Below are 72,089 nucleotides of genomic sequence, written 5' to 3'. Positions count from 1 at the left end.
TAGAAGTTCTTCAGATTGTCTGGTCTACTTTGCCACACACTGTTGGTCTGGTCCTTATTCCTTCTAGGTTTTTAGAAAAACTCAGTCGTCAGACTGAATGGATGAATAGATACATTAGTGGGATATACCAAAGTTAATATAGTCTCCAATGTTTTTACATATTGTCACTAGCTGGTCCTGATCCTTTAATAAGTCATGATGTCCTCCTATGGAGAAGACATCTGAAATGGCCTATCACAGAGCATTTTGAAAGGACTCAATTTGAATCTGCTTCAGGGAACTACCCTGATCTGTAACAGAGCAACTGGTAATGTCTTATCCCAAGTTAAGTTGGTTTCTGACAATTTTTTACGTTAGTTTTCTTTAAAATGTGATTCGTCTTCTTGGTCTTTCCCATTAACTGAGTCTTCTAAAGAGTATAATTATCAAATTATGTGCAACATTTTAGATACCAGTTAGGTAATAGCTGAAATGAAGGAAAATCCATTATTACTTTGAATTGTTAGGCAACCCAAATCTTGGTTTAATTTCCAAATCCCAACTTAAAAGTCTTGAGAATTTCATATTTTTTAGTTAAGTCAGGTAGGCCTCTATATACCCAGGAAAAGTATCTATAAAACTAACATCTGGAATTTCCCAGGACTTGGGACATTTGAGTAAAATCAATTTCAGGTCTGGCTGGGTCATTCCCTAAACTGACCTCCCATTTGTATAGGCCTGATGGTTATATCTCCTTCAGATTATATTTCAAGCAGTTTTGAATGACATATTGAACAGTTTTTATACATTTGGTCCCATATTTCTGTATCCTTTGGAGAGTGGCATTTCTCCCAAAGTGAGTACTGTGGTAGATGTGTTTTATCATTGTTTAGGACTTCCAGGATCCAAATTATTCCTCAAGCACTACATTTCCTTTCAGGGACTGTTTGGCCATTAGTTAAGCCCATTCTTTAGCACTTTTTTAGTCTTATCGAGATAAGTCAGTTTAGAAAACCAGAGGGCCCCATCAGGGCTGTCACCAGCCCTAGCAGCCTTGGCTGCTTAGTCAATTGGTTTCCTTTATTCACTATGCTCTCCCCTTCTGGTGGCCATAATAGGGAATTATGACCATCTGGAGAGACTTGTGAGCCACCTCTGGTAACTGCAAGATTCCAGGGACCCCCTTTTTCTTGGCTAGGGAGAGAACCCTAATAAGGGCAACAATTTCTGCCTTCAGAACTGAATTTCAGGGAGGGCATGCTTTTGTCTTCAATGTTTCTTATAAGGTTACCTCTGCACACCTAGCCTGGCACTTACCTTGGTAGATAAAATTGTTCCCATCTGTAAACAGTTGTAATTTGGGACTAGGCAAAGGCTGATCAAAGATTCAGCTGGCTGGAATACTCTAGTTCAATGATCTACAAGTAGTTATGTTGAAGGGGGTGGCGGGGTGGTGCTCATTGGGGAATAAGGTGGCTAAACTCAGCCCAGCTGTAACCTATAGTCTCATGGCTGGTATTGTTCAATAGAATAACTTGGTATTTTCCATTCTTCCTGAGGTGAGCCAGTAGCCTCCTTTTAAATTCTAATAGGGAGAGGGTATGGTAGGACACTTACACAAAGGTTGTCACAAGGCAAAGTTTTCTGTCTCTCATTTCTGCATTTCCTTTCAGGGAATGTTTGGTCATTAGTTAAGCCCCATTCTTTACATACACAAGTGGTTAGAATACTCAAGTGGCTTCAACTTCTGGCAAGTATGAGGGTTATCCCTTAGCTATGTGATCCAATTGTTTGGGAAAACATGCTGCTAGAGACAGCACATTTCCTAAGGGCTGAATTAAAACTCCAGGTCCTAATTCTTGTTTTTCATGCACATACAGGCTGAGAGGCTTTTTTTTTTTTTTTTTTTTTTGCAGTCAGGAAGACCCAGGGCAGGAGCTGTTACTAACTTCTCCTTCACCGTATCAAAGAGCTTTTGAGATTCCTTAGTCCATTCTAGAGGCTCAAGATTATGACCCTTAAAGACCTCATAGAGCAGTTTTACTCTAAGCCCATAAGTGGCAATCCAAAATCAGCCATTCTCCAAAATCCTTAGTTATCACCAAACATGTTTATGATCTGGGAAAGGATCCCTTTACTCCTGGGACAAAGCAAAACCCAAATAAATGACTTGTTGCTTGCATATTTGTGCCTTTTTCTGAGACACTTTGTATTCATATTGTGTTAAATAATTCAGTCTATTGTGTTGGCAAGACCTTTGTCATATATTGGGCTCACTATGCCACATGTTGTAAAGAGAGTCCCTGAACTAAATTGAAAGACCTTAGGTAGGTTTTTAGCCAGAATTTTCTTGAACAAAGTGGGAGAATTCTTAAGTCCTTGGGGCGGTATAGTCCAATAGTATTGTAGAACAAACTGAGTATGTGGGTCCTGCCACTCAAATGCAAGTAGTTATTGGGATTCATTTTCTACCAGAATTATGAAAAAGGCATCCTTGAGGTCCAGAACTGAAAATCAGTATTCTCCCAGAGTAGTCAGCAGAGTGTATGGATTAGGCTCTCCTGGGTACAGATCCTATTTTTATTGTCTGTAGATCCTGAAGAAATTGATATTCAGTCAAATATGGGTTGTTGACCCAAAGAATGGGTGTGTTATATGGACACTGGTAAGGTTTGGTGAGTCCCATATTAAGAAACGTTTTAAGAATGCGCTTTATCCCATGCCGAGCTCCCTCTTCAAAAGGCATTACCCTTTCCCTTCCTTAAAGGCAGTTTGTATGGGGGAAGCATCTTTTGCCTTGCCAGGAGTCCTATCTGCCCACATAATGGGCCTTACCTCTCAGATAATTTCAGGTGTTACATGTCCCTCTGATTGTTCCTTAGACATTAAGAGGGCTAATGGCAGATACTAAGTCTGTTCAGGTGGGACCTTAATGTTGCAATGTCTTTGTAAAAAGATTACTTGAACATTTATATAGAAGATCTTGTCCCCAAAAGGAAATTAGGCACTCTGGCATACACAAGAAACTGTGCTTTAGGATGATGTCCCTATTATGGTATTCTAAAGGTTGCTGAAAGGTGTGGTCCTTTATTTTTCCCAAGATGCCTATTGCAGGAATAGTATGTAAATAGTATGTGCAGCTTAATATTCAGAAGTAGTGCTTGCATCCACCAGAAAATCAATTTGTTCCCCACTGTCAATTTTGTATGGAGATCCTCTGGGTGAATTTGTATCAGATGCCTTAGATCCAAGGGAACTAGCTCCTGGGCCTCTTTCTGGATCTGAATATTCTTTCCTTTCTGCCATCTGCAAGCCCCCAGTCTTTCTCTTTCCTTTCTTTTCTACTCATACATTCTTCAACTTAGGACAGTTCCCCCCCACCCCCACCCAGTGTTCTTCCGGACAGTAGATGCATTGATCCTAGCAGAGGGCACCTTATCTTTCTTTAAGGAAATTTTTCTTTGAAAGTCTAATGCAGAAGCCACCAAAGAAGCATTGTGTTTTACATCCTCTTTCTGCAGTCACTATCTTTTGTTAAACACCTTAAAAGCTATATCCACCAACTGGCATGGATTCATTCTAAAAGTTAACTCTTTAGATATTGTATTTCAGCTAGGACTGGCTGAAATAACAAACCTCTAAGTGACCTTGAATAAGAAAATGATCTTAATATAAGCAGAAAGCAGAAGAAAAAATAAACAGCTAAAAGTCTTATGTATTATTCTATAAATGTACTTAAAGAATTATACTTATTCACAAGAGATATTTTAAATTAGGCATGCTATCAACAAAAATATTCAATTAGATACATATAGCCATATGAATTCACCAGAAAAAAATGCTGAGTTACCTGAGAAATCCCTGCCAAAAACACAACACAAGTCACTCACAGGAACCCCTGCCAAAACTATTTTTTAGGAATCCTAGGGGCGATTTACCTTCGTGTGTTTGAATTAAATCCTGCCCAATGCTGTTTTCATAACTTATTTTCAAGCCATGTCTTTCTTGACTCCAAAGGATACTGGTACCAAGCAGTATTACAAAAGCAAATATTTTTTTTTTCCTTTTTGTGGACTCATAACTACAGTTGAACCAATTACCTAAAATCTGCCCTAACAGGATTTTCTTGGGATTGATAGTGTTCCTCCCATTCTGAAAACAAAGAATGAATTCACACAAATGCAATACATAAACAAATAAATTCTCAATTTGAACAAAAGTCCAACAACTCTTATCCCTTTCCAAATAGTGTTTTATGGAGAGAATTCTTTTTTTTCCTTCCCGCTGTACTGAGGATTGAAACCAAGGGCACTCTACCACCAAGCTACATTCCCAGACTTTTTTTCCCCTCATTCCCTCAAGACAGAGTCTCACTAACTTGCTGAGGCTGGCATCAAATTTTTGAGGGATTATAGGCATGGGCCACTTCTCCTGGCCTACCCTTATCTTCAAGAGAAAGTGGTGATGACAGAAAACTTAATTAACTGGAAGATGGCCAAATGGTTCTTTGAAGAGAAAGTCAACTTCCAATGAAAGTAAGCATCAGAAGGTGATCTTCATCTTTTATAAATAATATTCAGCATAGTTTTAGAGAAATTAGCATTTACCCTCCATGCTGGCTCAATAATTGAAATTCCTCCGATGTAGGCAGCTGCCTAGGTTGCCTTGAACCTAGGCAAGTGTTACACTGCTGGGAGAATAGCAGCTAGTAGCTGGTTGGCATTCTTGTCTTTGTTCATGCTGACCCTGTACTGTTAACTATACCAGGATGTCAGCATAATTGAAAAAAAAATTGAAATTCGTGTAATAAAATCAATTAAAAATCACATATAGAAATTCACAAAGATTGAATGGCTCTGAATTAACCCAGGTGAGGCTAACAGCAAGTTTTAATGGGCATGATAATTTTCATTTTGGTATAATCAGAAGGTGTTTTTTAACTAGAAAGAAGGAATATTTCTCTTAATTATCAGTTTCTCAAAGAAAATAGTTTAGCCATTGGAAATAAGATCAGTTAGGTGGAAAAAATCCTGGAATCATCAGAATGCCTAACTCAGTGAAAGTATTTTTGAAATATTGCTTATATTCTGCATACTCAAATAAAAGTTTAATTTGACCATAATTTTTGTTGAGAGCTTAGAAAAGTGCATATAGGATCTACATGCTGAATTCTTTGAAGGGAGTATGTTTTTTTTAAATCTCTAGATTCCAAGTATCTAGCTATTAAATGTTAAGTGAATATTTGCCATTTATGTATAGTCTTGAAAGTTTGAATTACCAGGTCTTTGTTTTACAGCTTTTGGCTGATGCCAGCATTTATGCTCAAAAAGATAGTTCTTGGAAACTTTTCGTCTGGCCCAGTGGACCCAATGATGGCTGATGCCATTGATTTCATGGTGGACAGGGTAAGGATCATGGTACTGGGGTGAGAACACCTTGTACTGGGAATTTCCACAGGTACTTAGTCTCTAAAGATATATCTGTCTCATTGAATATGCATTAGAGGTCTTTGTTAAGCAGCCTTCCATATTAACTTTAATACTCCCAACAGATATCACTGCTGGTAAGGATTTGGCTACATTAGTGCTTCCCAATAGCTGTTCATCAAAATCACATGGATAGCTTTTAAAAGTATAGATTCCGGTATGACTACAGATAATAATTTACTAACCATTTCAAAAGAAAAATAGAAATAGATATTATTAACCTGATTTAAGCATCACAAAATGTATACATGTATTAAAATGTTACATTACCTCATCAATGAGCAATATTTATTTTTATGAGCCAGTTAAAAGTATATTTTACTTTAAATTTTTTTAAAAGACAGGTATAGTGACATATACTGTAATCACAGTGACTTGGGAGTCTGAGGCAGAAGGATCTCAAGTTTAAGGCCAGCCTAGGCAACTTAGCCAGACCCTGTCTCACAAAAATATAAAATAAAAATAGATTCCAAGGCCTCTCATAATCTGGTATCCTTGGGTATATGATACTGGGAATCTGTAAGTTTTACTTTACCCTCTGCCTTTTTTTCTCAAGGTAAATCTGATGAACCATGCTGTATTATGTAGTACTAAGGATGGAACCCAGGCTCACTCTACCACTGAGCTAGACCTCAGCCCTTTTATTTTTTTATCTTGAGACAGGGTCTTACTATGTTGCTGAGGCTGGCCTAGAACATGAGATTCTCCTGCCTCAGCCTCTCAAGTAGCTGGGATTAGAGGTATGCACTACTGTACCTGGCTGTAGGCTTGCCTTTAGTAACTTAATAGGTAGGTTATTTCTGAGGTCTCTTCTAGCTCAAAGATTCTTTAGATGTTTATCTGACACCTTTGAGGTGTGGGAATTGACATGGTGCCCACAGGCACCTCCTTGAAGCAGGAAGTTTCAGTTAAGGGCTTTGAAAGGCCAGGTTCCATTTATGGGACCTTAGTCAGGTTCCAGAACAGAAAAAAAGATTACCACGAGAGAAACCCATTCCAGGGTCTCTCAAATACTTTGTTTCTCTTTATTGGTAACTTTTCTGGCCCCACTGTACATGATACCACCTTTATAAATACAAATGTTATTTGTTGATTTACTGTAAATATAAAAAACAAAATATCAGAAACCCAACATGTCTTTTTTCCACAGCTGGAAAGTTTGGGTCAGAGTGAACTGGCTTCAAGACTTACCCTGAATTGTCAGAATTCTTATGTGGAACCTCATAAAATTCGGGACATCCCTGTAACCATAATGGATGTAAGCTTCCTGTTAAGTAAAATAGATATTTTACCTTTTGAAATTATTTGCCAAGATACAGTTTTCAGATTTTAAATGTGCTGCTTCAAGTGCTGCCTTGCCTTTTACATTTGCCCTCAGCTTTCCCAATTCCAAAATAATGTGTTTATTGCTTGACCTGGTTTTTTCCTCACAAGATTAATACTGTTGAAATAAACATAAATTTAAACAAGCATAGTAGTCTTTGCCCATTTTGGTTTATTTTTGCTTTCTTGCCAACAGAAAGCAAAAAATATTTGATATATTTTAGCTGTTTCACATCTGGGTAGCAAAGAGAAAGTGCCCCTCAGACAATCAAAAAATACCTAAAGTCAATTAACACAAAAACTTTTTTTAAAACATATATAACAGTATTTACCACTTTAGCCATTTGTAAGTATTCAGTTCAGTGACATCACATACATTCACCATCTTCTTCCAGAACTTTTTCATCATCCAAAATAAACTATTAAACATTAACTCCCGTTCCTCCTTTCCCACCAGCCCCTGGCAACCAACAATCTTACTTTCTGTCTTTGAATTTTCCTTTTCTAAGAAATACATCATGTAAGTGGATTCATACACTACCATCCTTCTATGTCTGGATAGTTTCACTTAGCACAATGTTTTAATTTTTTGCAGTTCTAGGGATTTAACCCAAGGCATTGTCATTCTAAGCAAGTGCTCTATCACTGAGCTACACTCCCAATCCTACCATATTTTTAAGATTCACCAATTCGATGTGTGTCAGAATGTTGTTCCTTTAAGGCTGAAAAATATTCCATTTTATATTCCACATTTTGTTTATCCAGTCATCTGTCACTTGAATTGTTGTTTTCAACTTTTGGCTATTGTGAATATTGCCTCTATGAAAATTGTTATTAAAAGTTAACTGAAGCAAGTGGCTTGGGAGGCTGAGGAAGGAGGATCTTGTGTTCAAAGCTAGCCTCAGCAATTTAGCAAGGCCCTTAAGCAACTCAGTAAGACCCTGTCTCTAAATAAAATATATAAAAAGGGCTGGGGATGTGGCTTAGTGGTAAAGCACCCCTGGGTTCAAACCCTGGTATCAACAAACAAAGAAACAAAAAAACTGCTTGAGTCCCTGCCATATATATTTGTTGATAGACCTTTATTTTATTTATTTATATACAATGCTGAGAAATGAACCCAGTGGAGTCCCTGCTTTTTTTTTTTTAATATTTTTACTAGTTGATGATGAAATATTTTATTTATATATTTGTATGAGGCGCTGAGAATCAAACCCAGTGCCTCACATGTGCTAGGCAAGTGCTATACCTCTGAGCCATAACCCCAGCCCAGAGTCCCTGCTTTTAATCTTGAGGGTTCCTACATACAAGGATACAAGGGAGATTGCTATATCATGTGGCAATTCTGTTTAATTTTTTGAGGAACTGCCATTTGTCTTCCACAAGGGCCATACCATTTTATATTCCCACCCGTAATGTACATTCGCATCCTGAACAAGACTTGTCTTGTTGTATTTTGGGGTTTTTGTTTTGTTTTGGTACCAGGGATTGAACTCAGGGATACTCAATCACTCAACCTAAGCAACTCAGCGAGACCCTGTCATATTCCCAGCCCTATTTTTTTTTTTTTCCTTTTTTTTTTTTTTTTTTTTGGTGGTTGTGCTGGGGATTGAACCTGGGGCCTTATGCATGCTAGGTAAGCACTCTACCAGCTGAACTATATCCCAGCCCGCCCCCCAGCCCTATTTCGTATTTTATTTAGAAACAGAGTCTCACTGAATTGCTTAGTACCTCGCCATTGAACTCATGATCCTCCTGCCTCAGTCTCCAAAACCACTGGGATTACAGGCATGCACCACCATGCCCATCTGTATTTTGTTTTGATTACAGCTATCCTAATAGATGTGAAGCAGTATCTCACTGTGTGTTTGTGTGTGTGTGTTTTGTATTTTAAACAGTGCTGGGAATTAAACCCAGGGCCTCACATATGATAGGCAAGCAGGCTATCACTGAGCCACATCCCCACCCCCACTGTGGTTTCGACTTAAAAATTTGGTGGGGGGAGGTGCTAGGATCAAACCTAGTACATCCTGCATGCTAAGCATGTGCTATACCACTAAGCTACAGCTCAAAAATTTACTTTTTTTAATGATGTAATTACTTTATTTTGCCTCAAATGAATTTGTTCCTAAATGCAAATAATGTATTTTTAAGAATTGATTTGTCAGGAAATTATACAAGCAGTAAATAACTCTTTATTTTCTGCTGTAATTGCTATGTCTGACAGTCACCATGACATAGAGCAAGCTTTTCAGTGGTACTCACAGTATATTTGCTCAGCCTACACTCCTTTTGCAGCTTTGTTTACTACCTGGGTTCATGGCCAATGAAAACTACAATATTTAGTTGGCAATGCATTTAAAATTATTTGTGTAAATTTGTGTGTGTGTGGTTTCTTATTTTTAAATTACTTTTTGAAAAACTTGTTTGGGCATTGAAAGACATGTAGAATCATATTCTCTAGATTTCAAAAAGTGGCTCCTCCAAGAAAGAATTTGGACTTTTTAACCTATACTCTTTAAATACCTTTTGGAATTTTTTTTTTCACTGAGATTATATGACTTAATTTTTTTTGTGTGTGTGAGGTACTAGGGATTCCATCCAGGGCCTCACACATGCTAGGCAAGCATTCTACCACTGAGCTTCATCCCCAGGTTTGTTTTTTGTTTTTTTGTTTTGTTTTGTTTTAATTTTGAGACAGATGCTGAAGCTGGCCTCAAACTTGTGATCCTGCTTCTCAGTCTTCTGAGTAGCTGGAATTATCAGTGTGTGCCATAGTGCCCAGCTGTGTAGTTGTTTTTAATGAATAAAAATGCTTTTGAGAGTTTGTGATTTTTTTTAATTGATATTTTTCAATAATGATTGTTCACTGTTAATTCTATTAGGTATATTTGAGGAAAAGGGAAATTCATGGTAGAATTCCCCCCTCCACTCCCACCACCAAAAAATGCAAGGGACATTTTGCAGGGAAATCTAACTAAGGTGTGAGGTTGGGTTAGAAGTGCTCAGGGGTCAGCACTAGAAGGTGGTTCAGGCTGCTGTGGCAGTCAGTGTTATGTCTTCATGAGAAAGAAACACTTGAGGTGACACCCTCCATACTAGGAAAGAACATCTCAGCCTTTGTTTGTTTGTTTTTATTTATTTTGGTGCTGGGGATTAAACCCAGGGCCTTAGAGCTTGTAAGACAAGCACTCTACCAACTGAGCTATACCCCTAGCCCAATGTTTGTTTATTTTTAAAGGTATTTGACCAGAGTGCACTTTCAACTGAAGCTAAAGAAGAAATGTACAAACTGTATCCTAATGCCCGAAGAGCTCACCTTAAAACTGGAGGCAATTTTCCCTACCTGTGTAGAAGTGCAGAAGTGAATCTTTATGTACAGGTGAGTCCTATCTTGCAATCCAGAGCACTTTGAGCTTAAAACTTAAAGGTTTGTAACAAAGCTTTTTTTTTGGATGATGGATTAAATAAGGGAAGAACAGAATTCTCTGTGGGAATGAGAAGAACAAGGCATTAACTTGTTAAATGTGATTTACATTTATAATTTATAGAAGACTTCCAACAGTCTTTATGAAAGAACCATGGGCAACTCTGTGCCCACCAGCTCTTTCTAGAGCAGCAAGCCCATGTCCACACACTAAGGTGGCCATTGGTATGATATGACATTACTTCTTGGACACAATTCAGCCAAAGCAAGATGTCTATCAGACCTAAATGCGGTTAGTTTGAGTTTCATGAAGCTACTCTTTAAATCTAATTTTAATGCATTAAAGAAATTTTAAAACCTACATCTTTATCCTCTAGGATATTGGAATAGCAGTAACAAGGGCAATTTTACAAAAATTATCAGGAGCCTTACAAAGCCAGTCCTCTCTTTAATCTTTCCACTCATTTGTGGAAATAGATCCTAAGGAGAGGATCCTACACATAAAAAAACTGATGCCCAGAATATTAATCATAGTAGCAGAAGATGGGGAGGACCTAACTCACAGCAACAGAAGACTAAAACCTGCTCACGGAGCAGCATGCAGCCATTTAAGATGTTTATGAAGACAGTTCTAGGAATGTGGAGGGACTGGTTACAAAGAAAGCAATTTAGGATCAAAGGTCCCATGTTGTAGTATTTTTTATTTTTCTGTGTTTGCTGATTTTTTCCTAATTAGTTTGTATTAGATTCTAATTTGAGAAGGGTAAGACATTTGCTATGGTCTCTAGACATGGTGTCCATGGCAAGTCTGAGGCCAGTCTGGTCAACATATAGAAACACTGTCCCCCACCCCCCAAAAAAAGCCAGGTTGTAGCTCACTGATAGAGCACCCCTGGGTTCATTCCTCAGTACTGGGGTGAAAAAAATCTGCTATTGTGGTGTTTTCCAGCTGGGCTGCCCACCAATCCTTCTTGTGATAACTAGGGATTGAACCCAGGGGTACTGTTCCACTGAGCTGTATCTCCAGTCCTCATTATGTTTTATTTTAGGGCAATGTCTCACTAAGTTGCCCAGGTTACAAACCAAGCTTTTTATATAAGGCAGTATACATTCTTCTCTGTAATGCATCCATTAAAAATGAGGATTCTGGCTGGGTGCCAGCCTCAACAACCTAGCAAGGCCCTAAGCAACTTAGCGAGACCCTGTCTCAAAATAAAAAAGGGCCAGGGATGTGGCTCAATCTGGGTTTAATCTCTGATACCAAAGATAAATAAATAATGATTTGAGCTGGGCATGATGGTACACACTCGTAATCCCAGCTATTCAGGAGGCTGAGGCAGGAGGATCTCAAGTGTGAGGCCAAGCTGGACAATTTAGTGAGACTCTGCCTCAAAATAACATAAAAGAAAGGGATAGGGGTGTAGCTTAGTGACACCACCTTTGCCTAGCATTAATGAAGCTAATTAATGAAGTTCAATCCCCAGCACTGAAAAAAAATACTTTTTAAACAAAATAATAATAATTCTCCATCTCTACAGATACATTTGCTGCAGTTCCATGGAACCAAATATGCCGCCATTGACCCATCTATGGTCAGTGCTGAGGAGCTTGAGGTGCAGAAAGGCAACCTCAGCATCAGCCAGGAGGAGCAGTAGATGTGGCCTTTGCTGTTGCTGTGAGGTGACCCAGTGTGTTCTTGTACAATCAGTGACGTCAGCACCACCAGTCAGCCTCTTCCTTAGGCTCATCAGGCTCACCGGTTCTCACTGTGTTTTGGAAGTAGGACTGATTGTCATCTTGACAGGCAGCAGCTCTTCTATGCCAGTGTAACTAACTGTCCCCACTTCGATTTTTTTAGCTTTTGAAATTGAAAAAATACTTTTGAAGACTCACATTTTACAAATTGTGAAAATTTACTATCAAAAGTCTTCACCATTGTGTTAAGTGAATACTAATTTCTGAGGTTTGGGATTCTGAGGGTTTTTCCTTTTTCTGTTTCCTGTCTTCTTGATTTTTGTTCTTTGCTGTAAATGTTCACATCCAGGTCATGTATCAGAAGGACACCGGTTTTTTTATGCTTTCTTGACATAGCCATCATCAGAGAGCTAAGGCTGGCACTCTGCTGTTAGGTTTCCTGCACATCAACTACTTTTAATTTCCAGTTAAGCACATTATTTGGAGTGTTAGCTGTTTTCTTTCTAGACATTATGTTCATTTGGAATAAAAATTAAGTTTCAGTGAGTGGCTTTTGTAATTATTCTTGCTGCCCATTGGGGATGCATTGACCATGGGTTTTACCAGTTCTGTGTGGCTTTTAGTAAATTACTTAATTTCCCTGCTCATGGTAAGATAACAGTTGCTTTTATTTATTGAGCAGCTACTGTGTGCCAGTACTTTCTCCTACATTCTCTCTTTCTCTCAGTACACATAAAGGAAATAGTATTTTAAAAGTCCGGGCTCGGGATGTAACTCAGTGGTAGAGTACTTGCCTTGCATATACAAAGGTCTTGAGTTTGATCCCCAGTACCAGGAAGAAAAAGTGTAAAAAAATTCTAACTCATGGACAGTTTTGTTTCATCCCTTAACCCACCCTCATTTGTTTTTCTTTTTTTTTTTTGGTAATCCTTTATTTTATGTAGTATAATTAGAATTTTAATAAGGAGGACTTTCAATAAAAGCTTGGGAATGTATGATCATGATTTTATCTCTTAACTGAACATTTTTGTTGTTGATATCATCTGGTCAAAATCATCTAAACCATTACTTATCATTTGAAGTGATTTCACCAAACAATCCATTTTGCATCTTGCCAAAATCTCACCCATATAACATGGAAGAAAAACATTAACCTCTTTGATTAAACATAGTTTACATTTTCATTAGTGTTAGTCATTCCAGTATTTATCTTATGGATGAATTAGAATATTATAAATGAGAAAATATTAGGTACTTTTTAATATCCCACCCTTATTTCTTCTACACATACTTCCATCACTGGATTATTTTAAAGCATTTCTGATATAATTTCTACATGTATTTTCAAGAGATAAAATAGGTTATATGATAACAAGTTGAAATTTCTATAGATGCAAGAGATTTATATTCAGATTCACATACTGGGAAACTGATTAATCAAATTTTTGGCAATTTTGAAAGGAAAAATAACTTTCCATAACTGGGTTAACTTTATCAATATAAAGTTAGAAAAAATTAACATCTTACCTGTGATCATAAAAACACAAGGCTGTTGGTGGACAACATGACTGAACAGAGGCACCCAGCACTTGCCTCCTCCACAGAGAACCAAAACATTGCTGCCTATTGAGTTAAGCAACTGGGAGAATAGTGAAATTCAACAGCAGAGCAGCAGAAGCCTTGTGAAGTCCAGAGACCTGACATGGCAGCATAGCAAGAGAAAAATCCCTTATCTGCTGCCCCAGCTCCACCAGGAAAAATGTAAAGAAGAAAACTCTCAATACAAATTCTGACAGTGGTAGCTTTGGTAAATCTGTACAGTAGCCTGGATTTAGGAAAGGAATTCACATCTCCCAGCAAATACCCAAGTGCTATAACCAGGAGCCATTTTGAGAGGGGACATAATGTTCAAATTTAAACTGTGTTAGGAGCCAGGTGCGATAACACACACCTGTAATCCCAGTGTCTCAGGAAGCTAAGGCAGGTGAATTACAAGTTTGAGGCCAGCCTCAGAAATTTAGCAAGACCCTGTCTCAAAAATTAAAAAGCGGAGGTTGGGGTTGTAGCTCAGTGTTAGAGCGCTTGCCTAGCATGTGTGAGGCACTGGGTTTGATCCTCAGCACCACATGAAAATAAATAAAGATTATGTCCCATCTACAACTCAAAATATTTAAAAAAAAAAAATTAAGAGGGCTGGGGATGTAGCTCAGTGGTAAAAACTGTGTTTGGGTCAAAAAAATCCTGCATAGTTTCAACTCTGGGACGCCACAGACATTCCATTGCCACAGCTCAGCTCATGGGTGCCTCGTAGCCAGACCTGGCTTGGTGGAATGACCAGCAAAATCCCATTGGGAATGTTCCCTCCCTGCTGTGGAACACCTCAGCCAGGAAGAATTTTACCCAGCTCCAGCCACAACCCACTCCCATTCCCATCTCTTGAAGGTGCTACAAATGAAAAACAGAGGGTGCAAAAGCCCCCCTCTATCACCATGTTTCCAAGCACGTATATAGCTATGGACCCTGGGGTTCTGCTCCTGGGCAGACAGACTGTTGCAGCAGAAAGGAATAACAATTTTTCCCACTTCTGTACTTAATCAGGTCCCCCGCATTGGTTGCCTTGCATCTTGCCTTATCACACACTACTGATAAGACTGGTGTGAATGCCACAAAGCGGGTGATGTGATTCCTGTCCTTCCTCCCCTAGAAGCACCTGAACCAGTACCTAATTATAGGCTAAATGCTTTCGACTCCTTACCACTACTACTGGTGCAGTCAGTGGCAAGGACAAATCTGATAACAAAGCCAATGTCACCAGTGCCTGAAGAAACCTCCATTGCCCAACAGGGGCCACCATTCCCATTGTAAGAGTAGCCACACAGGCTGCACACTCTGCTACCTATACCATGCCTGCCAGAACTGCTTGAGTCCCCATTCTTGCACAACCCATGGAGACAATGGGTCCTTCCAACTGTAATACAGTACATACTGTGTCCAGACTCACTAATCAGCCAAAGAAGCCAAAAGGAGATTACACTAGAATGCCTAGCTGGAAATAAACTCACTGTTATAAAATAGAACAACACCCCAAAAACACATCTTTAGAAGAAAACCATCCCCTAAGAAGGCCATCCCATAAAAGTGATTGAGATATTCATTTCACTAGATGCACAAATCTCAACATAGAAACCCAAGAAACATGAAATGTGAAGCTGAGCACAGTTAAAGAGTAACCTTTTTAAAACCTTAGTAAAGCCAGGTGCAGTGGCACAAACCTGTAATTCCAGCAACTTGGGAGGCTAAAGCAGGAAAATAGATTGCAAGTTCAAGGCCAGCCTGAACAATTTAGCAAGACACTATTTCAAAATTTAAAAGAGCTGGGGGTCTAGTTCAGTGGTCTGATGCCCCTGGGTTCAATCCCTGGTATTAGGAGAGGGGAACATCTCTGAGGTTCAAGAGAAAATACAAATACAAATTAAATTAAATAGAAATCCAATTAGAAAAGGGTTCTATAAATCAGATGAAACAAATTCAATTGAAACCCTCAACAACAGATTAGTTCAAGAAGAAAGAATATTTGAGCTTGAAGACAAATCTTTTGAAATACCACCATCAGATGAAAGAAAAAAAATAAGAATAAACGCTGCATTCAAGATATTTAGGACACCATTAAAAAAATCAAACATCTGCCTCATACCCAAAGAGGAAGAAACAATGGTTAAAGGAAACAGAAAACTTACTCAGTGATTATAGCAGAAAACTTCCAGAATCTTGAAGAAGACAGACATCCAGGTACAAGAAACCTATAGAAGGATTGGGGTTGTAGCTCAGTGGTAGAGCACTTGCCTAGCACGTGTGAGGCTCTGGGTTCCATTCTTAGCACCACATAAAAAAATAAATAAAATAAAGGTACTGTGACCATCTACAACTAAAAAAAAAAAAGAAGAAGAAGAAGAAGAAGAAGTCTCTAAAACCCCAAATAGACATGACCAGAAATAACCCATACCATGATATAATACAGTTAAACTTAGTTAACTAAATACAGGACTAAAGAATTTAAAATCAGCAAGAGAAAAGTGTTAAGTCACATTTAAGGGCAATCTTATTAGACTAACAGCAGATTTCTCAGCAGAAATTCTTTAGGCTGGGGGTGAGAGAGTGGGCATGAAATGATACATTTCAAGTCCTGAAAGAAACTGACTTCCACAGGGTAGGGTGGCACATGCCTGTAATCCCAGCTACTTGGGAGCTTTAGGCAGAATTGCAAGTTCAAGGCCCTTAACAACTTAGCAAGACCCTCTCTCAAAATTTAAAAAGGGCTGGGGATGAAACTCAGTGGTAAAACACACCTGGGTTCAATCCTCAGTCACACTCACATACACACAAAAGAAAGAAAAGACAAAGAAGCCCTTGCCAACCAGATTACTATAGCCAGGAAGGCTAACCTTCAAAAGAAAAGAGATATTCCAAGATAAGCAAAAACTAAGGGAATTCATGACCACCATATCAGCCTTTCAAAATATGCTTAAGGGAGTCCTACACCCAGAAATAGAATCAAGGTAACTAACATGATGATAGCATGTGAAAATATAAATCCTATTAGAAGAGTGGCTGCACAGCCAGGCATGGTGACACATGCCTGTAACCCTTGCTACTTGGGAGACTATGGCAGGTGGATTAAAAGTTTGAGTCCAGCATGAACAACTTAGCAAGACCCTGTTTCAAATTTAAAGGGGGCAGGATGTATAAGTGGTAGAGAGTTTGCCTAGCACATGTGAGGCCATGGGTTCAGTCCCCAGTACAGGGATAGGGTGAGGAAGAAGACCCAACAATATATTGCCTATAATAAACCCACCTTACCAGTAAGAATACACACAGACTGAGAGTGAAAGGATGAAAATGTTATTTCAAGCAAATGGAATCCAAAAGCAAGTAGAAACTATATTTGTATCTGATAAAATGGTGTTAACACAAAAATGGGCTGGGGTTGTGGCTCAGTGGTAGAGCACTTGTGAGGCACTAGGTTTAGTCCTCAGTAACACATAAAAATAAATAAATAAAAGGTATTGCATCTATCTACAACTAAAAAAATATTTTAACAAAAGACAAAAACAATAGGAAAAGACAAGAAATTCATTGTAAAGTGATCAATTCATTAAAAATATATAACAATTATAAGTCTTTGTCCACCTAATAACAGCACTCAAGTTTATAAAACAAACACTATTAGACCCATCTTTGGTTAGGGATTTCAATACTCTACTCTCACCAATGGACAGACACCCCACTGCCCTCCAAAAAAAAAAAAAAAAAGGTAAGGAAAAAAGAAAAGAAACAGACTTGAAACTACACTATAGATCAAATGGACTTAACATTTACAGAATATTCCATCAAACAGATTCATGAGCACATGTAACTTTTTCTAGAATGGACCACATATTAGACCATTAAAGTCTTAAATTGAAAAAAAAATGAAGTCATCCTATATCTTTTCTGATTGCAATGGAATGAAACTAGAAATTACACAAATAGAGACTGAATAACACTTTTGAATGAATAGTAGGTATTTGAAGAGATGAGAAGGGAAATTTTAAAATTCCTTGAAATGAATGAAAATGGAAATACAACATAATGAAACATGGGATACAGCAAAATGAAATAGGGTCTAAAAGAACAGTACGAAGAATCAATGAGGGGCTGGGGTTGTGACTCAGTGGTAGAGCGCTTGCCTAGCATGTGTGAGACCCTGGGTTCAATTCTCAGTACCACATATAAGTAAATAAAGGTCCATCAACAACTAAAAATTATTTAAAAAATAATCAATGAAACAGCTATCTGAAAAAAAATAAGCAAAGTTGACAAATGTTTAGCTACACTAATCAAAGAGGCGGGGGCGGGGCAGGAGAGATGCAGAAAAATAAAATGAGAAGCAAAAAAAGACATTACAACTGATGCTACCGAAATTCCAAGGATCATCAGGGATTATTTTGAAAACTAGTAACAAATTAGAAAATCTAGAAAAGACAAATTTCTGCCTCATGACTATTGAATGGAACCAAAAGAATATGAAAAACCTGAATAACCAATAAAAAGTAATGAGATTGAATCAGTAATAAAAAGTCTTCCAACACAGAAAAACCCAGAACAGATAGCTTCATTGTTGAATTTTAACAAGCTTTTAAAGAACTAATACTAACTGGGCACAGTGGTGCATGCCTGTAATCCCAGTGATTTGGGAGGCTGAGGCAGGAGGATTGTGAGTTCAAAGCCAGCCTCAGCAAAAGCCAGGTGCTAAGCAACTTAGTGAGAGCCTGTCTTTAATAAAATACAAAATAGAGCTGGGGATGTGGCTCAGTGGTGGAGTGCCCCTGAGTTCATTCCCCAGTACTCCCCTGCCCCACAAAAAGAACTAACATAATGCTATTCAAACTCTTCCATAGAATCGAAAAGGAGAGAACGCTTCCAAACTTATTCTATGAGGCCAGTATCACCCTGATAACCAAAATATGTCAAGGACACAATAACAAAAATACTACAAACCAATATCCCTGATGATCAGAGATGAAAAATTCTCAACAAAATACTAGCAAGGGCTGAGGTTGTGGCTCAGTGGTAGAGCACTTGCCTAGCATATGTGAAGCACTTGGGTTCCATTCTCAGCACCATATAAATAAATAAATTAAAAGGTCCATTAACAAATTAAAAAAAATAGATACTTACAAATTAAATTCAATAGCATATCAAAAAGATCAGATACTGACCGGGATGTAGCTCAGTGGTAAAGCACTTGCCTCACATACATGAAGTCCCAGCACTGAAAAAGACAAAAAGTAAAGAAAAGGGGCTGGGGATGTGGCTCAAGCGGTAGCGCACTCGCCTGGCATGCGTGCGCCCGGGTTCGATCCTCAGCACCACATACAAAGATGTTGTGTCTGCCGAAATCTAAAAAATAAATATTAAAAAAATTTTCTCTCTCTCTCTCTCTCTCTCTCTCTCTCTCTCTCTCTTTAAAGAAAAAGTAAAGAAAAAAGAAAGAAAACACAAAACGGTGGGAGGGGATCAGATGCTATGATCAAACTGGTTTCATTCCAGGAATGGAAAGATGGTTCAACATATGCAAATCAAGAAACAAAATACATCACACAAATAGAATGAAGAATAAAAATCACATGATCATCTGAACAGATACAGAAAAATCATTTGATAAAATTCAGCATCCTTCATCGTAAAATCCCTGAACAAATTAGGTATAGAAGGGTCATACCTCAATATTGTAAAATTTTTTTTTAAAAAATATTTATTCTTTAGGGGCTGGGGATGTGGCTCAAATGGTAGCCGGCTCACCTAGCATGCTTGAGGAACTGGATTCAATCCTGAGCACCATATAAAATTTTAAAAAATTAAAATATATATATATATATATATATATATATATATATAATTATGCTCCTTTAAAAAATAAATAAATATTTATTTATTTATTCTTTAGTTGTAGGTGGACACAATACCTTTATTTAATTTTTATGTGGTGCTGGGGATGGAACTCAGTGCTTCACACAAGCTAGGCAAGCGGTTTCCCTCTGAGCCACAACCCCAGCCCTAAAATTAGTTATATATGACAAACTCAGTCAACATTATACTGAATGGAAAAAAAATGAAAGTATTTCTTCTAAAACCAGGAACAAGATAAGGATGTCTACTCCCACCATTCTGAATATAGGACTATAAATTTTAGCCAGAGCAATTAAGTAAGCAAAAGATATACAAATAGAAAGGAGGAAGTCAAATTATCCCTGTTTGAAGATTATATATGTCTACACATAGAAAAGCCTATAAAAGATACCAATGGGAGCTGGGGATGTGGCTCAAGCGGTAGCGCGTTCGCCTGGCATGTGCGGGGCGCTGGGTTCCATCCTCAGCACCACATACAAATAAAATAAAGATGTTGTGTCCACCGAAAACTAAAAAATAAATATTAAAAAATTCTCTCTCTCTCTCTCAAAAAAAAAAAAAAAAAAAGATACCAATGGGCTGGGGCTCAGTGGTAGCGCACTTGCCTGGCAAGTGTGAGGCATTGGGCTTAATTCTCAGCACCACATATAAATAAATAAATTAAATAAAGGTCTAATAACAACTAAAAAAAAAGATCAAATTTTAAAAAAAGATGCCACCAAAAGACTATTAGAATTGACTGATGAATTCAGTAAGTTAGTACAAAAATTAGTAGCTTTTCTATATACCAATGAGTTTGCTAAAAAAAAAAATCATGAAAGCAATCCCATTCACCATAGCCACATACACCCACATGCACACACACACACACACACACACACACACACACACACCTAGGAATAAACTAAGGAAGTGAGAGACCTCTACAATGAAAATTATAAGACACTGAAGAAAGAAGTTGAAGAAGACACTAAAAGTAGAAAGAACTCCCATGTTCATGGATTGGAAGAATTAATATTGTTAAAATGTCCACACCACCCCAAGCAATCTACAGATTCAATGCAATCCCCACTAAAATACCAACAGCATTCTTCACAGAACTAGAAAAACAATCTCAAAATTCATATGGAAGCACAAAAGACCCCAAAGAGCCAAAGCAATTTTGAGCAAGAAAGAGCAAAGCCAAGGCATCACAATACCTCATGAATTTTAAGACACACCACAGAGCAGTAGTAACAAAAAACAGCACGGCGGTATTTGCAAAAATTGACATACAGACTGATGAACAGAGAACCCAGAAATAAGCTCATTCATCTATAGTCACCTGATTCAACAAAGGTACCAAAAATATAAGTTGAAGAAAGGACACCCTTTTTAATAAATGGTGCTGGAAAACCTGGGTATCCACATGAAGTTTGAAGCTTGACCCATACCTCTCACCCTGTACAAATATCTACCCAGGACTGAATAACACTTAATGTGAGCCCTGAAACTCAAACTGTTAGAGGAAAACATGGGAAACACCAAGATACTGGTACAGGCAATGAGTTTCTGGAAAGGACTCCAAAAGCACAGAAAACAAAAGCAAGAATTGACAAATGGGATTACATCAAACTAAAGCTTCTGCACAGCAAAGGAAACAATCAACAGAGTGAAGAGATTACATACAGAATGGGAAAAAATCTTTGCCAGCTATTTATCTGACAGAGGGTTAATATCCAGTACATATATATATAAAAAAAAACTCAAAAAAAAAAAAACTTAAAAAAGAACTAATCCAATTAAAAATGGGCCAATGATCTGAACAGACACTTCTCAAAAGAAATGCAAATGGCCCATACATATATGAAAAAAATGTTCAATGTCATTAGCCATCAGGGAGATGCAAATCAAAACTACAAGATACCATCTCACCATAATTCAAATGGCTATTACTTTTTAAAATACCAGCAAGGATGTGGAGAAAAAGAAACTCTAATATTGTTAGTGGGAATGCAAATCAATATAACCACTATGAAAAACAGCTTGGAGGTTCCTCAAAACACTAACAGCAGACCTATCAGCAGATCCAGTGATAGACACCACTCCTCCTGACACATCTGAAGGAAATGGAAGCAGCATACAAAAGAGATGCCTGCCTACCCACATTTTGGGCAGCACTATTCAATAGCTAACATATGGAATCAACCTAGGTACCTGTGGACAGATGAATGGATAATGAAAATATGTTATATAGGGGCTGGGACTGTGGCTCAGTGGTAGGGCGCTCGCTTAGCACGGGCAGGACCTGGGTTCGATCCTCAGCACCACATAAAAAACAAAATGCATTGTGTTGTGTCCATCTACACCAAAAAAAATAATAATAATAAAAATATTTTTTAAAAGAAAATATGTTATATACACATTGGAGCATTATTCAGCCAAAAAGAATAAAATCCTGTCATTCACAGGAACATAGATGGAGCTGGAGGACATCGTGTTAAGCAAAATAAGTCAGACACAGACAGTATTGCACACTCTTATGTGTGAAAACAAAAAGATGACAAGGGATTTCTGGGGCCCAGCAAGGGAGTAGGTGATGGGGGCAGGAGGGTAAACGGATGGACACAGTCAATGCACAGTGTATGCACGTATGGAAATATCAGTGAGTCCATTCATCTGTGCAACATGTATTGATTATAATTTTAGAAGAAAATAGCCATAAAACCATTATCACACTTAAAACTTACCAATAAGCTGGGCGTGGTGGTAAACATGTTCCAGCTACTCGAGAGGACGAAGCAAGAAGATGGCTTGAACTCCTGAGTTCAAGACCAGCTTAGGCAACATAATGAAAAAAAAAAAAAAGTACCAATAATTCTGTCATTTCATCTGATATTCAGTTCATTTACTATTCTCCTTCATAATTGCCCCATAAATTTTATAGTGGATTTTTTCTAATCAGGTGCCATATAAAGTCTGCATTAATTTATTGTGATACTGGGAATTGAACCCCAGGGTACTTTTTCACTGAGCAACATCCCCAGCCTCCTTCTTTTTTTTTTTTTTTTTTTTGAGACAGCCCAGGCTGGCTTGAACTTGTGATCCTCCTTTCCTCAGCCTCTCAAGTGACTGGGATTACAGGAGTATACCACTATACCTAGCCTGCAATTTATGTTTGATTGCAGTATCTCTTAATTCAGTGCCTCCTCCTGTTTTTCCTGGGCAGGGATTCAGTGAAGCAGCTAGCTGACATGGCGGACTAGAAGCTTGATCAGGTAAAGCTTGATCTTTTGGGAAGAACATGTCATGTGGGGAGGGCTGCTCCCAATGCATACCTCGGGGGGAGGCTCGTGAGGCTTGGCTGTCTCTGTGTTGCTCAGTGGATGCAGATGTTGTCAGCCTGATCCTGTCCTGAGAAGCTGATTGATACAGCTGCCTCTGCTGAGCTCTGTTTCTTAGGGCTTATAAAACCATGATGATTCTCGAATTGTTTTCATTCCTCTGGTGTTTATTAGCTGGAATTTGCCAACTAGGAGAAAAAAACTTTCCCTCACCAATTACTTGGTTTCTCTGAGGTGCAATTTAGGCAAGAAAATTAACACCAGTGCTCCTTTCCCTTTATTTGCCAGTTTTCAGAATGTTGAGTAACCGTACCTTCTCCATTTCATCTCTGCCACCACCCTGATCGCCCTGATCTTACAGGTCAGGCCTGGCAGAGGCCCAGCACCTCAACTCCAGGCCCCACAGTAAGGGGTGGAGCTGAGGTGCCAGCTTGAGTCTGACTGTCCTTCAAGCCAATGTCGCTTCCCCAGAGGCCACAGTGTTTCCTGATTACCTGTCACTTGAAAAATTTCGTGAGATATGGAAGCACTTGGGAAGCCTTAAAGGCACTGAGTAACATGTTAACTGGTAGCATAGGAGGCTGCCTGGGTTTTCCCTTAGTTTCATTGTTTGTGTTTTGACTGACCGACTAATACTATGGACATTCCTCGCCTCTCTGGTACAGGAAGGGTCTGTGGACTGCTCTGTACTTTCTTTCCAAATTCTCACTGTGTAAATCCACACCATCTAAGAGCTACTCCCTGCCTTTACACCCAGGTGACTGCAAATTGCAATTTTCAGCCCTGACTGGTTTGATTGCAAGGCTGAGATGCCTATTCAAGCTCACCTACTAGGCCAGATGTAGGGCAGGGCCAAAATGGCTATAGTCAGGCTCCCTTGCTGAGGCTTCTGGTGGGCTATGTTTTTAGTATGTAGCCAAGGTCATGAATACTCAGGGTTATAAACACTTGCTTGTGAGCAGGCACCCACTTATGGAACCTGTTGGCAATGTGCCTTTTTTGTCTGGCCTGCATATAAAAAAGGCCTATGGAAAGGATTCAGGGAGCTAAATGGAACTGGAGCTGGAGGCTGAAGGCTGCTACCACCTCTGAACAAAGAATGTCTCTTATCCCAACTGCATCTTGCATCTTCTTCCACCTGCCGGGATCCTGAGTCTGTTTCCTAGAGCCTAAGCTCCCACAGGGCACCAACTCTCTACAAGAACCCCAGATTTCAACTAGTAAAATCAAACCCATAGCTGGGTACAGGGATGCATGCCCATAATCCCAGCAGCTTAGGAGGTTGAGGCAGGAGGATCACGAGTTCAAAGCCAGCCTCAGCAACAGCGAGATGCTAAGCAACTCAGTGAGACCCTGTCTCTAAATAAAATACAAAAATGTGGCTCAGTGGTTGAGGGCTCCTGAGTTACATCCCCAGTACACCCCCACAAAAAAAATCACTCCCATTTCCTCACTGCTCAGACCTGCCCCTCCTCTCCTACACTCACTTCTCAGGTCCTGGCAGGGTTAAGACTCAGAGGCCTCAGCTAGAAATTCAGCTCTTAGCCCACTCACCCATATCCTCTATCCCCAAGTCTCAGGCCCAAGCAGAAATAAAATGAAACTTGGCTGTAAGATGTTTAAAGATCAACATCTGTGAAGGAATGATACCCTGGGCAGAGGAAGAGCGATGATTCAGGCCCAACCAAGCATCTGCCAATCAGGCAGGGAGCTCTGGAGCTAGCAGTGCCCACTGGAATATTCTCGTGGAGGAGTGGAATGATGGGTTTTATGCCTGCTGCCTTGTTCAGTTCCTCCATGCAGCTGCCATGGAGACAGCATGGCCTTGGGTAAGGCAACTCTGGGCAGCAGAGGCAGAAAGCAAAGGTCACGTGCCCACCACACTCCCTGCAGCTGGGCATAAGGCCGCCCCTTCCTAGCCACAGGACAGGTCTTGGCATCTCCTGCTCAGACTATTGCAGTGGCTTTTCACAGGCTCCACCATCACCCCATCCCAGCCAGCCTCTATGCACTGGTCTCATTTTGTCACTCATCAGTGAAACAGCCTGACCAAACTGAAATAGGACGTTTAGTAATGAAGGGAGCAACTCCAGTCATAAGTGGTGTCTTCTTCACCCTAGCGCTGAGAACCAAACCCAGAGCCTTGCACATGCTAGGCAGGCACTCTACCACTGAATGATACCCAGCCCTTTTTATTTTTGAGGGCAGCTAAGATACTCACCCATGATGCCTCAAACTTGTAATCTTCCTGCTTCAACCTCCAGAGTAACTGGGATTAAAAATGCTTGGCTTTCACCCAGTTCTTTTTTTTTTTTTATTGACAAATACATAACCTATCTTTGTTTTAGTAACTTATTCAAATTTGTTATATATGACAACAGAATGCATTTCAACTCATATTACATATATAGCACAATTTTCATATCTCTAGTTGTACACAACGTAGAGTCACACCATATGTGTCTTCATACATGTACTTAGAGTAATGATGTCCATTTCATTCCACTTTCTTTCCTACCCCCATACCCGCTCCCTTCCCCTCCCTACCCTTTGCCCTATCTAGAGTTCGTCTATTCCTCTCATGCTGCCCCCACCATCCCCATTATGAATCCAGCATCCTTATATCAGAGAAAACATTCAGCATTTGATATTTTGGGATTGGCTTATTTCACTTAGCATTATATTCTCCAGCTCCATCCATTTACCTGCAAATGCCATGATTTTACTCTCTTATAATGTTGAGTAATATTCCATTGTGTATATATACCACATTTTCTTTATCCATTCATTTACTGAAGGGCATCTAGGTTGGTTCAACAGTTTAGCTATTGTGAATTGTGCTGCTATAAACATTGATGTGGCTGTGTCCCTGTAGTATGCTGTTTTTAAGTCCTTTGGGTATAGACCGAGGAGTGGGATAGCTGGGTCAAATGGTGGTTCCATTACCAGTTTTCCAAGAAATCTCCATACTGCTTTTCATGTTGGCTGCACCAATTTGCAGTCCCACAAGCAATGTATGAGTGTCTTTTTCCCCACATTCTCGCCAGCACTTGTTATTGTTTGTATTCTTTTTTTTTTTTTAAATTTTTAGTTGTAGGTGGACAAAACGCCTTTATTTATTTATTTTTTATGTGGTGCTGAGGATTCAACCAGTGTCTCACCGGCACTAGGCGAGCATTCTACCACTGACTCACAACCCCAGCCCCTGTTGTTTGTATTCTTAATAGCTGCCATTCTGACTGGAGTGAGATGAAATCTTAGTGTAGTTTTGATTTGCATTTCTCTAATTGCTAGAGATATTGAACATTTTTTCATATATTTGTAAATTGATTCTATATCATCTTCTGAGAAGTGTGTGTTCAGTTCCTTGGCCCATTTATTGATTGGGTTATTTGGTTTTTTGGTGTTAAGATTTTTTTTAAATATTTTTGTAGTTGTAGATTAACAGAATGCCTTTATTTTATTTGTTTATTTTTATGTGGTGCTGAGGATCGAACCCAGTGCCTCAAGCATGCTAGGCAAGCACTCTCCCACTGAGCTACAGCCTCAGCCCCAGTATTAAGATTTTTGAGTTCTTTTTATAGCCTAGAGATTAGTGCTCTATCTGATGTGCTTGTGGTAAAAATTTGCTCCCATTCTGTTGGCTCTCTATTCACCTCACTGATTGTTTCTTTTTCTGAGAAGAAGCTTTTTAGCTTGAATCCATCCCATTTATCAATTCTTGATTTTAATTCTTGTGCTATAGGAGTCTTATTAAGGAAGTTGGGGCCTAATCTGACATGATGGCGATTTGGGCTACTATTCTTCTAATAGGCGCAGTGTCTCTGGTTTAATTCCTAGGTCCTTGATCCACTTTGAATTGAGTTTTGTGCATGGTGAGAGAGAGGGGTTTAATTTCATTTTGTTGCATATGGACTTCCAGTTTTCCCAGCACCATTTGTTGAAGAGGCTATCTTTTCTCCAATATGTTTTTGGTGCTTTTGTCTAATATAAGATAACTGTGATTATGCGTGTTAGTTTCTGTGTCCTCTATTCTGTACCATTGGTCTACCAGTCTACTTTGGTGCCAATACCCATGCTGTTACTCTGTAGTATAGTTTGAGGTCTGTTATAGTGATACCACCTGCTTCACTCTTCTTGCTAAAGATTGCTTTAGCTATTCTGGGTCTCTTATTTTTCCAGATCACCCCAGTTCTTAACCCGTGAGTTTTATGGGCTCCTTTTGATATGTGATGTGACCCAAAGTCTGCCCCACACCTCCCAGAAACTATCCTGAAATCCATTGGAGAAAGAGCTTTCACTATAGATCTATAAGCTTACAGAGTATATTTAAATAGATTTTAAGCTTATGTCTTGCAAAAGGAGGGAATAACAATAGAGAAAGAAAATACACATTGGAAAAGATTGAAGTGTACTTTTTAAATATAAGGAAAATCATAATTAGCAAGGTAAACCTGTGCTCTGAAAGAAGCACGTTTCCAAAGAGGGAGTGAAACAAAGCCATAAAACGGCAAATTCCCTAAAAACTGATCAGGCTGTTTTTCAGGAAGGAAGCAGGTCCAGAAACCTAGGACCTGACCAAAAATAACCTTCAGAACTTGGTGGAACCTGAGGAATGAAAATTGGGCCTCACAGACCTAGAATAAAGGGAGGGGTGCAGGAAGCTCCAGAATCATCCGCAAGATGCCCTGGGCCAGCAGACCATCTGGAGAGCTGGCTGACCCAAGTCTCCCAGTTGCAACCAATAGCCCTCCAGTCCCCTCACCCAAAGCCACATAAATGCCTTCGCTGCTGATGAGGGAGACAGATTTGAGTGTCCTCCTGTCTCCTTGTCAGATGACCCACAATAAGGTTCTTCCTTTTGGCAAAAAGGCAGTCACATGGTACTGGGTTCTATGCATGTCATGCAGCAGATTCTTGCTCAGTTATAGGAATCTATTCTGTTCAGTTTTTTTGTCTTAGGAGACATCAATTTTTAAATTATGGGGTGAAGAATGAACTTTCAGCATCCCTTCTGCACCCCTTTAAATCTCTCCTTGTCCTTCCATACTCTGTTCCAGCAACACCAATCCTCAGATGCATCTATTGCCACACCTCCAGGCCCCTGCATAGACGGCACTCTTAACTGAGTCTGTCCTTTCCCCACTACTTTCTCCTCTGTGAACTTCTCAGACCCCCTTCTTCAAGGAAGAATAAATCCCATAATTCTTCACACTCACCCACTATAGGGCCACTTACAGAATATTACACTTACTCAGGTCCAAGCCCCTCTCCTTCACTCTAAGCTTCTGGGGGCAAGAACTATGGGCTACTTACCTCCGTACTGGCTCCGGGCAGGCTGCCAGCACAGGGGTGCTCTGGGACTGTGTACTGGTGGGGCCACGCTGAGAGCTGAGCTCACACAGAACCCACCCAGGATAGACTCTTGCCTGCTTTGACACTGTTTGGATTTCCCAAACAAAAGAAATGAGGATTGAATCTGAGAGATTAGTTCAATGTTTATTTAAGGACATGCTTTTTTACCTCAACAACAACAACAAAAAAATACAAAATTCTTTTTGTAAAATTCATCCAAATAAATTATCAAAGTCCCATGTACTACAAAAGACACCTGTAATTCCGGCTACTCAGGAGGCTGAGGCAGAAGGAGTTGGAAACCAATTTATTGAGACCCTATCTCTAAATAAAATAAAAAAGGGACAGGGATATAGCATGGAGGTAGAGCATTCCTGGGTTCAATCCCCAGTATTGGAAAACTTTTTTGAAAAAAACTTTTCCAAATGGAATAGATGATGGCCATGTTGCCCAAGCTGGTCTTAAACTCCTGGATTCAAGCAATCCTCCTGCCTCAGCCTCCCAAGTAGTTAGGACTATAGGAATCTGCCATCACAGTTGGTCTTTTCTTTTTCTTCTTCTTCTTCTTTTTTTGTTTTTGTTTTTGTTTGTTTGTTTGTTTTGTTTGAGATGGGGTCCTGCTATGTTACCCAGGCTGGTTTTGAACTCCTAGTGTATTAATTAGCTTCCTGTCTCTGCAACAAAATATCTGAGATAATCAACTTTTTAAAGAAATATTTTTATTTTATTTGTTTATTTATTGTTTTATGTGGTGCTGAGGATCAAACCCAAGGCCTCCCACGTGCCAGGCAAGTGCTCTACCGCTGAGCCCCAGCCCCAGCCCGATAATCAACTTTTAAGGAGGAAAGGTTTATATTTGCTCACATTTCAGTCCGCAGTCACTTGGACCTGTTGCTGTGGTAGCACAGCCCATCATGGCAGAAGCACATGAAGGAGGATGTCTGTTCACCTCCGGGCAGCCAGGAAGCAAGGAGGAAGAGGAAGAGACCGGCATCCTGATATCCCCATCAAGGGCATCAAGTGACTTAACTTTCTTCTAATAGGCTGTACTTCCTAAAAGGTTCCACCACTTCCCAATAGTGCCACCAGCTGGGGGCCAATCCTTCAACCCACGGGTCTTTGGAGGACATTCCAGGTCCAAGCTACAGTACCTGGCTTCAGGTGATTCTCCAGCGTCTGCTGCCTGAGGATTACAAGTGCATAGCACTGTGCCCAGCCTGATGGGTTGATTTTTAAAAGCTTTTTCTTTTATTCCTTTTTATAATTTTATTTTTAGATCTAGAGAAAAGTTGGGTAGAAGGTACAGAGAATTCCAATATATCCTTCTTTTATTTATACAAGTAGAAGCAAATAAAAATATATTTTTGTTTCTTTCCTTTCTTACACAATCAGCATACCATATGTACTGATCAGATCTTGATTTTTTTCTACTTAATTTATTCTGAAGCTCTTTTGAAACAATACTTGGAAAGTATCCATGATCTTTTGTTTTAAATTTTTTTTAAAGAAAGAGAGAGAGAGAGAATTTTATTTTATTTTATTTTTTTAGTTTTCAGTGGACACAACATCTTTGTATGTGGTGCTGAGGATCGAACCCGGGCCGCACACATGCCAGGCAAGCGTGCTACCGCTTGAGCCACATCCCCAGCCCCTCTTTTGTTTTAATTATTGAACCATACTTTATTTTACCCATCCTCTGAAGATGGTCATTCAGTTTATTTTTAAAAAACAAAAGATTGACCAGGCATGGTACTGCATGCCTGTAATCTCAGTGGCTTAGGAGGCTGAGGCAGGAGGATCATAAGTTCAAGGCCAGCCTCAGCAATTTAGCTGAGGCCTTAAGCAACTTAGTGAGACCCTATCTCAAAATAAAAAAGTAAAAAGGGTTGGGGATGTGACTCAGCGGTTAGGTGCCTCTGGGTTGAATCCCCGGTAACAAAAATAAAATAAAAAACAAAAGATTGGAAACAATGTAGTGATAAAAAACCTCATATGTCTGTTATTAGGTACATATATTGACTTATCATAGGACATGTCCCTAGAAGTGGGATTGCTGGACCAAGGGGGAGAGATGTCTGTGGTTTGGATAGACAAAGCCAGATTGCCTCTTAGAGGACTGGACCACTGTGTATGCCACCAGCCACAAGTGACAACTGAAGCCCCTTTCAGCTTTAACAGTTCTGATTCTGTCTCCTGTCAGTCCCGGCCCAGGGTAAAACTTTGTGGGGAGCTTTCCTGAGACGTGGGCTCCTAGAATGGCCACAGCTGTGCCACACAAGAGAGCCCACACTAGATACCAATGGCTTTCTGGCAGAACTTCTAGGTTATTCTGCACAGATGGTTTCTGAATTGTAGGAAATCAAAAAGCTTCCAAGGAGTCACATTTTCCTGGAAACCTACTCTCCTGCTGGGGTGACCGAGCCCCACAACCTGTGCTTGCCTGGCACCTGAAAGCGAAGCTCAGATTGGCTCTGTGGTCCAGTGTGGTTGTCACTTGTCTATTTACATCTCAAACGACTGAGGTGGGGGGTGTAGCTCAGTGGTAGAGCACTTGCCTAGCATGCCCAAGGACTGGGCTCAATCCCCAGCACCACCAAATGTGTATACATGTATTTTTTTCAAACAATTAAAATAGGATAATATTTAAAATCCATTTCCTCAGACCCACTAACCACATTTAAAGTGCTCAATAGCCACAGGTCACTAGTGGATACCATCTTGGACAAGGCAGATAGAAAACATTTTTGTAGAACATTCTACTGGATTATACTGCTCCAAAACAGTGACCCTTTGTATGTGGCTATTAAAAATGAAAAGAGGGTTGGCGTTTAGCTCAGTGGTAGAGCATGTGCTCGGCATATGCAAAACCCTAGATTCAACCCCCAGCACCATTAAAAAAAAAAAAAAAAAAGTACAGAAGAATGACAACTAAATGCCATCAGTGATCCTGGACTGGATCCTGGTCCAGAGAAAAGACATGAATGCTCAACCAGCAAAATTTGGATCAGGTCTGATATTAGCAAATAGCATTGCACAGTGTTAATTTCCTGGTTTAAAAGAGTATACTGTAGTTACATAAGACATTAATATTTGGGAAAGCTGCTTGAAGGGTATTTGGAAATTCTTCATGCTATTTCTGCAACTTTTTTGTAAGTCTGAAATGATTTCAAAATTTAAAAAGTTTTAAAACATAAAAATTATAAAATAAGGGCTGGGGTTGTGGCTCAGCATAGAGCATTCGCCTAGCACATGCGAGGCGCTGGGTTCGATTCTCAGCACCACATAAAAATAAATAAATAAATAAAATAAAGGTATTGTGTCCAACTACAACTAAAACATATTTTAAAAATACTTTAAAAAATTATACAATAAGAGGGGAAAATGAGCATGCACTTGTAAGGAGCCTCTCCCATAGACATGCCAGGCCAGGCTGGGACTCACTAAGTTGCTAGCTGTAAAGAACAGCAGCCACAGGCATGCTTAGTCACAACTGGACACAGTTGATTAGGACCATCATCTAGAGACAGGCAGAACAACACTGGAGCGTGATAACAATGAGCACCAACTTGGAACTGCACATAAACCGCTTGTCCTGCCACATCAGAGAGCTTTGCTCTGAGAAACCAGTGAGACTGGTCACCTTGCTGTCCATCCATCCCCAGATCGAATCCACCATTCCCTGATGTCCAACCATCAGCTGGAGAGAACCATTGGACAATAACAACATCTGCTCTTGTTAAGAGAAGTTGTGTGGCATCAGAGGTACTTTGGGGCTGGAGGTTGCCTTAGTATTGTGTGATGTGCTTGTAGTGTTTAATTAGTGTACATTAGATGCAGTTAGGGTGCTCCAGCACAACCAACACTTTTTGCATTAATTGTTTGTGTTTGATGATTGGTGGGATCGAATATACGCTTGCATTTAAAGACAATCCACCTCCGAATAATTATTAATAACGCCACTCCCAACAGCACCCCTCCTGTCCAAATATACAAATAAATTTGTAACTACAGGTAGGACAAGCGTGCCATTCTTAAAAACCAGTGAACAAACCAGGCGTGGACAAACACACACCTGTAATCCTAGCTGCTGAGGCTAAAGCAGGAGGATCACAACTTTGAGGTCAGCCTCAGCAATTTAGTGACACCTTGTCTCAAAATAAAAAAAACAAAAAGCTGTTGGGGATGTAGCTCAGTGGTAGAGAGCTCCTGGGTTCTATCTCAGTACAGCAAAACGCAAGCACACACTAACAGTGAACAAATTAAGAAGAGTTCATTTTGAAAGAGACAGATGGAGCCCTTTCCCCGGGTTGGGTGGGAGGCCTGCTGGGTTTGACAACAGACCCCTGGGCAAGTAGCTACTCCTCCCTGGGCCTCAGTGTTCTATCTGTAAAGATGTCCCTTGAATAGCAGGGAAGAGACTGTGAGTGTCCAAGAAAATGGAGGTGAAAATGAGCAAAGAGTAAGGACCTGGGACGGGATCATTGCAAAACCTAGAACAGGCCTCTGGACCAGTCCTCCCCAAAAGGATCATAAGCATTTGCCTGCTGGTGTCTGCTTCACTGCGCACTTCAGTAGAAACAGTTGTGGGTCTATTAACAGTGGTCATTTGAAAAGCACTTAAGGGTTGGTCATCTTCTGTTCAGGTGGCCCCTGATTACATGGCTGTGCACCTCCTGGGGGCCTTCGGCTCAGCATTTGCTTTCTTCCTAATACTCTCTGCAAAACACAAGAATCTTATGGCTTCAGTTCTACCCTCCAGGGCAGGTTTTATGTTTTAATTTCCTGCCGGACTTGGTGCTAAGAAAAGGTACAACAACTTTATATGAGAATATTTTGGAAAAAGATAAAAGCCATCCCTAATTCCTCCACCCCCAAATAATTCTCTGCTTTCCCACCTTGCCTATGGCAGCCACGGGACAGCCAGCACCCTAGGGACATTACAAGTTTAAAACTTTTTTGTCGTGAGCTGATTTTGTTTTTTAATGAGGAATTAGTGCCAGACCTTTTATCCTCCTGGCCTGAAGGTCCCACGGGACTCTCTGAGTCCCAAATCAGGATTTTGGGATTGGCATGATTAAGTAGGTTGTGATGACCTCAGAAGTTTTATTTTCCAGATCTGACTGGTTCAACTCATATTAAGCCAGTTGGGTTCTCAAGTCTTATTTTGTGAAAAAGAAGTCTGAAGGCTGTTCTAGACTTACTCCAAACTAGGGGCGAAATTCAAGGCATGGAGGGTTGGCAAGGGAGAGATTATAGGGGGCTGTGAAAATCAGAGGGTTCGTTTAGGCCGCCCACTCTCACTACAGGGATGGAGAAACCATGGCCAGGGGGCACTGTGATTTGCCCAAGGCTCCTTCTGGGTTTGAGGAGGAAGGAGGGCTAGGACTAGGAATCTGGAAGATTCAGTTAGCATCACAGCTTTCTGGTCTGAGCAGCCCCTTGGGGCTGGGCCACATTCCAGCTAGGGGACACAGCTTGTGAGTCCAACTCTTACCAGCCAGGTCTCTCCTGCCAATGGCCACCAGGCCCTCGAACAGCGCTTTACTGGGATTCTCACCAGCCATGACCACGCCATGCAGCCAGATGAGCAGCATCCTGTGGCCATGCTCCTGATAGCTCCTGGTGCCTGAGGATGACAAGGGAAGAGAGAGGAGCCATCCATGTCTATGTGGCCTTCTGTAGCCTCCTGAGCATGCCCAGCTACAAAAGAGGCCAAGGACCACCTCAGGCCTCTCTAGCAGGCTCAGCCCAGAGGTGGCTGGGGGTGGGGAGGAGCCGCATCTCAGATGGGGTGGTGTCAGAGTTTGTATCTCAGGGACCTAGAACATCCCTAGTCCCAGGCTTTCTCCTGAGCATCCACTACACAACCTGTCAGTGTCACTCTGAAGAAAGAAATGGCATATGTCCCTACGGTAGCAGGATGCACACAATTATGTGCCTCATCTCTTTGACTGGTCACAATCTGTGCCTTGCATGCTAGTGGCCTTGTTTTCCAGTGAGAAGAGGGCTTACTGAGAGGCAGAGCTGGCCATGTTCTTTTCCCTACACTAGATGTTCTCAGCCTTACCTGCTCCTTGGAAAGATCCGGGAAGCATGGGAAAATATTGGCACCACGGGCTCACCTCACCCCAATGCAGATGTGCCCGAGTCTGGGTATGGCTTAGGCCTTGAGCAGTTTCAAAGCTTCTCAGGTGATCCCAGCATACAACCAGGTTTGGGAAGTAACTGTCCATACTATCCTGTGTCCAGTGTTGGGGGTTAACGTGTTTTAAACCCTCATGACTAAGTCAGATTTTCCTGCCTGGGATGCAGACAGATGCTTGGCCACATCATCAGATCCAGATTAGTTGGTTCGCTGTATCCTGTGACTTTTTGTGTTCTTCTCTGGGTCCTCAGCAGACACTTCCTCATGGTGCTTGCCCTTGATGTGACTGGTGGGAAAACTCAACTGGTCAACCCAGTTACCTCAACACAATTAAATAGTATTTGCCCTGACTCCCACAATTTACAAATCTCCTTTATCATACATGAGAATTCCTATCTGTAATAGAGTTTACGTTTGGACTCTCAGCTTTGGTTGATTCTAAAGACTGTGAAGTCCTCAGGTCACTGGGAGGGAGAGGAGGGCATACACCCTGTGCAAGGGGCCAGAGGTGGGAAGGGGCATGTGGGTTGCACAGCCTTTTTCCTCAGGAGCACAGAACAACTCAAGTGCCCCTCGCCCCTCTGTGCCTGGTTGCTGGCGGGGAGAAGGCTGGTACCTGTCCACTGTTGCTCGATGGCATAGATGTGTGCCTCGGTGAACTCCCAGGAACATGCCAGCTTCTTCCACTCCTGGGGCCGCAGATACCTGGAGGCCAGTCGCCACAGCAAAGAGCGGAACTGCTGTGTTTCTTGCCGATGGTCCTGCTTAAAGGACAAGCTCTCCCCCGAGGAGTCACTGGGATCCCTGCATGAAAGGTGGTCCTGTGGGAAGATCCCAAAAGTGAAGAAGCCATGGGGGAGGGGGTTTCCGTGCCAAGCTCCCTCTCGTGGTCTTGAATAGAAGTAATACAGGGCTGAAGCCCCAATTACCCTACGACCACCTCTGCTGAGGAACCTGGAACTGGAGTCAGTGGGGCCTGAGGCTCAATGTCCACTGGAACCATGACTCCATGCCATGCCTTGGAACCCAAGGTGCTCGCACACTCCTTCCACCCAGAATTCGGTTTCTCTCCTCCCTGACTGTCAACCCCACTGCCATAGTCAAAAGAGCACTCCTGTGCCACCTCCTCCAGGAGGCCTTCCCAAATTGCTCTGGTCAGAAGCCTTTCTCTCTCAGTGCTTTTTGTTTGATTTGGTTTTCGATTTGTTTGTGTTTTGGGCCCTATGCATGCTAAACAAGCCTTCTACCACTGAGCCACAGCCCCAGTCCCTTTTGGGGTTCTTACAGCATGTTTGTCAACAGAATGACTCAGAAGCTATGGCCAAAACCAGGCAGGCTTACCAAATCCCAGCAAATAGTGAAGGCTGGGGTTACAGGGTCCTTCCTAGGCAAAGTGGGTAATAACATTAGGGGTTACAAAAGAATTCAGAAATAGCATGAATTAAACCCACAAAACCCAAGGCCTCCCTAAAGGTAATGGATGTTGCGTTCTGGTTGTTTCAAAATTCGAGGTGAAAAAAATTACCTGGCATTTGCAGCTCCAGATCTTGCATCCTGGTCAACCATCTGTGGCCAGTCACCTGGGAGGTGATGATCCAGGATCCTGGTTCTCACCAGGGTGTTAAAAATTGTTTCTTAGGGGCTGGGGTTGTAGCTTAGTGGTAGAGCACTTGTCTAGCATGTGTGAGGCTCTGGGTTTGAGTCTCAGCACCACATATAAATAAATAAAATAACATACATCAACAACTAAAAAAGAATCGTTTCTTAGGGCCAGGCATGGTGGCACATGCCTGCCATCCCAGTGGCCTGGGAGGCTGAGGCAGGAGAATCACAAACTCAAGGCCAGCTTGGACAACTTAGTGAGACTCTGTCTCAAAATAAAATAAAAAGGACGGAGAGTGTGCTCAGTGGTAAAGCACTTATCTAGCAAGCACTTGCCTTGGGTTCAATCTCCAGTACTTTGAAAAAAGTTCACATTAATTTCAAAAACTAAGGCAAATGCAAAAGTTTTCTATGTATGAAGACATCCCCAAGGACACCCAAAAAACTCCCCATTCCCTATTCCTATTTGCTGATTGGAACAGCCCATACGTGACTTTACATTGTGTTCCTCTGCTTCCCCCAGTCTATGGCAGATATCACCAATCATTTCCAGCACACTTTCCCTCTAGGTTCAGAAAGTTGCCTAAATGAAATATTCTGCAATTTCAATCACCCGGAGATGTCAGTGAGATGGAACCAACTTGCCATCTCCTTATTCACCCATGCAATTCGGTCATGTGCATTCGCCAGGAGCTACTGCAGTGTCCAGCCACAAGAACACAGGTGTGGACCTCAGTCTCAGTTTGCCTGGGTGTAAAGCAGGGATTCTCACCCACTTGGAGACAGGGATCCCAGAACTGTCCAGGACCCGAACTCAAAACCAGCTCTACCAGTGGAGCATGGGACCCCCATACCTTCTCCCACCTGTAGAAACGGTCTGCTTTTATGATCATGTCCACCAAGTTGACGTGGTTGCTGCGGGCGGCCACTGCCAGGGCGGTTTTTCCTTGCTGCAAGCAAGAGGCAGAAGGGAAGCCCGAGTTTCCAGTGCAGTGTGGCCTCTGCCACTGACTATAAACAGCCTGTGAGCTGATGTTATCCCCAACCCCATTTTTTTTTTTAGTTGTAGATGGACACAATACCTTTATTTTGTTTGTTTATTTTTTTATGTGGTGTCAGGGATTGAACTCAGCACCTCACGCATGCTAGGCAGGCGCTCTACCACTGAGCCACAACCCCAGCCTCCCCAGCCCTATTTTTCAGATGAAGAAATCAGAGCCCCGAGAAGAGAGTGTGGGCTCATTGGTTCATGTTTGTTCACCCTCCCGCTGGTGCCAGCTCCTGTGCCCCAGGCCTCCCAGTCACCTCCAGGGACCCACAGTGGGATGGGAAATTGCTCTTGACATCTGGTCAGCTTCCCCAGGGGCCCAGCTCAAAGCAGGGAGCCCTTTCCCAGGCCTAGCCTGATCCTGGTCCCCAACTCTGACCCCACCACCCAGGCTGACCTTGCTGAGTGAGGTGTGCAAGTGCCCTCCCCTCATGCACCTGTGATCTCCAGCCTCATCCCAAGCCTTCAGCTCCTCAGAGACTTCCAATCACCGGAGGAGGTAGCCACCCACAGGCACAAAGTGCCAGGAAGCGTCCCCAAACCCTGGTGCATACGCAGAGGGCGCTGGGTGGTGATACAGTACTCCTGCTACCCCCGAAACCCCTCAATGTAATTCAGGGAGTTTACAATCTGGTGGGGACCAAGCCATAGCCATAGCCCAAGCCTAGGTGGATGTTGAGGGACCTCAGAGGAGGGAAGGCAGGGAGTGGGAGGGCAGGAATGCTTTCTCAAGGAGGCTGCTTTTGAGCAGGGGAGAGGACTGAAGGAAAGAGACATTTGTAGCAGGGTCTCCGGCAAAGAAGGAGCCATGATGGCTCGAGAGGGAGGCCGGCTCTGAGCAGAGGTACCTTATCTCTCAGGGTTAAGTCGACCCCAGCCACGAGGAGCATCTCTGCTATGTCCTGCCAGGCGTGCTCAGCGGCCAGGTGGAGGGGCGTCTGCTGCCTCTGGAGAAGCCAAGGGGACAGATGAGCAGAAAAGCAAGTATGGTGGCCTGCTGCTCAGTGCCAGGGCAGGACCAGGGTGGGACACGCCCAAATGGGCCTTAACAAAGTTATGCTGTGGGGCAGGGGGTGGGGGTGAGCTGGGTTTAATCATTAACATAACACTCCATAATGAGCCTGGTGAATTTCTAGTCCTTTTACATATTTGAGATCATCTTGTACATACACTCTCAATCTTATTTCTCCACCTACCATAATGCTTGCCATGTATTATAAACTTTGATAAATACCATTTTTACTAAACTCTGTAATGGCCTATTTATGCCTGTACCATAATTTACCTAATCACTTCTCTATTATTAAATATTTGGGTCATTTTAAAATTGAGAATTAATAGTGAATAATGTTTTAGGTTGATTTTGGAGCAGGGGTGTGTGTGTGTGCAGAGATCAAGCCCGAGGCCTTCCTTGCACACGCTGAGGTACATCCCTATCCTTACAATAAAAGTCTCTGTGCATGAACTTTTAATATATTTCTTGAGGCTCCATTCCCTAAAGGGAAAATGCAGATCTTTGCAAAGGTATATGACATAGTCTGCCAAACTGCTTCCCATTCTCCAGTGGTTGTGTGGGCTGGCACTGACTGTGATATGATTGTGGGGGTGGTTGTGGGGACAGGGATTTAAAAGGGCTCCTTATAGATCATAACTTCAGGACTCAGGACTCTTGTTATATAAGAATGCCCCCTTCACCCATCCCCTGAGAATTTTCTCTAGGGAAAAGAAATCAATGAAAGTAGAATATGAGATGTTTACTGCAGCATTGTGTGTATGTGTGTGTGTGTGTGTGTACACACATATATATAATACCTAATATTATATACAATATTATGTATCTTATATAATAGATAATATTATATGTACTACATATATAACATATACATATTATATGCATGTGTGTGTGTGTGTGTGTATATATATATATATATATATATATATATATATATATATATAAAATCTATCTCATAATAAAAACTGGAAAACATCCAAAATGTTCAAAATAGAGAAATGGTTAATAAAATGATATGCTTTTAACAGATATTCAAACAACATTTAAAAAAAATGGTACTGGGAATTTAATCCAGGGGCACTTTATCACTGAGCAATATATATTCCCTTTTTATTTTCTTATTTTGAGACAGGGTCTTGCTAAGTTGTTTAGGGCCTCTCTAAGTTGTTGAGGCTGGCCTCAAACTTGTGATCCTTCTGCCTGAGACTCCCAGATTGCTGAGATTACAGGCGTGTGCCACCACAACTCAGCATCAAACAACATTTTTAAAAGCTAAAAAGAGTAACAACTAAGGTTATCATTACATATAATTATAATGTACCAATAAAAATTATGGGAAAATAAAATAAAATAGAAATAAAAGCTAAAAAGCAAATTTCTTTACTCCGGACCACTCTGGGAGTCATGGCCCAGCCCTGCCAGCCTTAGAGAGCACCCAGAGGCTCCCTGGGCCTGGATGGTTTCTGTAGACACTTACGTTGTCGATGGCATCCAGGTTACTGCGGGCCTCGATGAGGAGCTGGACCAGGGCAGGGAAGTTGTGCCTCACAGCCAGGTGCACAGGAGAAGTACCCTGCTGTGGGAGGAGACCCACGGATCAATGGACGTGTCCCTCCCAGGACCTGCCCGGCTGCAGGTTGGGGCTGGGAGTCAGGAGCAGGGAGGGGTAGAGTGCTTCTGGGTTTGGCCCTTTTGGCATCTTAAACTACATTGGTGGTCTGAGGCAGTCACAGACCACCTGAATTCCTGAAGCCATCTGTAATACTGGTCCTCAAAGTGAGTGAGGGTCTGCACATCCAAGATTGAGACTACTATGCCATCTTGGAGGTGTGCTCACTGGGTGACACTGGACAAGCCATTTCCTGTCCTCTGCTATCTTCATCTGGTAAGTGATCTTTGCTAAGGCCTCTTCTGGCAACACCACCTTCAGATTCTCTATTAATCCACATGTCTCGGAAGCACACATTCTTAATAGTTCTTCACCTTCAAATGGAAACACTGAGCTTCAGAAAACTTAAGCAGCTTTCCCAAGAACACACAGCACGGGCCAGCATGTAGGCAAGTGCCTGATAACTGTTTATGTATGAAATGAATGAATAAAAGAATCAGACAGGAACAAAAAAAGAGACTTAATTCCAAGCCCAGTGCTCATCCAAGACCTCTTTTGAGGCTGGGGAATATCATCCCCAGGGGTCCCCTTTAGTCCCCTGACTAAATAACACAATGGAGACACTTCCCCAGCATCCCCCTCTCTAGGCAATGGAGTAACACACATATTGTGGAAGAGCTTGAAGCCAGTGAAGATGATGGTATAGATCTATACTTATTGTGGAAATTTATGTTCACCTGTTCAGTATAAAAGGGTTATAGAACATATAAATATATATATTTCACAGAATGCCCACTATTGTCATTACCAGTTTAGGCCAAGGTCAGGGGAAGGTTTTTTTCAGTATTAGAAAACAAGATTTTCACAATACTATCATTTGTAATAAACAAGGTGATTATCTATCTAGACAGGTTAAGATAGTTGCCCCTACTCTGCCCTAGTAGAATTAATTTTAAAAAGTCATCTAGAAGCCAGGAGCAGTGGCACATACCTGTAATCCCAGCGGCTTGGGAGACTGAGGCAGGAGGATTACAAGTTCAAAGCCAGCCTCAGCAACTTAATGAGGCTCTAAGCAACTCAGTGAGGCCCTCTCTCTAAAGGACTGAGGACATGGCTCAGTGGTTAAACACCCCTGGGTTCCATCCCAAGTACCCCCCCAAATAATAATAATATAGAAGAGAAGAATATCCAAGTGAATAGCATTTCTATATTAAAGCCCACAAGAAATGACACAAATTTAAAAAGCTACCCTGTTCACAATGATGGGCAAACAATATGAAATGTCTATGAAGGGTATAACTGGAAATGATTAAGACTCATGTAAACCAGAAGTTACATAAAATCACTGAAGGATGTGAAGGACATAAAGAAATAGTAAGACATCATGTTCCAAGTGAAAAAGTTAAATATTATAAAGATGACCACTGTGTCATTATTTCCAGGTTTAATGTAATCCCAAACCCCGAATGTCAAGTGCCATGAAAAGAAAGTTTTAAAATCCAGGTAAAATTACTCTGAAACTTCAACCGTCTCCTGAAATCATTTGCCAGATGAATGTGGTATCAAAATCAGGCCAAAAGAAGGCCTGTGAGAGGGGATGAGCCCAGACCGGACAGTGGCCCAAAGGCAGGAGCCATCATGGTGGCTTCCCGGGAGGTGGCAGGCTAGAGATACCAAAACAAAATATGCTGGATATGCCTTGGTCTTCCAGGAAACAGGTCTGAGCCATGTGGTGGGGAAGGAGAATGGTACGAAAATACGTTCAGCTTTTTCACTATTTTACATTTTGTCAATAAAATCCAAAAGTACCAAAAAGGACAAAAGGTCTTCCCAACCCATCACCCTTCTGCCCCATCCTCCCTACCCACCAACCCCACTGATAATCAGTTACTGCTTTTCTCAAGCAGGGGGCACTACTGGGGATTGAACCCAGGGGTGCTTAACCTCTGAGCCTCATCCCCAGCCCTCTTTATTTTTTATTTTGAGACAGGGCCTTGCTAAGTTGCTGAAGCTGGCTTTGATCTCACGGTCCTTCTTCCTCAGCCTTCCAAGTGGCTGGGGTTACAGGCATGTACCACCATGCCCAGCTCTAATTACTGCTTTTATCTGACTAATTCCAGAGATTTTTTAAGTATATATACAAGCAAAACCTTTTCTAATTCAAATTTAAAGTTTGAAAGTAGATTCATATGTAATTAGAAAACAATACAGAGATATCTGGTGTGTGCTGTAGTCAGTTTCCCCAATGCTATTGTTAATATCCCAAGGAGGGTATTGACAAGATCAGAAAATCCACTGATATTTAGACTGCTCCAGTTTCACCTGCGTTTTTTGTGTGTTTACTTCCATGCAATTTTATCACCTGTGTAGGTTTCTATATCTGCCACACAGTCAAGACACAGAACAGTTCATCACAAGGAGCCCTTATGTTGTCCTTGTATGACCCTTCTCCCTCCTCTACCTCACCCCTATCCCTAACCCCCAGCAACAAAATCTGTTTATTTCTATTGTTTTCATTTCAAGAATGTTAAATACGTGGGCTGGGCATGGTGATATACACCTGTAGCCCCAGCAAATCAGGAGGCCAAGGCAGGAGGATCAGAAGTTCAAGGCCAGCTTCAGCAACTTAGTGAGACCCTAGCAACTTCATGAAAAAGAAAGAAAAGAAAAGAAGAAAGAAAGAAAGACTGGGGATGTAGCTCAGTGGTAGAATGTCCCAGGGTTCAATCACCAGTAGCGCATACACCAAAAAAAAAAAAAAGAAAGAAACAAAGTTGTAAAAGTAGAATCAGACAGACATAAACTTTGAGACTGGCTTTTTTCACCCAACATAATTCCCTTGAGATCTATCCAAGTTGTTGCACATGTCAATAGTTTCTTCCTTTGCATTGCTGAATTGTATTCCTTACATGCTGTGGTTTGAATGTGGCCCCCAGAGTCCACGTGTTGGAAACTTAATCCCCAGTGCAACAGTGTTGGGAGGTGGGACCTTCAAGAGGTGATTAGGACATGAAGGCTCTGCCCTCCTGAATGGAAAATGCTATTATCTTGGGTCAGGTGCAGTAGCACATGCCTGTGATCCCAGCAACTGGGGAGGTTGAGGCAGGAGGGTTCCAAGTTCAAAGCCAGCCTCAGCAACTTAGCAAGGCCCTATGCAATTCAGCGAGACGCTGTCTCTAAATAAAATATTTAAAAAGAACTGGGGATGTAGCTCAGTGGTTAAGCACCCTGAATTCAATCCCTGGTACCAAAAGAAAAAAGAAAGAAAATGCTGTTATTTCGGAAGTGGGTTTGAAAATTAAAAATAAAAAGTGGTGGGGATGCAGCTCAGTGTTAGAGCACCCCTGAGTTCCACCCCGAAGACCAGGGGAAAGAAAGACTCAGTGCATAAATGAGCAGAAAAGAGGAGCAGACAATTCAGCTGGGACAAAGTGCAAGCTTGATTTCAGTCCCGTTCCAGATAGAACATTATTTGACTTTCCTAAGTGCTGCCAGCTCCCCTGGTCCCAGCACCGACCACCCTCAATGGCTGAAGTGCCCCTTTCTCCCTGCTGTGCTTCATCAGTGTGGTCATGGGAGACTTTGCAATGGGGACTCCTTCAGTTGAGGCCCCCACACTTACATGATCAGCCACATTGGTGCAGCCTCCTGCATGAATGAGGGCCCGGCACATGTCCTCAGAGCCACCAAGAGCTGCGTAGTGGAGGCAGCTCAGCCTTTTCTAGAGGGAAGGAGGCATCAGTGCAGTGTCACAGGTCCTCCCAACGCGGGGTTGACACAGCACTCTGGGATCCATCTGCATCTCACAACCTGCGGGGGCTGAGGGCAGACATCAGGAGACCTGACTACCTGGGTGAGGGCGTTCACGTCGCTCCCGGCCCTGAGGAGCAGCTGCACACAGTCAGGGTGCACTCCTTCAGCAGCCGCATGCAGAGCCGTCAGACCTTCCTGAAACACACAAGGTGGGTGAGGATGGTGGGGAGGCTGAGGCCAGACCCCAAGGTGACAACCCTGTGCCATGGCTCCTAGGCCCCATGGGTGCTCCACCACCCACTACTGAGGACGAGGGTCTTGGTCATTTGTGGCATCTGAGCCTGCATCTGATATTCTCACTGTGTGAAGCATGGACGGGGCACCTCAGTTCTCTGCTCCACATCTCTCTTCAGGTTCTCTCACCCTTCAAGCCATCGCAGCCCCAGCTTCGTCTATTTCCTCCCACTCAAGCCAGGAAGTCCTCCCTGACCATCCTAGCCAACGTCCCCCCTGTGGAACACACAAGGAAGTCATGGTAGCCCATCATGCCTTGCTTCCACCCAGCCTGGATTCTGGATGCGGTTTATCTTTTCATAATTGGCGTTTTTCTGAGAACCTACGCTCAGCTTTCAGGCTTCAGGACCTCAACCAGGAGGAAATAGCCTGCTCTACAGGCTGGGGTTCCTCAAAGGTAGGAAGCCAGTGAGTATCCCACATCTCTGCATCCCCCAGGTGGTGACTCACCACATTCTGCTCCTCCAGGTCCAGCCCGATGTCCACAAGGCGCTGCAACACAGCCACGTGGCCCTGGCTAGCAGCCAGGTGAAGGGCTGTGTTCCCCTCCTGTAGGGAGAAGAGCACCGGAGAGTCCAGCAGACATGGAGCCCTGGAGGCACACAGAGACTCACAGGATCCCAGCAGCACTGCCCCTCATTTTACAGACATGTTAGCTAAGGCCCAGAATTGACATGTCCAGGATCACAGGACAAGTATGTGACAAAGTACAGCCTATACTCTGGACCAATGCCACACTGTTCCCAAGAAATGTGTCAAAAACTACAACCAGGGCACCTTCAAGGGCAAATCCTTACACTTCAAGGCAGACACACTGCTTTCAAAATAAGTTGAGCATAGTGGTGCACACCTATAATTCCAGCTACTTGGGAGCTTAAGGAAGGAGGATTGCAAGTTCAAAGTCAGCCTCAGCAACTTAGCAAGGCCCAAAACAAGTTGGTGAGACCCTGTCTCAAAATAAAACATTAAAAAAAAAAAAAAAAGGGTTGGGGATTTGGTTTAGTAGCATCCCTGGGTTCAATTCCTGATACCAAAGATAAAATAAATAAAAATTTAAAAGGTTAGGGATATAGCTCAGTAGTAGAGCACCCCTGGGCTCAATCCCCAGTATGATATAATTAATTAATTAATTAATTAATTAATTAAAATCAACCCTACTTCACCCATACCCACCTAAAGCCATTCGCCCCAGGTATCCAAGCCTGTGTTCAGAGACACATAGGAAGCAGGTAAACCACGAGGGGCCCACATATACCCCCAATTAGCAGGGTGCAGAGATGATTGTGGGGCTTTCTTCTTCCTTCTGGATTATAAACACCCACGTTCTGCTCTCCAAAGCTACAAGTACATTCAGGGACTGCCTCACAGGGAGTTTTTCCACTTTCCTGGGGCAGGGCAGGGGACTGGGGCAGGAGCTGGGCAGAAGGTGGCCTTAGCCTTGGGCCGGATGCCCTCTTCCCCCACCTGGGGGATGCCCAGCCTCTTTGCCTCTGTGTGGCCTCATCAGCAACATCTGGCCACTCCAAGTGGCCTGCAGCACCTCTGGGCCCTCACTTCAGCAGGTGTGGATGATCTGTGCTATCCTTGACTCTGAGATCCATTCTCCTCAGCAGACCACAGGGTCCTAAACTTTGAAAAGCACCCCTCCCCAAATAAGATTTAAAATAAAAACACTTCTAATCTGAAAAACCGAAACTTAACAGGGGTATGCAATTCTAGAAGCTGCTTTCTAGAATTTCTGATTCTGGATGCATTCGCCATAGCTAGATTTTTTTTTTTTAATTTTTAATTTGTAGATGGACATAATATCTTTAAATTTATTTTTATGTGGCGCTGAGGATCCAGTGCCTCACACATGCTAGGCAAGCTCTCTACCACTGAGCCACAACCCCAGCCCTCAGTAGATTTTTCTCCTCTGAGTTTGATGCTTCTGTTTTCCTGGGGCCCTGAGGTTTTGCCTCCAAGGTGAGCCTGTCCTGCAGGGGGCTGTCCTTTCCTTTATCCCTCTGTGTTCCCAGTTCCTGCCACAGAGCAGGACCTGCTCAGCCTGTCTTTTCAGAATAAAGGAAACCAGTGTAATCTGAGTCTCTTATCCTCAAAAACTAAACGTGGACAGGTCCAGGGCAGACTCCAAGGGTTTGATGCCTTAGGAGGCAGCCTGGTGAGTGAGAGGAACATAGGGTATATCAAGATGCTGTTTTCAAAGCCCACACTACCTTTATCTTGCTGTGGGACCTTGGCTAAGGCATCTCCCCCTCTGGGCCTCAGGTTCCACAGCTGTAAAAGCAAGAAAGCTGCACTGACCCTTAATGAAGACCCCTTCCAATGCCAAGATCCTGTGGTGTGTTTGTCTGTGAGCTCCCTGTCGCTACTTACAAACAGAACTCCCTTAAATCCTGGCCAAGCACACCAATCAGAGTACCCATGTATTATTAATCAGAAGATTAATAATGGAGCTCCTCCCTTTGTTGAAAGCATCGTTTAGAATTTTGCCCAATGACTCACTATGGTCCACCGATATGAGTCATTTTCAGGGTAGTCTCCCCTTCTCAGCTTGGTGAAATCCTGCTGGTAAGCTCTGCACCCTGAGTGAACTGCTCCCATTCTATGTTGCCACAACCATGGCAGAGCATAAATGCAGATGCATGGCTACCACCCCCCATCTCCTCCCCACATCCCAACAGTAGACACCCTGGAATAACAATCCTGCTCAACACCCTCCAGACAGCACCACCAACCAATCAGATTTGCTGTTCTGATTCCCTGACAGAATAACAGCCCCTTCCTAGGACTATGGTATGGATTTCCTCCAATAAGAAACTGCATGTTGGCCATATTTGTGGCCCAGCCCATAGCACAGGGTGGACCCACAGTATGTGCACTGAAGTGCCTGCTGGGTGAACATCAGACACAATCTGATCTGTCTCTGGATACTGCCCCCCAGCACAGCTGGAGTCAGAAGTAGGCACAGGAAGCGGGGCACGGTGGCACACGCCTGTAATCCCAGTGGCTCAGGAGGCTAAGGCAGGAGGACGGCGAGTTCAAAGATAGCCTCAGCAAATGTGAGATGTTAAGCAACTCAGTGAGACCCTGTCTCTGTATGAAATACAAAATAGGGCTGGGGATGAGGCTCAGTGGTTGAGTATCCCTGTTCAATCCCCAGTACCAGAAGAAGAGGAAGAGGAGGAGGAGGAGGAGGAGGAGGAGGAGGAGGAGGAGGAGGAGGAGGAGGAGAACAATGACGACATAGGTGAGGTGCCAGAGTCAGGAAGGTAGCAGGAGGTTTTGCATCCTGGTCAAAGCCCAGACTTCACAGTCACAGTACCTTGTCTTTGACACTGTGGTCACAGCCAGAGCCCACGAGGAAGTCCAGAGCATCCAGCTGCCCGTGCTCAGCAGCCCTGTGAAACGCCGTCCTTCCCAGCTGGCCAGGACAAGAGAGAGAGAGTGACCTTCCTCACCCTGTCAGTGGGCATGCCCATTCTGCCCACTGGCCTTTGTTTCCCGACCTCTCTGGGCTTGCAGTGGCCTCTCCTGTCCAGATGTTCTCCCCCTTACTGCCCCTTGCCCCACACATCCTGCATGGAAAAGCCTGGACCTCACTTCCCAACAAGGGCCACTTGGGGGGAGGGTCTCCCACTGCAATCCTTTGGTGGCTCCCTGCTGCCTACTAAATGAAGAACAGATTCCTAAGACTGGGGTGGATATCTCCACAAGGGGTTCCCCATCCCTCCCATCTCACCCCAACCCACCTTCCTTCCCAAAATTCCAGTCCATCTGAACTCTGGGGCTCCCCATGCCTTCCAATCTTAACCCAAATCCAACTCCTTCAATGCCACCCTCTCCAGGACACAGCAGCAAGGCTCCCTTCTGTGCCCTGTCGAGTCCTTGCCAGGGCCTTTCTGAGGCAACTGCTCATGTTCTGCTTCTATCCCACCCATTTGTGCCCTGAGGTCTCCCCCAGACCAGTACTCCAGGTGGGACACAGTCACCCACAGATCAAAGGATGCACTCCAGAGTGCAGTAAGCCTCTAGGGCACAAGTGGCTCCAGGAGCCCCAGCCCATGGGAGGGAGGAGTGGCCTTGCCATTCTCACCTTGTCCACGTGGTCCAGGGCTACATCCTCTAGGTCCTCCATTATGAACGCCAGCACAGGCACATGGCCTTTTTGGGCTGCGCAGTGCAGCAGAGTCAGGCCATCCTGGAAACAAGCCCAGGGTGGGCCCTGCAGTCTGAAAAGGGAGGCCTTTGGCATGCCTGCCTGTCTCCCAGAACCCAGCTTTCCCATGGAAGCCACATGGTAAATCAGGAATGGCCCCAGGCTGCCCACTGGGGCAGCCACTCAGCCTCAGCTGGGCGGGTAGGAATAAGGATGCCAGAGGTCAAACTCCAGCATCACACCCATCAGCTCTGTGGTCTTGGGCCCGTTGCTTCTATCTCTCTGAGCCTCCATTTGTGCACAAGTCAATTAGGATGATCGGGTTAGAGGACTACTTGGCATTGCCTACAGGAAAAGTATTTTATAACTGAAAAATGATTTTTAAATGTAAGGTGAGGTCATACAGCACTCACCGTTCCCAAAACATCCCCCACAGAATAGTTGAGAATGATCTAGGCCTTTGTCTCCCTTCATAGAGTTACAAATGAAGAAGCAAGTGACTAAGGGCTCCCTGTATTCAGGTCACTAGGAGTTGACCTCTGGTGTGCAGGAACTAGAGGAAGTGGCCTGGTTAGGGGGAGGGAAGAGGCAGGAAGGTCTCTTGAGTTCAAAAGCAATATTTAAATGAGAGAGATTGCAAATTCTATGCTTATGACCTAGAGCTCCTACCCCTGCCTGTACCAAAGCCAGATTATTTGGAACATTGCTTATCAAATAGTAGATTGCAGTCCATCAATGGGTCATAAAAATCAACAGAACAATCGTCTACATCTTGATGGCGTCAAAACTCAGTGAGTATACTTTTTTATTTGTGTATTTCACTGTATATAAAGAAACTGAATTCCAATGATATGCTTGCTGAAGTACTTAGAGGGAAGTGCGTTGAATTTACTTTGAAATGTATCCAAAACACATAAAGAACTCTAAAAATTCACCAGTGAGGAATTAAACAATCCAATTAAAAATAATTTGGCTGTGGAAGTGCCTGAGTGCTGAGTCCCCACACTTACAAGGTGGGAGGACTGTTGGAGCCCAGGAGTTCAACACCAGCCTGAGCAATACAGAAATCTCATTTCTCTCTCACACGCACGCAAATACCTGTGGCACACACCTGTAATCCATCTATGTAGGCAGCTACAGCAAGAGGATCTCAGATTCGAGGCCAGCCTGGGCAATTTAGGGAGACTTTGCTTCAAAATCAAATTTAAAAACAAGGCCGACGTAGTGGTACACACTTGTAATCCCAGTGACTCAGGAGGCTGAGGCAGGAGGATCTAGAGTTCAAAGCCAGCCTCAGCAACTTGGCAAGGTCCTAAGCAACTCAGAGAGACCCTGTCTTAAAATGAAAAATAAAAAGGGCTGGAGATGTGGCTTATAGGTTAAGTGTCCCTGGGTTCAAGTGTCCCTGGGTTCCCTGGTACCAAAAAATAAAGTGGGTGGAATGGGCTAGGGGCATAGGTTAGTGATAGAGCATTTGCTTAGCTTGAGGGAGGCCTTGGGCTTAATCTCCACCACTAAAAAAAAAAAAAAAAAGGCATATAAAGGATAAGAAACTGGATCAGTCCTTTCAAAATAATAAGAACACCACCTTGGTGTTCTTATTATTTTGAAAGGAGATAGCAAATTTACATTTGAAAAATTACCTGACATTATTAGTCATTATTGGAATGCAAATTAAAACCACAAAAAAGATCCTAACAATAGAGCATGAAAAGGGAAAAATGCTGACTTTACAGTAGAGAAACCTACCAGATGCCGCCTTCACCAGAGGATCAAGGTCAACATCCCTAGTGATAAGTAATGTTGGTATCACAAAGCCCCTAGTAAGACAAGATGAGAAGGGCATTGCTCTGTGGCCTTCAGCTCAAATTTATAAGTGAAGACTGATGATGAGGAAAACATCAGATAAACCCAAATTGAAAGGCATTCTACAAAACACTTGACTGCTACAAATATGCCAAGGTCATGGAAAGCAAAAAAAAGCTGAGAAGTTGCCACAAAATTGGAAGACACTAAACAGGTAAGATGACTAAATGCATTATAGGATGTTAATAAAAAGCAGGTGAAATGTTAATATATCCTAAACTACTTTAAAATGTAGAATTGTGCTACCCTTCTCATCAAGAGATCAAGAATCCAAGTCAGTATTTTCCTTCCCTTGGACCTAGGCTGGTCCTGATGGGCTCTGGCCCACAGACAATGGTAGAAGTGATGTCATGTGGCTTTTCAGCCTTGGTCTCAAGAGACCTTGCCTCTTCTGCTCTTGCTATTTTTCTGCCCCAAGGCAGCCATACAGGAAGTCCAGGCTGGGCAAGGTGAGGATCAGTGACCACCTGGAGAAACTGGGTCACAGCACAATTCACAATTGCTAGACTGTGGAACCAACCCAGATGCCCTTCAATAGATGAATGGATAAAAAAAAAATGTGGCATTTATACACCATGGAGTATTACACAGCACTAAAAAATGACAAAATCATGGAATTTGCAGGGAAATGGATGGCACTAGAGCAGATTATGCTTAGTGAAGCTAGCCAATCCCTAAAAAACAAATACCAAATGTCTTCTTTGATATAATGAGAGCAACTAAGAACAGAGCAGGGAGGAAGAGCAGGAAGAAAAGATTAACATTAAACAGAGACATGAGGTGGGAGGGAAAGGGAGAGAAAAGGGAAATTGCATGGTAATGGAGGGAGACCCTCATTGTTATACAAAATTACATATAAGAGGTTGTGAGGGGAATGGGAAAATAAACAAGGAGAGAAATGAATTACAGTAGATGGGGTAGAGAGAGAAGATGGGAGGGGAGGGGAGGGGGGATAGTAGAGGATAGGAAAGGTAGCAGAATACAACAGTTACTAATAGGGCATTATGTAAAAATGTGGATGTGTAACCGATGTGATTCTGCAATCTGTATTTGGGGTAAAATTGGGAGTTCATAACCCACTTGAATCTAATGTATGAAATATGATATGTCAAGAGCTTTGTAATGTTTTGAACAACCAATTAAAAAAAAAAAGAAAAGAAACTGGGTCACTACTCTAAACATCCCAACCTTCCTTACAGAGGCCCCGACACATGGGTGAGATCCTCTAGAGCCAGCCAGCCTCAACCACCTGCCCGCTACCTGCAACCTCATGGGGGAGCCCAGGCAAAGCCAGAACTTTCCAGCCAGCCTCAGAATAAGAAGTCCTTATTGCTTTAAGACATTACGTTTTAAATAGATTTGTTGCCAAAACCAGAACATAAAATAGAGGGGATCTGCTTGACTAGAAGAACTCATTACTCAGAACCCCATCCTCCATATACACCAAGACACCCCCCATTCTAGAATACTGAGGCTCCCATTTACAACTCCAGCAAATCTATCAGGACAGCCACTGGACTCCCCAGGGCTACTGAGCTCCTCTGAGGCCATGCTGGGCCAGGCAGGCAGGACTAAACAGGAGGACTCTGAGCTCCAATGTGGGTATCTTCCCAGGGCGCTCTTCTGAGGCTCCCCACTCCCACACTCCAGCTCCGATCCTGTGACCCAGGAATATCCTTCCCAGAAGTTGTCAGTTGTGCCCACTGCCACTAGCAAGATCCTGACAATAGCCTGAGCCAGATTTCATATGTGCCATGGCCCTTTTTGGCACTTGGTGAAGCCTATGAATTTTCTTAGCATAATGTTTTCTTAAATACATAAATCATTTGGGAAAAAATTTTTAATCAAATACATAGGCTTACAATGATGTATTAGTTTCCTATTGCTGCTATAACAAATTACTATAAACTTAATGGATTAAAATAGCACAAGTTTATTTTCTTATAGTTCTGAGATCAAAAGTCTAAAATTGGTTGGCAGGACTACATTTCCTCTGGAAGTTCTGGGGAGAATCTGTTTCCTGGCCCTTTCCAGCTCCTACAGGCTACCTAAATCCCTTGGGTCATGACCTGCATCACCCAAATCTCAGCTTCCTTCATCACACCCTCCCCTGACTCCCTGCTTCCTCCCTCCTTCCCCTACAAGGACCCCTGTGAATGCATTAGACCCCTGTGGATAATCCAAGATAATCTCCCTAACTCAAAGTCTTTACTTTAATCGTATTTGCAAAATTCTTTTTGTCGTGTTAGGCTCTGGGGTTCACAGGTTTTAGGGATTAATATATGGACATCTTTGTAGGGGGGCATTATTCTGCCTGTCATAAGAGAAAACCAATTTCACTGAAATATAGTTATCAAAATATTAAGAACCAGTTTTCAATCTAGTAACATTTGTTTCTTTACTGATACATTAAACAATACCATTAGTAAAGAGTCTGATTGGGGCTGGGGATGTGGCTCAAGCGGTAGCGCGCTCGCCTGGCATGCGTGCGGCCCAGGTTTGATCCTCAGTACCACATACAAAGATGTTGTGTCCGCCTAAAACTAAAAATAAATATTGAAAATTCTCTCTCTCTCTCTCTCTGTCTTAAAAAAAAAAGAGTCTGATTACCACCATAATTTTAAAGTAATGATGAATGTAAGGAGTATTTTTTAAAATATTTTTTTTAGTTGTATATGGATACAATACCTTTATTTTATTCATCTTTATGGGGTGCTGAGGATCAAACTCAGGGCCTCACACATGTGAGAGGAGTGTTCTACTGCTGAGCCTCAGCCCCAGCCCAGGAGTATTTTAATATAACTGCAAAGACTTTAATTAATATGAAAACAACTACATTTTCTTTCATTGAAAGAAATTTTAGGTTTTCAAGTAGACATTAATGAAAATAAATATGCACTTTTTTGGATCCAACTTTATAGGTCCTCTGAATTCTCTCCAAGGACCCATGTTTGAGAATTCCTGGCCAAAGGCATTTGGAATAAGAAGATATTTGCATTTCCTGAAGGGCCAGCAGCACTCTAAAAGGTAAGAGGCCAGGGGAGGGTTCCCCGCACTCTGACCTGCTGGGGCCCTCCTCCCTGAAACCACACACACACCAGTGAGCCATGAGGGCTGCTGGGTTCCCTAGGGTGCCAGCACCCAATCTTATATGTCATATGCAGCGCTGTGCTGGCTTCTCCTACAGTTCCAAGGTGTAAGAACATCCCCGGGGGCTGGGGATGTGGCTCAAGTAATAGCGCACTCGCCTGGCATGTGTGAGGCACTGGGTTCAATCTTCAGCACCATATAAAAATAAAATAAAGATATTGTGTCCACCTAAAGCTAAAAAATAAATATTAAAAAGAAAAGAGAGAGAGAGAGAGAGAGCATCCCCATTCCTAAGAGGAAAGCTGAGGCTCAGGCCGATAAAGTAACTCACTCGAGGTCCCGGGGTTGGTAAATGGGGTCCTTCCATCCCACCACTGAGCACAAGGGAGGAGGGTGGAGGTGAACCCACCTCCCTTTTTGTTCATCCTCCTAAATTACCCTCGGGGGTGTTTGTTGACTTCTCTCCTATAAATAAGGAGGCCAACCAGAGGGCTGGGGATTGTCCCAGCATTACAAAGTAGTAAGAGGTGTGGGAACCAAAGAAAAAGCCTGTCACTTTCCCTGCTGTTGCTGCTGCTGCTGAAAACACTGGAAGCTCCTCCAGACCTTTCTCCCAAGCCCCAGGGGAAGCAGCCAGCTTGGAATGAGCTCGGCACAGCTTCTGACGGGGGCGGGGGGGGGGGGGATTCTCAGAGAATGGGGCAAGTTGGGAGCTGCAGAGGCAGGAAGGGACAGAGTTAAGAGCAGATCTGTGTGTCTGGGGTCAGGGGGAGCCAACCTCAGAGGGCAGGGGCTGTGGGCTGGGTCTTACCTTGTTCTCACAGTGGATCTTGGCCCCAGAGTTGACCAGGATCTGGAGGATTCGCAAGTGACCAAACCAGGCAGACAGGAGAAGCGCGTTCATCCCAAACTGGGGGAAAGGACAGAGAGGTAAAGAGAATAAGGAGGCGTGGCCATGCCACCTGGGGCCCTGCATCTATGTGGCCAAACCATACAACCATAAGGACTGTAAGTGCCACTCAGTTACAGAGAGCACCAAGCTTTAGGAACTTAAAGACCAGGAATTTTGGGGGATTATTTTGCTAGATCAAATCTAAAAATGAAACAGCTACCATCTACTCTCATCATTGTTCTATAAGGAAGAACCATTTTTTAAAAATATGAAAGGAGCCAACCTCAGAATATATTCATTATAATCCAGAGTCATCAAAAGCATATGATTTTGTCCTTATTGTCTGACCTGATGGCTGGTGAAGACCTCACCCAGGACTGAGCCTGAGAATCACTGTTGAAATCTTCCTAGAACATCCCCCAGGTGATGGCTTTGTGTGCAGCACTACCTGCCTCACAAGACAGCCACACACGGTCAGACACCGCTGTCAGACACTCCTAGCCCTGCCCTGCAATTGGCACTCTGGCCCCTTTCACCCCGTGGTCCCTCTCAGCAGCTGGAAATAGGTTGATCACCCATTTGAGGGCTGCTTTAACTCCACTTCTGAGTGCTCCAAGGTCATCTCCAGGGACCTCAGCCATGTTAGGGGCCCTGCATGGTGAGGACAGTCTTGACCACATCACTTCTGGGGCTTCTCTTGGAAATGGGGCTAGGGTTGTGGGGAGGGGAGATATTGCTGCCACACCCCAACCTCAGCTAGTAATCAAGTCCCCCTCATGGTGGGACCTGGGACCAGAGAGAAGCCAGAAAGGAAAGAAGTATTTCCAGATGCCCAACTACCTGTGAGGCTGAGACAGGAGGACTGCAAGCTCAAGGCCAGCCTCAGCAAGTTAGCAAGAACCTGTCTCAGAAAAAAAAAAGGGGGCTGGGGAACGTAATTCAGTGGTAGAGTACGTGCCTAGCATGCACAAGGCCCTGGGCTTGCTCTCTAGCACTGAAAAAACAAAAACAAAAAACAGTGTTTCCATGGACAACTAAATCTCTGCAGGCAAATTTATGATCTTTTTAGAAAATTTAAATTTATATTAATTCTCTCTCCTCACACCTGCTCCACCACCACCACCAATATGAGGGATTGAACCCAGGGCTTTGCACAGCGCACTACCACTGAGTTACACCCCCATCCTTAAATTTAGGTCCTTAAATGTATTCTTAGGAAATGTCATTATCAGATTCAGCTGGATCCTCAAACCTGTAGAGCTAATTTTGCAGATGTTAGCCTTCAGTGCTTTCTTTTTCTCAACAATGGTGCTTGCTGTTCATTTTCTCAGTAAGACCATTAGTCTCTATGCGAGTCATTGGTTAAAGTGTTAGCCAGGGCAGGGCTGTGTCCTGCCATGACAGACCTTCTTCCTGATGACTTTTATTGGCCTTTACCAACACCCAATTATCTGTTCTATAGCCCACAGCTCTCCCTGTCCTCATGGTATCATAAGGGACTGAGAAAGGCTCTTAGAACTGAAAGGCCCTTGACAATGGAGAGCTCTTTATCACTGTGCAAGGGAAAAATAGAATTGATGTGGTTTCACTAGGCCCTGAAGCTGACTCCCCACTGAGCACCTGCATATCAGTGACAATCTCAGCAACTACAACTGGCTTACACAGACCCAGAGAGATCCTGGGATCTCTGCCCTAGCCTGAGACAGACAAGCACACACAGACACGCCTCCGAGAGGGACCCCTACCATGTCCTCATCGTCCACAGCAGCCTTGTGTTCCAGGAGCAGCCGCACGGCCTGCTCATGCCCTGCACCCGCAGCCCAGTGCAGAGCCACCCTGCCCACCTGCAGGAGGGAGAGGAAACTTATCACTGTCGCCCTCCACACCTGCCCCACCAGGAAAACTGGTCTGCAGGCTGAAAGGGCCTTTTGCTGGCTCTGGTGACCATCTGGCTGAGGACCCAGCCCCACTTTAGCCCCACTGTCCCTGACACAGCAGAAGGCAAAATAAACACAGTGAGACACAATGACTGTGTGCTTCTGTCCCCACCTAAAAGTCTCCACAGCTTCTCACTGCTCTTGGGACAGACTCCTAACTCTAGGGCCTACAGGATTGTGCGTGGCCTGGCAATGTACACCACTGCTTCCTCAAAAATGCCAAACAAATTCCCACCGCTAGACCTTTGTTCCTGCTAGTTGAACTTGAATTATTCCCCAAATCCCCAAGGCCTCCATCCCGAGTGCCTGGGGTTCTTCCCTCAGAATAGGGCTGAAAGGGCCTAACTGCCCACCTCATTCTCAGACTACCCTGCAGGTTCATCATGGGCTGTGGCCTCAGCACATCTGAGCTGGCTGAGGGTGGTCAGTTTCCCACCCAGAGTCTGCTCCTGCCTTCTGCAGCACTGTCCCCTCAGCTTATGAGGGGGACAATGAAAGGAAACACTGTGTGATCTCAGACAAGTCACATCTCCTACCTGGGGGACAGGCTGTTCCTTCTTTCCTTCTTCCCATGCTCTTCCCTCTGCCTGGACAGTGCCCTTCCTCACCTGGCTCCTGGAAGCTTGCCCTGACCACTCTAGGTGGGCAAACCCCCTCTGACCCTTCTCCCAGTGCTCTCAGGACAGCTTTTCACAGTGGGAAAGGACTTTAAGATGCTTTGCTTAGTGTCTGTCCTCCCCACCAGTCCATTGGCTCCACCAGGGCAAGAACCATGTCTGTCATGGGTTCTACTCTGTCCGTAGCACTAGCACAGGGCTAAGCAGAGTACGCCTTAATGAATAACTTAATGAATGAATGAATGAGCCAATGAGTGTGCAAAAGAAGGAATGAATTAGTGAATGTGGCGCTGGCATCCTATCATCCTACAAGGTCATGCTTCCTTGCATGTTGAGACCAAGGTTTCAGTCACCAACAACATGCTGTATGACCTAAAGTGACCTGTGGCCCGCTGCACTGCTTTGGACTATACACAGGGCTAGTACTTCCTGGCCTCCTTATCACTCCCAGGGAACAGTGATAAGTGAAGACCACTAGGAAGGAAGAGGACAAGTGCTCTGAAAACCAAGATATAATAGATACATCCCAGAACTCCTGTTACCATTATGTGCCCCAGGCTGCACCTGTCATGTCACCCCATATAATGTGACCTCTTTCTGCAGTCAGGAATCCTGCATCTACTCCTTCTAGCCAGGACCTGGCATCTTCTCCAAGAAGTTCCTGACAGTCAGAATTCCCAAGGCAGGGAGGTGTCTGTCCCTCATGTCCCCCACAGAAAGAATGGCTTCTCCCTCTTGTCCCCTTCACCAGCAAGGCTATGTCTCCCCAACTCCTGCATGCAGCATTCCCTTGGGCCTCTGTCCCTCCCGGAACCTGCACTTTGCTGCCCATGGGCCAGCCCCTGACTGTTGACCTTCAGCCCCCTGTCCTTCTGTGGCTCTAGCCTTTGTCCTAGGTGTGTCTTTCTGATGGGTAACCAGGATTCAGAGTCGGAGCTTTGGAATTGCCTAACAGCATCCTGACCTTAATCCCTACCACTCCAGAGTCTCAGAGACCTCGAGAGGATGCAGATCCCGTACCTCCCGCCAAATTAGCACATGCAAAGCGTCTGTCTCCAGCTCAATGTACTGTCCCCCTGTGTGATGCTGTCACCTTGTGGGAGCCCATTACTTACGTGATTTCTGGCCCGGATGTTAACCCTCCTCCCCATCAGCTCCTTCATCCTCCCAATGTTGTTCTTTTGGGCAGCCTCATGGAGCTGCCTCTCCAGGGGAAGTACTGAGGGGAGAAAGTGATGTGGGTTGAGCAGAAGGGTCTCCCATATTTTTTAAGGGCTGCTCTTGGCCAAGTACAGTGGCATATGCCTGTAATCCCAGTGACTCAAGAGGCTGAGGCAAGAGGATTGCAAGTTCAAAGCCAGCCCCAGCAACTTAGTGAGGCCCTAAGCAACTCAGTGTCTCAAAATGAAAAATAAAAAAGGTCGGGGATGTGGCTCAGTGGTAAAGTGCTCCTTGGTTCTCCCAGTACCGAGAAAGGGGGGGGGGGGGCAGGAAGAGCTTCTCTTGGGGAAGGGGAATGGAATTCATTCCCAGTGGAGTCAGTAGCTCCAGTCTGCATAGCTCAATCTGGTGCAGAAGGCAGCCAGGATTCCCTGTGTCAGCCTCAGGTGAGGCTGGAGGCTCATTGCTCCACTTCTACACCTTCACCTCCTGGTTCCACCCCTCATCCCCAGATCCCAGTCCTTCCACCTCTGCAATCTGAGGCCCACCCTGCTTTGCCTCCCCTGTGGTTTATTTTCTCCACTGTCACCCTGGTAGCTACGTCCTTATATCAGACTCTCAGACTGCTGGGAACTCAGAGCTGCCCCTGCCAACCTGTCACAAGCATTGGGGGGAATCAGTGCCACACGGCAAGTTAGCATCTGAGTTTGGAGAACACAAGGCTGATGACATGGTCTGGGGCTCACCCCACCTAACCCCCAGTACTGCGGTTATCCTGACTGCTCTTAATTGTGAGACTCTGGTCTCCTTGGCTAGACCAGAAGCTTTTGGGGATCCCGGCCACTTCTGCTCATCCTGATCCATCCACAGCTCTCAGCAGACCCAAAGCTGGACACAGGAGAAATCTACAAAGCTCTGCTTCTATGAGTGTCACTATTAATCCCCAGACTAATGAATGCCTGACCCTACTCTAGAAGGGCTCAGATCCACCATAACAGGGGACAAATATTTTCTAGACCTTTGCACAGTCACTCCAGGGCAAGTAATTTTGTGTTTATGTTGTTGCCAAACCCACATCCCACATGTTTGGTCCAGTGTGAATGTTTGGATCCAGCCCTGGTGTATCCAGGGACAGGTGGTTATTCTCTTGACAGGGAAGGTTAGGATGCACTGAAGTGACAGGCCCGCCATGCAGTTTGCTTTTCCACAGCCTTCCAGATGTTAAAGAAAGTCATGGGCTCTCTAGGTCCTCATGGCGATGACTTGTGAGTGCCATAGTTTCTGCCTTAGGACCATTACATGGCCCTGGGTTCAACTCTGGAGGAACCATTTCTAGCTGTTGTGACTTATGTTACTTAATCACCTGGTGCCTCAGTTTCCTCATTTGCAAAATGGGGACATGAACTCTCCCCTGCAAAGTTCATATAATGATTAAAAATATATCTTGGGCTGGGGTTGTAGCTCAGCAGTAGCACCCTTGCCTGGCATGTGTAAGGCACTGGGTTCAATTCTCAGCACCACATTCAAATAAATAAAGATATTGTGTATCCATCTCCAACTAAAAAAAATATATATATCTTTACCATCTTTACCACTATGTGCCCAAACCACCATCACCATCATCATTACCACTATTCCTCCAAGGCAAAGAGTCAGGGAATATTTTCTGTTGGCCAAAGACCTGGAGATGCCTCCTTCATTTAGGGGCCCCTGAGTCAGTGAAGCCCATCCAAGGAAAGGACTCCCTATTTACCTCCTGGCATCATTTCTTTCCATATGTTATTTTACATATTTATATTATCTACTTGCTCCTTTGTGTGTGTGTGTGTGTGTGTGCATGTACTGGGGATTGAATCCTGGGCACTTTACCACTATATATCTATCTAGCTCTTTTTTACTTACTTTTTTTTTAATTGTTTTTTTTTTTTTTAGTTTTAGGAGGACACAATATCTTTATTTTTTATTTTTATGTGGTGCTGAGGATCGAACCCAGTGCCTCATGCATGCTAGGCAAGCGCTCTACCGCTGAGTCACACCCCAGCCCCTTTTACTTACTTTTTAAAAAATTTATATTTTCAGTTGTAGGTGAACACAATATCTTTATTTTATCTATTTATTTTTATGTGGTGCTGAGGATTGAACCCAGTGCCTTACATGTGTTATCAAGTGCTCCACCACTGAGCCACAACCCATCCCTCTTTTTTTTAATATTTATTTATTTATTTTTTTTAGGTGTAGATGGACACAACACAATGCTTTATTTTTATGTGGTGCTGAGGATCGAACCCAGGTCCCGCCCACACTAGGCAAGCCCTCTACCGCTGAGCCATAATCCCAGCACCCCATCCCTCTTTTTTATTTTTATTTTTTTATTTTAAGACAGGGTCTCACTAAGTCACCAGGCCAGCTTATTCCTTTTAACATAAGCCCATGACAAGAGAGATTTTTGTCTGATTTGTTGATATCTATAGTTCCAAATTTGTGCCCTGGCACAGATCTGTTAAATAAATGTGTGAGACACAACTCATTCAATTTCCTGGGGTTGGAAGGTTGGCCTTTAGACTGTAAGATGTGCCCCAACTGAAATTCACTAGTCCCCTAGAAAAGTGAAATATAAACTCAGGTTAACAGCAGGAAAGAAGCTCCGAGGGAAATGCAGCTTTACCCCAATACTTTAGAGGAGGGTATTTGAGAGAAATGCCACCTTCCAAGTGTGGTCTCCACTGATGGCTCCACTTTTCCCTGTCCCAAAGGGTCTGCCTTCCCTGAAAAGGTGAGGAGACCTTCTCAACATAGCATAACAGGCTTTAAAAGAATCTTTCTCAGATCCTAAGAATCTTTAACACATGCTGTCCTGCACTTACTTTTCTTTCTTTCTTTTTTTCTTTTTCTTTTTTTGGGGGGTGGGTACTGGAGATGGAACCCAGGAGCACTCTATCACTGAGCCACATCCCCAGCTCTTTTAATTTTTTTTATTTTGAGACAGGGTCTTACTAAATTGCTGAGGCTGGCTTTGAACTTGCAATCCTCATGCCTCAGCCTCCCAAGACACTAGGATTACCGGTGTGCATCACCGTGCCCGGCTGCACTTTTCTTTCCTCAACTTTTTGCCTGAAAACCACCATGACCTAGGTTCAGAGGAGCTAGCATTTCAGGTGTGAGCCAGCTGAGTGTGGGTTCCAGGCCCTACTATGCCACTTTCCAGCAGCACAATCCTGGGCTAGTCAAGTCCCTTTACAGGTCTCAGTTTCCTCAGTTGTAAAATTGGGGGACAGAAGAATCTATTCAGGTTCTTTCCAGTTTCTACACCCACTATGCTAGCTGAAGCTCAGGGGAGTGGCCTGGTTTGTATTGACAAATAACCAAGAGTCCCAATGGGGAACAAGCAGACACTCCATACAGTGACCAGAGAAGCTCAATTGACAATGAAAGCAAGTTCTGTCTATCTCTTCCACTCACCTCGCCTCATGTACCTTCCTTCCAGCCACAGCAAATGCACTGAGCCTTTCCCCATGCTCTGTCCTGCACCCAGAATCCCTCCCACATACTCCATTGCTACCCATGCTTTGAATGTGAAGCTTACTTGAGTTGAGGCCAGCTCCAGTGAGCTCTGCCCCAAGAAGAACCCCCTTAATTAACACTTTGAAGGAGCCCACCACTCCCAACACCATCCCTCAGCTGAGTGGATAGTTTGCTCCATCATATGGAACACCAGTGAGCTGTACTATGGGGATTTAATGAGGAGCCCTTGAGTTCAGGTATCAGGGCTCACCAAAGGCGGCAGGATTGAGGCTTCACAGTGCAGATACTGACATAATCCTCTCCCCTCTCTCACGCAGTGCAGCCAAAGCTACACCCAGGTTAGCTGGTGCCTCAGGAATATTACTACCCCACCTAGGAGTCCTGGCAGTGGGCACACTTCTGGAGGAAGTCTCTGGGGTGCCCTCATCCAGCTTGGAGCTGGCCTCAGCTCCTCTCCTCTGGGTTTCAGCTTCCCCATTTGATATGGTTTCCATTTCCCATCCAACTCCAACATTCTGAGAAAGCTGGGATCGCCAGCATTTCTACCAATTAATGGCCATGTGACCTTGCACAACTTACTTAATGGCCCTGTGCCTCAGCTATCTCATCTGCAAAATGGAGATAACAATAGGTCCTACCTGTGCGGCTGCAGTGAAGATTAAACATCATGCCTGACCTGCCTCAAGGCCCGGCACACAAAGCCAGTTCAGATCCAGTAAGGATCTCTATTACCTTTATTCTGTCTAGCTAATGTCTCCTTGGCCGCAGCTTCTAATTGGCCAGATGGGTGGCGCCCCCAAGTCCCAGAGGTGCGGCCAATGCCCCCCTTGGCCAGCTGTGCGTTCTGCTTGGAGCCATAAAGAAGCCCAAGACGGAGGTGGCCAGGCAGACCGCGCCAACCTCTCCCTTGGCTGCCCTACGCGAATGTCCGGGTCCTGTCGGCCCAGGCCCGCCGGAGTCACCCCTCCCGCGGCGCAGCCGACTCACAGCCGTGGGTCTCCCACACCAGCTCCTCCTCCATCCCGCCGCCCCGCAGCCCTGTGCGCGGGTGCGCGGGTGCCCGGGCACGAGGCGCGCGTTCGCCGGCTCAGAGCCTGGGAGCACCGAGGGCGGATGCAGAGCCCTGGATAGGAGCGGCTCCTCCAGATCCTGCGCCCCTGCTACTGCTGCTGCAGGCGTCTGGTTACTCCCCCTCCTGCTTCTTCACCCTGCCCACCGCCCGGCGCCCTTCCTACCCGAATCAAGCCGGACAGGGCACGCAGGGCTCCTCAACAGTCCACCTGGGCGTGTCTGCCCCTGAGAGTTCGCCCCTCTCAAGGCCTCTGGCCGGCATCTCCCACCCTGGACTCAGGCGCCTTTGTCTGATCGCTCCCAGGATTAGAAAGTCAGACCCCTAAAGACTGGAGTAGGCATTTAAGGAACAGAAACCCCGACAAAGACTGCGAGTCTGTGAAAACATGATCAGATTCATTTGTGATCAGAAAAATACAGGTTACAATGACAATGAGGTGTAACACCAATCGACTGGTAAAAATGAGAAAGCTGGATGATGCCAAATGTCAGTGGGAATGTCGAGCTTTCCCAGCTGTCGCACTGCTGGTGGACTAGCCCGAGGCTGTCATTCTGGAACAAAGTCTGGCAGTAATGAGGGAAATTCACAGTGAGCTATTACTATGACCCTAAAATCTAATTCTTACATACAGAGCCCCAAAATTCCCTTTCAAGCCCCTAAACGGACACGTGGAAGAATGTTAGTTGCTGGATCACCAGGAGTTGGAGGCAGCCTAAATTGCTCGACATTGGGAGAGTGAATGGGTAAAATTTGGCACTATGCAGCCTTAGAAGCAAGGGGCCAGGGCCTGCCTGTAATCTCAGCAACTCAGGAGACTGAGGCAGGGGATAGCAAGTTCCAAGCCAGCCTTGGTAACTTGGGGAAACCTGTCTCAAATTTTTTAAAATGAAAAGGGCCAGAGATGTAGCTCAATGGGATTACACCCCTGGATTCAATCCCTAGTACTCCTGCCCCCCCCCCCCAAAAGCAGCAAGGGACCAGGTGTGTTCATGGCAACATGGATGTAAACACCTACTGCTGGATGGAAAAATACCTGTAACACAACAGTAATAAAAATATTAAAAGGTTTTAGCTGGGTGTGGTGGCCCACACCTGTCATCCCAGTGACCTGGAAGTCTGAGACAGAGGGATCACAAGTTTGAGGCCAGCCTCAGCAATTTAGATAGGCTCTAAGCAACTTAGTGAGACCTTACCTCAAAATTAAAAAATTAAAAGGTCTGGGAATGTAACACAGGGGTAAAGCACCCCCGGGTTCAATCCCAGGAACCAAAATATATATATATATATATATATATATATATATATATATATATATATATATATATATATATATATATATATAATATATTAAAATATCTAAAGAGTCAGGCACAGTGGTGCATGCATGTAATCTCAACTATTTGGGAGGCTGAGGCAGGGGGATCACAAGTTTGAGGCCAGCTTCATCAATTTAGTGAGACCCTCAGCAATTTAGGGAGACCCTGTCTCAAAATAAAAAATAAAAGAACTGGGTATGTAGCTTAGTGGTAGATTGCCCTGAGTTCAATCCCCAGAACCAAAAAAAACAGTACATGCCAAAACTTAAATATTCAAAGACATACACAAACAAAAAGATACACATTAAACACATCAGAAGAGATTATATTTCATACCAGTGGGGTGCCAGCTGCCATCTTTGATGTCTGTGCCCCTACATCTGCAGAGAAAAGAGGCTGCAGCTTTATCACCCTCCTGCAACCACTGCTACCTGGGTACTATCCATAGTCCTCCTAGCTTTCTCTGTGGAACCTGGAGATGAGACCCAAGAGGATGTAAATGAGCACTGGAAAGACCTACAGGGAATGAGGCCTCTCACCAGGCACAGGCCTGCTCATTCTCCCCACAGCAGCTGCCCTGGCCCAGGCTGAACCTCACCCACCTATTGCTTCTAGATCAGCCTAGAAGGCCCTACAGGCTTTCTCTAGTAGGCTTCTCCAGCTCTGCTCTCAGGGCTCCTGCTCTGTAGCTTGGTAATGATGTATATCATTTCAAAGATGTTGGGATTCGGGGGCACTGGGGATTGAACCCAGGGCTTCACCTTCTGGGCCAGCACTCTACCACTTAGCTATATACCAAGCACTTTTTTTTTTTTCTTTTTGATACAGGATATCACTAAGTTGCCCAGGCTGACCTCGAACTTTCAATTTTCTTGCCTCAGCTTCCGAGTAGCTGGGATTACGGGCTTGCATTTACCCTCTGACCCAACAATCTCACTTTTAAGTACAGATGCCAGAGATACCCTGGTAAACACATCAAATACTACAAGCACATTGCTATTTGTTGTAACTCTACTGTAGTGACAACAGACCGGAAATAGGGAAAATGTCCATCCGCAAAGAGACAGGTTGAATAAGCCACACAATGGAGAGTTCTGAGGCTATAAAAAGGATAGAGGATGATCCTGACTATTGCTGGAGATCTCTGCAGTGGGTTGTATGAATAAATATCCAGAACAGGCAAATCCAAAAAAGTCAATGAATGGTTGCCTAGCCATTCTAGGGGCGGGAGTGGGATGGGAAGACTACCTGAGGGGGTGGCTAATGGTTATATAACTCCGCAATACTAAAAATCACTGAGTTGCACACTTACGTGGGTGAGTTGTATGACATGTGAATTATGTCAGTAAAGCCACTACCAAAAAAATTCACAAAGCAAAAAGATTGTGTGTGGTATGCTACTGTAAAGAAAGGCAGAATATAGGATTGATTCAAACAGTATAAAGGCAAGCCACAAAAACAGTTATATGTCAATCAAGGGACAAAATGACTTTGAGGTTGTGGGTTTGGGATTTGTCATAGCAATTGTGAATGAAGCTGGGAAGAGAGTGACTAAAGGAATTGGGGATCAGAGGAGTCACTAGCCAGTCCTTCTGAGAAACCAAGTATGTACAGCTGCTGAAATGGACCCACAAGGGAGGCTCACGGGAGGTCTTGGGGATTGTTTCCACCACAGAGCCAATGTCTCCGGATCAGTCAGCATCTGTGGTGGCCTGGGGCCACTGCTGGTCAGCAGCCTCCTCAACTGGGAATAAAAATTGGATATGGAATGAAAGAGAATAAGAGCAAGATGGAAGCCACTAGTCATCTCTCCATCCATCACCACAGCCTTCCGAGACTCCTTTGAAACGGGTAGATAAGCTGTCATGTAAAACAAAATTAACATTTAAAAGCATCTGAAAAGTAAAATAAAACATATAAACAATGTTTGTTGAGTTGATAGCATAACTACACAGTGAAGTGACTTTAAAACAATAATGTGACTTGATGCTCCTAGTAGGATGTAGCCAGATGATAAGAAAATTTGTTATTTATTTATTTATTTTGCAGTGCTAGGGATTGAACCCAGGGGCTCACACATGCTAAGCAAGCGCTCTAACCACTGACCCACATCCCTAGTCCCAAGAAAAACTTTAAAAAATATTTTCTAGAATTATCTTGTTGATTATTATATCAGAATTGTTATTCTGAGGCTGTTTGGAGCATGAATGAGAATTCTGTTGAAGTCACCGGAAAGTGGGATTTCCAACATAAGAGAAAGAAAGCATAGATGTCATTTGATGATGTTCCATCAAATCCCATTGTCTTGAGTTTGAGTTGATACTTACAATGTGTATTATGGTTTGGACATTAGGTGCCCCCACCCCACCCAAAGCTCATGTGTGAGACAATGCAAGAAAGTTTAAGAGGTGGAATGATTGGGTTATAATAGTCTTAACCTAAGCAGTGCATTGATTCCCTTGATGAGATTAACTGGGAGGTGACTATAGGCAAGTAGTGGCTGGAGGAGGTGGGTCATTGGGGATGTGACTTCAGGGTATATATTTTGTCCCTGGCCTGCAAAGTCTCTCTCTGTTTCCTGATAGCCATGTCCTGAGCTGCTTTCCTCCTCCACATGCTCCCGCCATGATGTTCTGCCTCATCTCAGGCATACAGCAATGGAATCAGCCATTTATGGACTGAGACCTCTGAAATAGGAGCCCCAAATAAACTCTTCCCCCTTAAACATTGTTCTTGTCAGGTCTTTTGGTCCAGTACCAAAAAAGCTGACTAAAACAATGTTTTATCAAAAACCAAAAAATGGACAAACATATCCTAGCTTGATCTGATGAATGGCCCTAGAAATAAGACCAACCCAACAGCAATGACCAGTAAGGAACAGCAATGCCTGGATTTCCATCTCTAAATACCACTTCCATTAAAAGGACCCAGGCCTCCCAGGAAACATGGATGCTTCTAGGGCTGGTGACAGGAACATGGTGGCTGGTGCCAGGAACTTACCAGATCAAGCTGGAGTGTTTTGGCATGTCAACAGTAGGTTGAAGCAAAAGGTATCACAATCTGAGTACCAATAAGGAAAATAACATCAGTGGATAAAACATAAATCCTACTTTACAATGATAATAAAACAAAATACCACAGTGATCACTTCATACAATACTTGGAAGTCATCTCATTATTTGGAAAATTGGTAAATAAAAGGAAAAACCACAAAAGGAAGGAATGCTTTCCAACAGGAACTGTACCTTAATCAAATAGTTGATGAGAGGGAGTTTCACATTTGATAAGTATGCCAGTCAATAAACAGAGAAAGTACAACAGAAGTAGAACACCATCAATTTTTAAAAGCCAGCTTAATAAATGTATAGAGAATATCATTAATGGCTGCTGAATGTCATACAAAGGGGGACAAGATTCTGTGCACCTTGTGATGGAAATACATACCACTTCTAAGAAAGAAGCCTTGCCAAGACTCTCTTTTTATCAGTCTGCCGATTTATAGAAAATACAGGAGTCAGGAGAACATGATAGATGACATCATGGGGAAGGGATTGGCAAAGCCTAGATTTCGAGAATCTCTACAGGACAAATGGTCCAGTATCTTCAACAAATGAATTATGTGTGTGTGTCTGTGTGTCTGTGTGTGTGTCTGTGTGTGTATAAGAGAGAGAGAGAGAGAGAGAGAACTAGAGAGAGAGAAGGAGAGAGAGGAAGAGAGAAAAAAATTTTTTAATTCTTTTTTTTTTTTAGTTGTAGATAGACATGATACCTTTATTTTATTTACATATTTTTATGTGGCACTGAGAATCAAACCCAGCGCCTCACATATGCTATGCGAGATCTCTACCTCTAAGCCACAACCCCAGCCCTGGAGAGGAAATTTATAGATTAAGAGAATCAAGAGACAATTAGAGGACCTTAAATGAAATGAATAAGCCAAGCACAGAAGCACAAATATTACACATTCTTACTTATATGTGGAAGCAAAAAGTTGATCTCAAAGAAATAGAGGATGAACCAGGCGGGGTGGTACACACCTGCAATCCCAGTTACTCCAGAGGCTGAAGATTCGAAGCCAGGGGCTGGGGATGTGGCTCAAGTGGTGGGGCGCTCGCCTAGCATGCATGAGGCACTGGATTCTCAGCACCACATAAAAGTAAAATAAAGATATTAAAAAAAAAAAAAAAGATTCGAAGCCAGCCTCAGTAACTTAAGAAGACCTTCAGCAAATTAGCTCAAAATAAAAAGGACTTGTAGCTCAGGGGTAAAGCACCCGTGGTTGAACCCGTGGGTTCAACCTCTGATATTAAAAAAAAAAAAAGGAAGAGGAGAAGGAAGAGAAAAATAGAGTAGTGATTACCAGAAGCTGGGAAGATGTAAGAGAGAGAGATGACTAACAAGTACAGGAATGCAGTTGGATAGAAGGAATAACTATGTTTGACAATAACTAATTGAATATTTTGAAATAGCTAGCAGAGAGAATTTGAATGGTTCAAACACAAATAATAAATGTCTGAGGTGATGCATATGTCAATGACCCTGATCTGATTATTATATATTATATTAATGTGTTGAAATATTACAGTGTATCTCAAAAAATCCATACACTTACAATGTGTCAATTAAATTCCCATGTAATTTTGCTAGCTATTGCCAAATTTCTCTCCGTAAGATCCATTCTATTTTGCATTCCCATCACCAGCACATGAGAGTGCCTCTTTCCCCCAGCCTTTCTAACAGAACATATTACAGTCAAGCTTGGATTACTGCCAATAAGATAGGTAACTCATAATTTTAATTTGCATGTCTATCATTACAAGCAGTTGTTTATTTTTTGGGGTGTTTAAAAGTCACTTTCAGTTTTTTTATGAAAACAATGTGTTCTTATCTTTAGTTCATTTTCTTTATACTTATTAATCCTTAATTTTTTAATTTTTTTTTTTTTTTGTACTGGGGATTGATCCCAAGAGCACTCTACCAGTGAATTACATCCCCAGCCCTTTTTTTTTTTATTATTTTGTGAAGGTTTTGCTAAATCGCCCAAGCTGGCCTTGAATTTTTAGTCATCTGCCTTAGCCTCTCAAGTAGCTGGAATTAGAGGCCTGCACCACTGTGCTTGGCTGTGCTCACTAGCCTTTTTCAAACAAAAGAGCACACACACATGAAATATTGGCTAGTCTTATGCCAACACTTGGGAGCCAGAAATTGCATGGGGCTCCTTTCTGCTTAGAGTCTTCAGTATAAGGTGAGGCCTAGAGTGCTAGGGGAGGGAGGGGGCGGCAGAAGGTCCTGACTGAGAGGCACTGGGTGCAGCCAATGGGAGAAGCAGCTGAGTTGAGAAGGCTGTGTGGTTGTGGTGGGAGGGAGAAAGCCCCTGTGGTGACTGACTTCTTACTTTCCGCTTCTGCTCTTATTTCTAGCCCAGGGCTAGGAAATCTGAGCTCCAGTCCAGGTTTGCATTGCTCAGAGGGATGACTCTGGAGAAGTCTCTCCTAGCCTAAGAAAATAGGATCCCAAGGTCAAGGCCAGCCCCAGCAACTTAGCCAGACCCTATCTCAAAATAAAAAATTAAAAGTGTTGGGGATGTAGCTCAGCGGTAAAGTGCTCTGGGTTCAATCTCAGTACTGGGGCAGGGAGGGGAGGTTATATGTGATAAATAATGTCAAAGGAAGAAACTATTAACTAAAAGGAGGTAGGGCCAAATATTTTTCTAGTCCTTGGGCACTTCCTTCACTCAAAGACCTCAGAAATTGGACTTACCCACATCTCCCATGGCTTGTGTATCCATGTCTTCCTAAGTCTAGTTCTAGCTCTGCTGATCTCTACCTATGTGATCCTCAATTTCCTCATCAGTAAATGATACTCCTCCAACCACTCCACCCCACCCCCACCCCCGTGGTGTGGGATAAGGAACTCAGGGCCATGCTAGGCAAATGAGCTATACTTCCAGCCCAGATGATTGATACCTTTTGTATGTTTGGGGATTGGGGGAGAACCCTGGGGCACTTAACCACTGAGCCACATCCCAACCCTTTTTTCACTTTCTATTTCATTTTTTAATTTAGAGACAGGATCTCACTAGTTGCTTATGGCCTTGCTAAATTGCTGAGGCTGTCTTTGAACTTGTGATCCTCCTGCCTCAGCCTCCCAAGCTACTGGAATTACAGCCATGAGCCACCACACCTGGCTCCAGATGATACTTTTTAATAGGGTTGTTTTAAAATGCCTAGAGCAATCCCCAGCACATAGTGGGTGCCCCAGTATAGTGGTGGTGACTACCTTCTTGCTTTCCATCTGCCATCTGTGCTATCCCACTTCATCATCTTGACAACCCTGTGGAGCAAATGCTACTATATCGAAGCTCCTTTTTATAGAGGAAACAAGTGAGGCTCAGAGAGATTAATAGTTTGCTTGGGGACAAGCAGTGGAGAGCTTAGAGCGGCCTCTAAGTGTGACTCTTTCCAAAAGCGAACTCAGTCGACCCCATGACGCTGCACCCAGTGCTCAGGTGCCGAGACGGGGTGAAGACGCAGGTCCGCTGGGGCACCCCACCTCTAGGAGACGACTCTGTCGCCAAAAAGGAAAGAGATCTGGGGGGAAGGCTCAGAAAACAGCTCAATCATGGACCCGACGCAGAGGACCCAGACCACGAGGCTTCCAGCAAGAGCGTCCAGCTTCTCTGCACTCAACCTCCCTCCCTCCCGGAACTCCGCGGCGGCGGGCGGAGGCGCAGGACCCCGCTGCAGTTCCTGTTGTTAACGAGAGGGGGAGCCAGAACCAGGGAAGAGCCGCTGTCTGTCAATACCGTAATTTCCACAGTTGTGTGCACTCATGATCTGTCCCCAGGACTAGCACGATGGTGACTCGGGCCAGAGCCGCGCAAAGAGGAAGAGGTTAGGGATACAGGATGTTGTCTATCCTGAGCCACAAAGGCTGGATCCGCTGTGAAAGGCTTCTCCTGCAGTCCACTTGCTCCGAGTCTCCCCCAACAGGCGCCTCCCTGCCGTGCTTCCTGCTGAGCTGTTTTCTGAGGTTTTCCGGAAAATTGCCAGTGAGGGTACCGAACACCAGGCCAAGGACCCAAGACCTTGGGGACAGGATAAGGTAGAGGCCTGGCGACGAGATTTAAGTAAATGTGGGATTAACTGCCCGTCTGATTCCCACTACCCTTTCTTCCACCTTCTCCAAGGATCTTCCCCGGGAGCCTCAGGACTTTCTAACTAAGGATAAGAGAATGAGAATTTGTAAACTGCTGTGAGTCCCTGCCAAAGGACAGTGTATTTTAAAAACCTTTAGGAAAAGGGAACCGCTGAACTAAAAATGAACTTCTAAAGGTCTAATTTCTGAAACTAACAGGTGGGAGAGAGATGTTTGCCTGGAGAAAAGATGGGCTGACTTGGGCTCCTGGGTTGAGGAGAGGCAGCTTCTGTGATCTGGGTTCCAGAGCAGGGGCAGGGTCCTGCAATTTGGTAACTCTGCCCTGACAACCCAGTGCACCTGGGCACATGGGTCTTGTTCCCAGGCCTCTGGAAAAATGGAGCACATCCAGACATAGTAGTACAGTGTAATCCCAGCTCCGTGGGAGGCTGGGGCAGGAGGATTACAAGTTTGAGACCAACCTAGGCAATTTAGTGAGACCCTGTCTCAAAATGAAAAATTGAAAGAGCTGGGGAATGTAGCTCAGTGGGAAGGCACCCCTGGGTTCAATCCCCAGTAACCCCCCCCCCCCACACACACACACACAAAGTGGGTACTGCCATATGCAGTGTCCTTGGGTAGTGCCCAAAGCCCAGGGTTCTGCTTGTGAGACAAAAGGATGGTCATAGAGGAAGCAAGGCAAAGAGAAAGGAAAAGGGGAGCTGAGAACTGAGAGGCTGAGCCAGTCAGTCAAGGTGTGGGACACCTGTAATCCTAGTTACTATGGAGATTAAATCATAGAAAAAAAAAATCACAAATTTGAGGCCAGCTTGGGCAATTTAAGTGAGACTCTTTCTCAAAATAAAAATTTTACAGAAGGTCTTGGAGCTTTGCCCAGTGGCTGTATCATAATCAATGAAGTTTATCTGAAGCACAATTATTGCTAATTAAAATCTTTTCCCAATATCCCAGTGTGACAACTTGCAATATAATCAGCATTGGCATTTTTTGACAGTCTCTATGGAGACTTAAAAAAAAAAAAAAAAATCTCAGGATGTAGCTCAGTGATAGAGGCTTATCTAGCATGTGCAAGGAGGACCTGGGTTCAATCTCTAGGAGGAGAAAGAAACAAACAAAAGCTCCGAGGCTGGAGTTGGGCAAGACCTTCACCCTGCAAGCCTCAGTTTGCTCATCTGGAATGTAGAGATATTACCTAATGCAAAAGGCTACCGTGAGAATTCAACAAAATGGTGTTCCAGAAAGTGCTCTATAACCAGTACAAATCCTAGGCAGGAAACCTCCTCCATGGAAACTCCCAGGTTGCTCCAAATCCAGGTGCAGCTCTTGCCTGGGTGCTCCCAGTATTTGATACCTGGCCTGCTGGAGGGAACTCTTTTGCAGACCTCTTTCCTGTTCCCCCAACTCCCTCAGACACACCTACTCACAATGGAATCCTTGCCAGACTGTGACCTTCTCAAGGCGGAGATGGGTGGCTGATTCATCCCTGCATTCATTCAAAAATACCCCCTGATAAGACTTGGCAAAATGTTACTAAAGTTCATCTAAGAAAAAAAAAAAAAAAAGCCTGTAAAAACAGACAGCAAAGTTATGAAAACAAACAGCAGTGGAAGTGGAGATGGGAACAGATACTGAAACAATTTGACAGCAGCTATCAGAATTTTTTTTAATGTACATCCCCTTTATGCTGACAACTCCATCTCTTAGAATATGTACTACAAAAAGATAGCAGTAATGAACAAGATAAATGTGCGAGGATGTCTGCTGAGATATATATATATATATATATTTTTTTTTTTTTT

General features: G+C 43.5%; 2 protein-coding genes and 1 non-coding gene across 5 annotated transcripts in view; 2 read left to right on the top strand and 1 right to left on the bottom strand.

Moving 5' to 3' along the window:
- The window catches only part of Spg21 (SPG21 abhydrolase domain containing, maspardin), a 26,262-nt gene extending 13,806 nt beyond the window's left edge, over positions 1–12,456 (top strand). For all 3 annotated transcript variants that reach the window (XM_027926055.2, XM_027926056.1, XM_027926057.3), the window contains exons 6-9: positions 5,276–5,384; positions 6,616–6,723; positions 10,030–10,170; positions 11,754–12,456. In XM_027926055.2, coding sequence (XP_027781856.1) covers positions 5,276–5,384; positions 6,616–6,723; positions 10,030–10,170; positions 11,754–11,870 — 475 coding nt within the window. In that variant the 3' untranslated portion in view covers positions 11,871–12,456. The remainder of the gene's footprint in view (positions 1–5,275; positions 5,385–6,615; positions 6,724–10,029; positions 10,171–11,753) is intronic.
- A 15,706-nt stretch (positions 12,457–28,162) lies between these two features.
- On the bottom strand, positions 28,163–61,765 carry Ankdd1a (ankyrin repeat and death domain containing 1A). The gene is given in 16 exon segments (XM_071607416.1): positions 28,163–32,753; positions 33,532–33,663; positions 34,799–35,003; positions 36,639–36,734; positions 37,681–37,779; positions 39,322–39,420; positions 43,076–43,174; positions 43,303–43,401; positions 43,951–44,049; positions 46,826–46,924; positions 47,597–47,701; positions 53,427–53,525; positions 55,222–55,248; positions 55,250–55,351; positions 57,177–57,280; positions 61,732–61,765. Coding segments are annotated over 16 exon segments (1,560 nt in total). The 3' UTR covers positions 28,163–32,691.
- A 9,390-nt stretch (positions 61,766–71,155) lies between these two features.
- LOC114085117 (U4 spliceosomal RNA) lies at positions 71,156–71,296 on the top strand. The gene has a single exon (XR_003581406.1). It is a non-coding gene; the product is annotated as a U4 spliceosomal RNA (small nuclear RNA).
- Positions 71,297–72,089: the final 793 nt, after the last annotated feature.

The sequence above is a fragment of the Marmota flaviventris genome, chromosome 2, assembly GCF_047511675.1.
Source record: "Marmota flaviventris isolate mMarFla1 chromosome 2, mMarFla1.hap1, whole genome shotgun sequence".
NCBI lineage: Eukaryota > Metazoa > Chordata > Mammalia > Rodentia > Sciuridae > Marmota > Marmota flaviventris.
The sequence above is the reverse complement of the archived record's forward strand: the minus strand, read 5'-3'. Positions and strand labels throughout refer to the sequence as shown.